Below are 69,553 nucleotides of genomic sequence, written 5' to 3' on the forward strand. Positions count from 1 at the left end.
GGTGATCTGAGGTTTCTCTCTCTCTCTCTCTCTCTCTCTCTCTCTCTCTGGTTTCTTCATCTTCTTCGGCGAAAGCGGCGATTACAGATCCTGATTTAAGGTTTCGATCGATCGATCGATCGACTCTCATCCTTGCCTGAAGTCTACAGCTTGCAATCGGGTTCCAAAGATCTGGGAGTTCAATGTTGGTGTGTCAAACCTCATCAAGTTTTGATTTTGAAGAAAACCTAGCTTTTGTTTTCCTTGATTTCTATGTTTTCTTGGAAAAAAGATTAAGCCTTGATACATCTTCATCTATTTATTAGTCAAAAAGATTAGGGTTTGGTAGTTCACCCACACACACCCCCCTAGATTTGCTCTATTGTGGTGCCAATTTGTGATGCAGGTGCTATTATTAGTTCTGTGATGCAGATTTGCGGTTGATTTGTGTTTGATTCATGTAGCCGGCCCCAAGTAATTGGGACGTAAAGCTCGGTTTGGTTTAATTTGGTTTTGCCCTGTTCGGGTATCGGGGTGGATATGGATAGCATTTCGGTTTCGGGGATCGGGTACGGAAATCTCCATATCCGTCCCGAACACCCCAAATGCCATCCCTAGGCCAGATTAGGAGGTGTACCCCTAAATAAACCCGGGTTCACTGAAATGGTAATACTCCATAAACTAAGCAAGAAGCTTTAGCTAGAATCTTTATCATTTAACCGGTCTTCAATACTTCAAAACTAGCTGACTTACAATCTAAGTCACTTTCCCTCTTCCATCAATTTAGCAGTAACCAAAAAACAAAGGAGGAACTTTCCCCACAAGATCTGGAAAAAAATAATCTTTGTCAAATAGGTCTCAGAATAAGCAAGCACAACATCTCAAACACAGAAATGCTGTATTAAATACGTGCCTTTTTTTAAGAATAAAACAAAGTAAAACCCACAAGTTGTCCATTTCTAATTTTGCTGAAAACTGCAAAAAGACTGATTTTTAGCCCCGAGATTGCGAAAATCCAGACAACTAAAACACAGCCCAAGAATCCACCTGCAATCGGAGGACGTTGGAGTGAGAGGATTAGGCTGGGAATCATCGGACTCCGCATTAGACCTCTCCTTGCGCTTTCCTGTTTCAGTAATTTATTCGCAGCAAAAAAAAATCAAACGAATGCATTGAAGCTACTATAAAAACACATACAAAGTTCATAAACAAAGGAATTTACTCACCCAATACGCTTTGATGGGTTTCTGCGTTTGATTTTGGTTTAGAGCTGTGACAGTTCAGTTTCTGTAGAGCAAGCAATTGAATGATTAGAGAAAGTCGGAGAGAGAGAGTGGAGGTTTGTAGAGTGAAAAGCAATTGGAGGGAAGAAAGTGTACTTGGCGAAGCTGGGACCAGTTGGGGTTTAGCTGCGGCTTGTTTTTAGGGTTCTTCACCTCACTTCCCATCTTCTTCTGCCTCTCGTCGGCTGTTTTTTGTGAATCTTTTTTTCGTAAGTTCGTTTCTCTGGTTTTATTGACAAAGATACGACGTGGTTTAAGTATAACACTTTTGTATAACCGAGTCGAGCCAAGCTTTGTCAAATACTCAAACTTTCCACGTTCGTAAATAAGACAAGCCAGATGAATTTATTTAACGAGCCTTTTGAAACGAGATGATCTTTTACGATCCGAACTGAGTTTTTGAATGTTGAGTTCAGCTCGTTCACTAAACGAACTCAAAATTCAAATTCGAGCTCGACTCATTTGCTAAACGAGCCTTAACGAGCTAAGCCACAAGCCGCTCGGTGTAAACAGTTCTAAACGAAATCAAGGAGTATTATTTGGAACTTGGGGAAAGAAGGATAAAAGAAGGGCAAGTTTAAAATTTTTCCTTTCCGTTGCTTGGTTTGGGATAGAAAAGAAGAAAAAGAGTTGTGCTACCTCCACACCCACGTGCACATCCATATACATATCCACACACACAAGTGTGTGGGCCCCACACACACTGCACACTGGCAATGCCTCGAGACCATCAAATTATTTTTCCTGTCTTCCTTTTTATTTTATTTTACTTTTGGTTAAATTCCTTTTTCTTTTACACACCAGAAGTTCCAAAAACACACTTTGTTTTTCTTTACGTTTTTTATTTAACTGGTACATAGTATATAGAAACAAAAACTAATACACAGTCCTGGGAATTTAACCTCCATAATATCGCCAAAAACGCACCTTATCGAAAATTTATTAGGTGGTCTTGGACACCGTCACATAGTGCCCCAACAATCCACACAGTGTATAGATCCCATAAAATTTGTGTGAAGAAGGGTGTTGGGATACCATGTGACGGTACCTCAAGACCACTCAGTCAGTACTCGAAAGACGGAGAAACTATAATTTTTGTTATTTTCCTTTGCTTGATAGTAATAAAGAATATGATTATTGGTAAGTAGCATCACGCTTTGTTAAATTTAAAACCCGGCAAAAGTTCTTGAAATTTCATTGTGTTTTTGTTGCTAAAATCATGACCCAAAAACTGAGAAAGAAAAAATGTCAATCACCAAAAAGTGGCTGGATGAAAAATATGAGAAGGTTGAATTATTATCCTAAAAAAATAATAATACTCAAAAGAATATTAACTAGTAAAAAAAAAAAAAGAGAACTACGATTAATAATTTTTTATTTAATCATATCGACTATGTCAATCTCGCATGTATACTCTTAAATGTAAGGTGAGATATTTCATTAATTGATGATGCCGTTACTTGATATCATTGTTACACTTACATGATATTTACTCCATATGTAACTCCAATTTCCTATCCATTTTCTTCTCAAATAAATTTTTCTTACTATAAGGCCTAGAGATAAGATGAAAATGGAATTCTTTTCGTGCAAAATTGCATCTCTTGGCCCTTGCTAAAAAGATGTGGATAATAGGCTTCACCCAGCATATATATCGATTGAATCAACAAAAACACTACTCCATTTTTCTGTCTAGTCATAAAAGAAGTCCACAAAACTTATCGTATCCATACAATAGATGCATTGAACACCACAGCTAGAGTGTGGTTGGTTCGTTACTCTCCATTTTTTAAGCAAAAAGTCTTGAGTTCGAGTTTGAATGGGAAAGTGTTCGGCTCTTTTTGTAACCACTAACCGTTAACCCCCTGATATTCTATCGTCTGCCAAAAAAATACTATAGATGCATATACGTAGATAAAAAAAAAATTAAAAAAAAAGAAGAAGAAGAGGGGACCTAGGAGAATTTGGGAATCGTGGTGTAACGGGTGTGGGAATAACCTTCAAATTTGACAAAAACAGCTCATAATTCCTTTATTGAGGGAGAGGAAGAATATGGACCAAAACTATTCATGTAAGGCAAATCATAACAAAGTTGGACAAAAGGTGGATAACTTGATTATTAGGCTTTGCCCTTTGCAAGAAAGGAGGCTAATGCATAAAAAGCCCTTTACCAATGCCTTTCGCGTGCTCCAATTGTGGGCTCTTTTACTTCTTTGGTTGGTTAATTTTATGGAGGTTATGCTAGCTTACAAGTAACCCCACAAAGAGAGAGAGGGGGAAATGAAAAATAGTTTAGGTGTCATGTTCATCTATTTTAAGTGTGAAGTGGGTCTTTCCTATATGTAATAAATATTAATCCACATATTCGAAATTTGAATAATTTATGAAATCATCTTTTTTAAGTGTTGTAACCTACGCATATACAAGATCGGTCGGTGCTGACGGGAGACCCGACGCCCTCCTAAAAAATTGATCCTTAGAATGACACGAACAGCTAACTTTCATATTCAGTTCAAATAATAAGGAGCTTTTTCCTTAATCCTTCAAAGTATCTCTTAATTTTCAAATAAAATACCTTCAAATTAAGTATGTGGGTATGCTACTTAACAAAAAAAAGCAAATTTTTTTTTTTTGAAAAATTATCTCCATCAGTTTAATACCTCCTGAACAAAAATCCCTGACTTTATCACTGCCTACAATTAAAACCTGGATGCTTACCCTGAATATTTATTCTCTATGCCAATTACTCTTTGCTGATTTGTCTTCAATATTACGTCCAGTATCCATTATCGAGTACCGGAGTACATAACCAAAATACATCTCTCTCTCTCTCTCTCTCTCTCTCTCTCTCATCGGGATTTGTCATCATCCACTTGTACGTGGGGTGTGTCCATGATCACTTTGGAGTCTTGGACCCATGTGTTGTCAAGCCAACAATGGCGTGGTTTATGTTGTGTTTAGATGAATTTTTTAGAAATTTTTTAAATTTTTTATAGGGTCATGAATGGAGAGAGAAATGAGAGTAATGATTGAAAGTAGGGGTAATGATTGAAGAAAAATAAATAGCGAAATGAAAATAACGATTAAAGATAAAAATAATTTGTATTTTTTGAGTTGAGAAATTTTTTTCAAATCACTATCAAACAAGTGATAATATTCCCATGTGGGCATGCATTGAATCGGGAACCTCTTTTTGTGGTCTTTGAAAATGAGATCATTTGGAAGGGAATGAGGAATATACTACTATATACCTATTTGAAAATTCCTTTTAATTAAAGTTCCTTTTTCCCATTATTTTATTGAGAATTTGCGAGGCTAATAATTACATAAACAATTCATAACGATATGATTAAATCCCTGTCTGTCTCTTCTGTAGTAGTATTTTGCATGAGAAATGTCGCACCATTTTTTGATAATGTCACATTCTGCAAGTGTATTTTTGCACCAAAAAATACACTTGCAGGGTGTGGCATTATCAAAAAATGGTGTGGCAAAATCACTACCCTTTTGCATATATTAACATTAGAAGTCTGCCAAATAGTACTAACTTTCTTTCACTATATGTTTTCTTTCTCTTTGTTGTTTATAAGTTTATACGGTCTTGCTAACCTCTATCCACTAGGCGGATGATAATAAGTCTAGTATATAATGATAAACAAGTTTGGAAATCAAAACATATTTCCGAACTAATCATTCACTGAGAAGAGGTGGGTTTTGAGCAACCCCGAAGGAAAAGCAAGTTTTAGTAATTTGAACTTTGAAGCAAAAGCAATGTAACAGTAGTTGCTCGCAATCGTTTATATACCACATCAATTTGTATTTATTAGCCGATGTGGGATTGCCTAGTCTTGGGGTCTCACAATCTCCTCACCTTATCTGCAACAGTCTTGTTGCACCACACGGTCCATCACTTTCACTCACCAAGCGATGCAGGACAAGTCCCCGCTTAAGCACGACAAACACCTCAAGCTTGTGTAATGTGGGACCCGCCCCAAGCACGACAAGCTCATCGCTTGTCGGGCCCACCCAAGCACGTCTTCTCGCGGGACCCGCCTTACACTTCTGGTTTGTGCAAGCTCTGATACCAACTGTAACAACCCACCTCAACTAATCTGTTGACCATTCGCCTAACCACGTGACTTAAAAAATTAATCTCAAGTTATACAGTAGTTGCTCGCAATCATTTATATACCACATCAACTTCTACATTTATTGGCTAATGTCGGATTGCCTAGTCTTGGGGTCTCACAAGCAATACTTATAAATAGTTGAAGGAAAATTCTGAAATTAGTCAAATAAGTTGACAATAACAAGTGTGTGAATGTGTATTAAAATTTATAAAAAATATACATAAATACGTATTTTTCTTATCTTATTCCGTGTTATTGTCAACCCAGAAAGACTGTTGTTAATTTTTGAAATATAATATTTTGATTCGTTGTCTTTTACTGGTAATTAAGGTACACCACTAGTTCAGAAACACTAAACATCCATACTCCATATTTTGGGAGGTTAGCACAGTAATTCTGTTTTTAGGGTATTGATTTTACACTCTCTTTTTTTATGTCTATGCTATTTTTTTTGGTCTGTATGCATGTAAATTTATGATATTATTCTATCATCATTTGCTTAGTTTCATATACAAATAATGATTATGTCACAAATCCGTAAGAATAAATTCTACGCAGGGAGGGCAATTGCAAGTTATAAAATAGGAAGTAATTTTCAAGAAAAAGAATGGAAATTACAAAAATTAGTTTCTTGGTTTATTTCAAAGACTTAGGCAAAGCCACATAATCTTTCATTGTGGTCACGAGCGAAAGCGTGAACGTCATTTGAAAACATTCCATGCTACTAATGATCTCTATAACGGGGATTGAAATAAAAGTGTAGGGGCAAAAAAGTAAAGCGAGAGCAAAGAATCTTACCAGAAAATACATGACCTAGGTTTTGGCTTTTCGAGTAAGGCGGTAAATGAATCGAACCGTTTGTGAACTATTTAAGACTCGATTCGATGACGGCTTGTTTGAGTTCGGTTCTTTCAATAAACAAACCAAACTTGAGGCTCAATTTTAGACTCGTTTAATAAATAAATTGAAACTGAACATTACAGTATTCAGCTTTATTAGACTAGCGATCCTGGAGTATTTATATACATCTCAAAGGAATAGCATAATATAACCTTGAATATTGGCTTATTAACCTTTCTGGTCCCCAAAGTATTGACTTCGTCTCGTTTTCATCCATAATATTTTAATTTTGTACCAACCAAATCCCCAAGTTTAATGCTGTCAGCCCCATCCGCCAAAGTGAGAGGCATTCTCGTCATTTCGCCCATCCCAAGTTCATGTTAGAGCCAAACCTAAGCTAGCTCAGCTCATGCTTGCTAAATTTTCACTGTGTTCGACTTTGAATTTGCTAGAAGTTTAATAAATGAACTTGAAAATTTAAAGTTCGGCTTGATTCATCTCGTTTGTAGCTCTACTTTTGAGGTTGGAAACATTGGATGTAAAATTAAAAAGTGGGAAGGCCAAAAAAGGTAATGATTTTCACATCCCTATTTGATAATTGCACACCTTTTTTTTGCAATTTAGTGGAAAATGCACTAAAAAATTCACAGATAGACAAAAAATAGAATGCCATTGAAAATCAATTTCACAAATAAAATAGGATTTTAATTTTGACACTCAAAAATTTACTGCCAGCACTCCAAAGTTTCAAAATCAATCCATGGCACTCCACTTGCTGGAGCGCAGTGGTCAGACCGCATGCATGGTAGATGTCGGGCGGCCTTACCGAAAGCATTTTCTAAATGCACAGACAGTAACTTTTAGAGCGCGAAAATTAATATATACACAAAAATAATATAGGAATAAAAAGTTACACACGTTTCGGACCACGCAGTACTATCGAAGGGTATATCCGTTTATCTCCCCACCAAGAAATAGGCCCAGAAGCGTAGTCCGTAGTAGCCCATCTAAGCAAGGGTACATCCGAAATTTAACCACAAAACCAGGGTCATTACTTTACAGCTATGTATTAACGGTTGAAATATAGAACAAAGAAATTCGTACAGGAATACCACATGATTTCCCATTGAAACTCTCTCCCCCTTTCTCTCTCTACAATCCCCATAGATTTTCCCCTCTCTCTTTCTGTTCTCTCTCTCATCCTCATCTCTCGATCTTCTCGCTCTGATCAAGACCCATATCGTAAGTTTTCCGTTCCAAATTTCGTGTACGCATAATTGATTTGACCACTTTCTTTTTTATTTTCTTTTTCCATATTCTTTGATTCTGCTATGTACATCTATGTGTTGATCGTGTACCCGCATGCTTAGTTACGCATTAGCGTCTAGAAGAAACGTAAAGTTGGATTCTTTAAATGGATTACGATTTTTCTGCGATCGCAAATCGCTTCAGATTAAAAAAAAGTTAGGGTTTTTCTTTGTGGCTTTTGATTGTTGCAGGGTGCGCTGGATACGTTTATATTCGTTGGCAGTAAAGGGAAAGCTCGCGATTTCAGCCTCTGGGTTTTTATGGTAAAAAGGTACTTCTTTTGTTTTCTTTTTTGTTTTTCTTGTGCAGCACTTTTTTTTTTGTCTTGCTGGCCAGAAATTCATCCGATCACTTTGGACCCACCTGGTAATTTTAACCTTAGTCACATAATCCTTACCCTCTCAATCTCGCTCTGCGGCTCTCAATCCTTGCTCTTGCGTACTTTAGTAGTCTACTATGTTTTCGATTGACGGTTTTACGCTCCCACTCGTGATCGCACCCGTGCCTGTGCATTATGCGACTTAGATTTTGCCCGAATTACATTGAAATATAATAGGATTGAAATTTTATTGTTCTTGCCGTGCCGTGCGCTGTTTAAGGGGCGATGATCAATTTTTTGTAGTGCCTCTTTCTAGATGTTCTTAGGGGTTAGGACATATTATGTGGAATCTGGTTTCTGCTTTAGGTTCAGCACTAATTGGATTTTGTTTGAGTTACTGGCTTACTGCAATGATAGCTTTTTTCCATGATATGTTTTTTTGGTATAGGCTATTAGGCTCTCTTGTGTTTTTTCGGTCTTAATTTCAATGCAGACATAAGTATCTCGAAGGGGTTTGTATCATATTGGTTCTGTTGTTGAAGTTAAGTTTTATGCTTATTTGGCTGGAACCAAGCGTTTGATTTTAATCAGCTTTTGTTTCTGTTGATTTGCAAGCTGTTAGTCACGTTATTTTGTATAAACTGGAAAAAAAAATATAGAAAGAGAACATCCATACTCTCTTGTCCGTAAAGGATGAGCCCAAGGGTCCCTAGCTAAAGGACTGGAGCAGACCCTGCATCCAGGGACAGGTGCCAAGGACTCCACCCGCAGACAACTCCTGAAAGGCTTTGACTTACATTCCGAGGCCCAGCAACAGTAGAAAAGATTGCGAGGTACTTCGATAGCATCAAAAAACTTCCAGCTCTGCTTTGTCATCTAGCTCGGGCAGTTCCAAGATAAAAAGAGGGTCCAACAACGAAAAGACTCCCTGAGAGATCCCAACTGGGATCAACTAAAACTTGGCCAGATTCAGCCCAGATGCCTCCTCAAATGCAGGCAGATTCTAAGTTCCTACCGCTAAGTTTGCATATGTTTTTGCACGTCGTGTGGGTTTCCTGTTAGTGGAATCACATTATGGTGGATGGCGTGTAGTAAAAATATTGTGCGAGATGAGATATCTGCCACTTCAATGTGAAAATCTTAGAGGCTGGTTCATATCTCAAGGCTGGTTCATATCTCAAAATCTCTCTCTAATCCAACTGACCTAATACTCGTGCTCATGCTCTCCCTGAAATTTCGATGTTCTTTTTTCTTTTCCTGTACCTTATGTTTCCCCATCAGTTTCTATGGATATCAGTCCAGTGATAAATGGACAACACACATACAATATTGTGTTTCTTGTATAGTGGTCCAGCCATTCATAAATTTGTAATGAAGCATATGATGATAATATGACTGTGTCAGTAGACCTTGCAATTAGCAATATCATGCACCATGCAGTAGAATTCACTGGGAGTATATAAGACACTATAGTTTTTCATTTGCCACTGATAAATCTGACTTCTTTTTTACACTATATTTCCACTTGAAGCAGTAACATTTTGAAGTTATTTGATTCGCCAAAATGGGACAAAGGAATATGATGTGCCCTAATCAGATGATCGATATGGAGCTGGATCAACAAGCGCAGTCCAATGTCCATCCCGAGCCTTGTGTTCTGTTTGGAACTAGCATTCCGAATTTTCCACAGCCTAATGTTCACACAATGTTACCTGCTGCTGGGAATGCTGCTAACTTTGATATCCATCATTTACCCGACAACCATGAAAATGCTGTGTTTTATGGAATGTCTCAGTACAATGGTTTTCAGCATCATCCTTCCAGAAATCTTGACTTGGGTGTCGCCACTGCATCTCATTACTTTAACCCATACATGACTCCACCTGGAACTAGAGTATTCCCTCTCTCAATAAATCAGGGGTCCCACATTCAATTGCCATCTTCCAGCAGCGGAATCGGAGTTCCTACAGACGACTATAGAAGGAATGATCACTTCATTGATGGTGGCTTTCCATTTAAGAGAAAAAATGACGAAGGGGTCCCACCAAGTTTCCAGTATTGTAACGCTTCAGCGGGCTCTAGTTCAGCAGTTGCACCTCTAAATCCAAGGCCTTTTGAAACTGGGGTTACACTGATGGATGTTGCTCCTTTTCCACTCCCTGAATATAGAGGGAATGACGTACCTTCAGTTATGGAAGTCAGATCTCAAAGAAATGCGAGGAACATATCAGGTGCTAGTGGACCAGACTCTGTGTTGGCAAATAACCCTAACCATTTGATTCAAGCAAACTATCCGACTCAGGCATTTCCGACTGCCAGTTCTCCATGGTTGGACCAACACTTCAACAGTAATGGTTGTGATGGAGGGACTTTTACCTGGAATCAGGCACCTGCTTTCACATATTTGCATGGTAACTTGTTTTGGGGTTTTATATAATTATGTTGTTGGTTTTGCTAACCCCTGCCAGACAGCAGCAGATAATAGACACGTAGTGCCAAAATTTTGGAATTTCGTTACTCGTTTAAAGGTGTTAATAAACATTCATGGATTGCTATACATTTCTTGTAGATAACGATGCACTTATTGCTCATTAACCACTTGCCTAAGGGCGGTGGTTAGAATTTTCCTTATGCTATTTAGTGGCTTAGCCCTTGTTTGTTTTCTTCATCCTTGGTGTGTTTTCCAAGAAGCTTTTTTTCTAAATGGTTATGGCAGCATCTTCCAGTATGTAAAAATTGAGGGAACTTGTTCCACCATCTCATCCTGTTAGTAGCATATGACTACTTTCCTTTCCTATAGCTGTTATTTTACTGTTTTCAATTCTTTTGAATGGTATAATATCAAATGCACTCGGTTATTAATTCTTGTTGTTTGCCATACAAAAAGAAGGTTAAACGTATATTTTGATCCTGGGAACTCGTAAGGTTTGGAACTAATTACGACTCTCTCTCTCTCTCTCTCTCTCTCTCTCTCTCTCTCTCTCTCTCTCTCAGAACCAGGTAACATGGGTGCGCAGGGATATCAAGAAACAAATAGCGGTGGAAGTTCCACAAATTTCCTGCATCCTCCCATGCACCAAGGTCATCCCAGTCTTTATCAACCATCACAACCTATGCAAGGACTGAGAGGCCAGAGTGTCAATTTCCATTCCCAATTAGCAACACCTTCTCATAGACCTTCGACAAATACTACTTCACATGCCAGTATGAATCCTTTCCAGGATTGCGTAGAGTTGGGGCCTAGATATGTGGCACCTGCTCCACCAACTGGGCTTAGGATACACCGGCCTCATCGTAGGGCATTGATGCCTGATGCAACCACGAGGCATCGTGACCTTCCTCACTTGAGGGTTCTGCATACAGATGTAATATTTTTTCTCTACGTTTCTGTGATGCCCCTTTGTTTTGGAGTTTAGTACTTGCCTTCTATCACAATTAAAACATTGCGTTAGTGAGTTCCAGGACTGTTTGTTATTTACTATTTCTGTTTATAGTGGCTAACTGCTTTGGTTTATGTAAGTAGGAAGTTGCCATGCTAGAGATTCCAGGATATCATGAAGTGGGGCACCCGACTGATCATCACAGAGATATGCGCTTGGATATAGATCATATGTCATATGAGGTAACTTACATTTTGCTTACCTTGTCATGAAAGCTTAATGTATAGATACTTGTATTGTTACAATGATAGGAAAAAAATAGTGGGGAGCATCTAATAGAGAATTATCAATCTACGTATTGGTGCAGCTTATCAATGTTGTTCTAAACTTACGTATGGCAATTAATTTGATGGTGATATTTTAAATTGTGTTCCAGGAGCTTCTTGCCTTGGGAGAACAAATTGGCCATGTAACCACTGGCTTGTCGGAAGAGACCATCTTGAGTCATCTGAAGACCAGGACGTATATGAATTTGGAAGAAGCAACTTGTACAGATGAGGAAACTGATTTCTGCGTTGTATGTCAGGTATTGATGTTACCCTGGCTTTATATTGTAGGAAGGGGATTTCTGCCTTGTATGTCAGGTATTGACATTACTCTGGCTTTATATTTTCATGAAGGATCCAAATATTAGAATATCCAATCCTCCCCTGCCCATACCCCCAATGATTGGGGACTACATGGATTCTGTTGTTGGTGGTGGTGGTGGTGGTGTTGTGATGAATATAGGAGTGGTGAATGGGTATAATGTCCATTTCTCACTCCATGTAATTGGTTAATACATTCCTTCTTGGGACAAATTTACCTCACTTCATACTGAAATTGGGAGCAACAGGCATCACCTGTCTTAGTTTCTTGTCTGGCTTTTGCATTTCTTGTTCCAAAATGAAGTTTGTGCTTGACATTCTGAGTTACCCGCATAAAATTTCTTGCTGCATGCTGTCAACGTTGTTGTCACTACTGGTTTTCTGACCCTTAATTTGAAGTAGTTTTTGTTTTTGAGGGAATATTTGATGAACAAGAATGAAGCAAGCATCTATCCTTCCCCTCTTGTATTTGAGCATCTCCAACCCAACTTCCATACCCAACTTCCAAAATGGAGATCAAATCTCGTCCAGTCATACTCCATCTGGGTTCTCCAGTAAGGAAATCCAAATTTGATTCCTCTTGGAGACTTCCCTGAGGAGTGGAGAACAATCTCTTTTATGGGCAATACCCTCAAAACAGACCAATGCATTAAGTAGTTAGAGAAGTAACAAATATTTTGGAGGAAAAGTTTGAGTTTTGGAGAGAGACGTGAAATAGTTTTTGAATAGTTGATAGAAAAGAGAATTGTAGTTGGAATATTTGTGAACACTTCTTAAATAAAAAATTTATTTGGTTAAAGTTTTTTCCTGTCATGCGTAAATACCCTCTTTAGTGTGGATTTTTTTATGCTAGTGCAAAGGATGACAGTGGGGAGAGGAGAGATATCTAGAGTCTATAGACCTCTTGCCCCAAAGTCCCTTACTTATAGGCCTCATGGAGGCTTCTAGGACACCCTAGAATAATTACTAGTTCACATGACTCATCATGATCTTCTATTTCAGAGAGTTGAGAGATGTCCATTGGCTATTTACCCAAACTTGGGATGAATTTGATTTACTCTTATGACGACTGATGGAATCACATAAATGTTTTGGATTTCTCAGACTGATTATAAGAACCAAGAGAAGGTTGGAACTCTGGATTGTGGACACGAGTATCACGTAGACTGCGTAAAAAGATGGCTGCTCATCAAGAACACCTGCCCCATCTGCAAAGCCGCAGCATTGGCCACGGAGAGAAAGGATTTACGCAGAGAGGGTCGATGAGGATCAATTCGAAATATTCTCCCTCTTGTTCTGTTCCTAATCTATTTGAACAAGTCGTATTCTGCTATATATTTTATCTGAACATATGGGGAATTGACAGAACAGTCAAAACCTGTCCATAACATTATTCGTTGGCTCCATGTCTGTTTATGAAACTTGTACAGACTTTTGCATTCGTCTCATCCCATGTGTCGCTGTGAATATATCGTTATGTATTCATTATGTACATTTTTGGATTGTTGAACATAAAGCTGTTCAATTGGAAAACTGATTAGTTTGTTTACGACGTATTCTGGTGTTGGTGGATGTTGATTTATTTGTTCCTGAAAAATCCATTGTTTTGTTCTTTCATTTCTACAAATACATTGGCACCAGGTGGTTAGTGAAGGTTAATGTATGTTACCTTTATTCTGTCTAGGTTCATGTATGTTTACTTTATTTGTGACCAGAAATTCTATAATTATGCTCTGTTTGGTTGCCTAGATGGCATAAGTGCACACATGGACCAAGTTAAAGGTATCTATTATGTCAACAATTCTTTTACCACTTCTTGCCCCCTTCTTTCGTAAAGGGTTTTCAAGTCAACATGAGCAAAATTTGCTTTGTTCACTTTGAGTTTCCAGAACCCCTCTTTTAGCACAATTTTTAATAAAAATTCTCCACCTATTATTAGTCCTCTCCCCTATCTATCTCTTCATTTATTACCCCAAAAATCTTGCTCAAAATCTTTACCAAACAACCTCTTTGCATCTACTGTCAATCACATAAAGTAATAAGAAGCGCTATCTGTATTTTTTTATTTATTACACAGTGGAGCCATTTGACTGCATGATTGAGCATTTTGTATCATTTCCTCTGTTTTTTTAAGTCAAAGGGATAATCCTATCAGGTTATTTTTACTGGCCCTCACAGCTTGCTGTAAGGTTGGTTGGAAAGAACTCATGTAAACCAGTTGCATTTGAAGTTAAACCAATGAAGGCTAGGCTTTTCACAATCATATTGCACATTGGCTTTGCAAGGAGAATGTTCGAACTTCGCTGTTTGTACCTTCTTAGAAAATCTCCAAAGAAATGTAAACAATTTACGCGCCCACTTTCATAATTCATAGTCTTTCTCAACTTTCATTGTGGTTATGTATCATAGATTCAGAATAGTACTTTCTAAGAGACATAATTTGAGAAACAATTAAGTTATATTACACCTGATCAATCATCAAAGATCCAAAAACTTGTCCTCTAGACACTGAAAAGAAGGCACAACCAGATACCATACTAACTACAGGAATAACAATGAAAAGATACAGATGGAAAACAGCACAAGTAACATAAAACGGAGAATCTGCATGCTGCTTCTCTTTGTAGACACGAACTAATCACCAACAAAGCTCCACAATCACACACTCTGAAGCTGTGCAAAGAACGCATCATCCGAGAAAGAGAGAAATGAAGAACCTGATAGCTGTTCTTTACTCTAAGGAACAAAGTTTTTCTACCACCCTGTAAATTCTTTAGGATGTGTTTGTATCATATATTTGAGGACGGACTTATCACAAAATGAAAGAACTAAATAATCTAGCTTCTTCACTATACTCATATTTTTTCAATTCCCACCACAAGTCCCTGATCCAAACACAACCCTACTCCCTCGACTAGGCAGAGCAGCAACCAACGCTTTTCACAGCTGAGACATCATCCTTGTTTCCCACGTTAATGGTTTGCCCTTTAGGCAAGGCTGCAGGGTCATTCCCGATATCAAGTGCTTTCCTGCTGACAACGTGATGTATTTGCGCAAGCGCTTCAGTGAAGGCATTCTCAACATTCAGCGACTCAAGGGCGGACGTCTCCATAAAAAAAGTGTTCTCTCTCTCCGCGAAGGCCTTTGCATCTTCAGTTGACACAGCACGCAAATGACGCAAGTCTGCCTTGTTCCCTACGAGCATTATCACAATGTTGGAGTCCGTGTGATTGCGGAGCTCTTTTAACCATCTCTCAACATTCTCAAACGTAACATGGCGGGTGACGTCGTAGACAAGCAATGCGCCAACAGCTCCACGATAGTATGCACTAGTGATTGCACGATACCTAAGACCACAAAATAAAAACAATGTTTATATTTAAGCACCAGATTAAGATATACTCCTATACACAGCAAAGAGTGCATAAGATTTGGAGAGCAACTACTCATTTTCTTGAGTACCTAATCATAACACCTGAGAGTAAAATTCATGTTGCAGAAGGAAGCTGCAAGATATTTAAATAGAAATCTACACAGATAACCTCAAGTTCAGATCACATATTACGCCCATATTTAAACACATATACAAGATAACTAATGCGTCCCTTGGAGACCTAGGGCAAAGGATGTACCGTGTACGTCAAACATATTACTCGATCACAGAGAGACAAAGTACTTTTGCAGCAACCAAAAGGAACTAGGAAAAGGTAAAGAAAATTGAAGGTTAGGGACTCAGGAAGACCTAGAATTTCTTGCTTAGCACAAAAAAAAAAGACCTAGAATTTCAAAAAAGAAAAAAGAGAGACTCTGAACTAAGGAGTCAGAACTACTTGTACCAAACAGATAAAGCAATCGCAGTTACTATACCCTACATAGTTTATTCCTCATTTAGCCCTGAATATTATAATTTACCATGAGTCCATGACCGCACTACCACCTTCATGCTTTCGTGATCATCATGTACTCAACTGCTTTGACAGTCAAATAAGCCGTCCCCCCAAAACCTTTTTGACAAAATCTAAAGATCTTGGTTGTCTAGTACATGACAAAAAAAATAAATTTGAACACTCAACTTAAAATTAAAAAACACGAGAACCAAACAGGTCATTTAGCTGGAAAGATCCACCTGGATATGATTTGAGAGGTTTCTTCTCTCCCTTGCTGACCCAATTTCTTGGGGTTTCATGACGACAATGATATAATCTCATGCAGAGGTACCTTCAAAATGTTTTGCAACATACCTCACAAAATCCTAATCCACTTAACCAAAACAAAACCCCAACTTTTGCCACTCCCTAAAGACATAACAAAAAGAAAAGCAGAACAAATAAAAGCCACCAAAATCACACCTTTCTTATTACCAACTATAGACAAACTAATCAATCTATTATACTCAAAAATCAACAAATAGGGAAAAATACCTCCCTTGGCCAATCCAATTTTATAACTCAAACCGTGAAAAAAGCGCACATTTACAATTTTTCTGAGCACTAACACCATCAATAAACTCTAACTCTCACCACTCCCAATCCACAAGACCCAAACATTTACACACACACACAAAAAAACAGCAGAAACAAACAAAAGTCATCTAAAATCGCACATTTCCTATTAGGAAATTGATATTTGCGCTCCCTTTTTTGATGCAAGCACTCCACTTCGTTCATGAAGTTACTAGTAACTTCACGTTGAAAGTAGAGCGCCTACATCAAAAAAGGGAGCGAGAATATCAATTCCCTTCCTATTATTCAAAGCAATTAAACAGAAACTCATCAATTTAAGCTAATAAAAATGAAGAAATAGGGCAAAGTACCTCTCTTGACAAATCCAATCTTATAACTCAACCCGTGGAAAACTGCACATTTCAAATTTTTACGAGCAATAATTAAACCAATCAATAAACCCTAACTTTCGCCACACCCAACCTGACAACCCTAACAGTTACAAAACAAAGCAGCAGAAACAAAACAAGAGCCTCTAAAACCGTACATTTTCTATTTCAAAAGCAAATAACCAGAAACTCGTCAATTTTTAGCAAATAAAAGACTTCGAATTAGAGAAACTAATGAATCTATGACAAAAAAACAATGAAGAACTAGGGCGAAATGCCTCTCTTCGGGGGTCCTAGCAAGTGTGTAATGAGTCTTCTATCTCATCAATCAATGGTCCGGATTATAAAAAGACTCTTCGCGGGAAGAATCATTTCTTCATGCGAAGAGTCATTTTTAATTTAGACCATTGAAAACACTTTTGGACTGCTGAGATGACTCGCTACAAGACCCCTGATTCCGCCTCTTGGCCAACTCAAACCGTTAAAAACCGCACATTTCCAAGTTCTCTAAACATAATCCCCTCAATAAACCCTGAAACTTTCGCCACTCCCAATCCAAAAACCCTAACATCACAAAAGGGGCAGCAGAAACAAACAAAAGCCTCTAAAATCGCACAGTTCCTATTATCCGAAGCAATTAAACAGAAACCCATCAATTTAAGCTAATAAAAAACGAAGAATAAATCCTCACTTTCGCCACTTCCAATCCGAATTAACAAAAAGAGCAGCTGAAACAAACAAAAGCCAATAAAAATCGCACCTTTCCTATTTTCCAGACCAATTAAACAGAAACCCATCATTTGTAAGCTAATGGAAACCTAAGAATTAGAGGGAAAATACCTCTCTTGGCCAGCGGTGTCCCAAATCTGGGCCTTGACGACCTTGTCATGGACGCGGATACTCCGAGTAGCGAATTCAACGCCGATTGTGGACTTCGACTCGAGGCTGAACTCGTTCCTCGTAAACCTAGACAGCAGATTCGATTTTCCCACGCCCGAGTCACCGATCAGAACCACCTTGAATAAGTAATCGTAGTCGTCGTCTGCTCTGTACGACGCCATCTATCTAATCCAATCTCTCTCTCTCTCTCTCTCTCTCTCTCTCTCTCTCTCTCTCTCTCTCTCTCTCTCTCTCTCTCTGTTGATATTGAAGTTTATATGTGTTCTTATGTATTATTATTGGAAGAAGAAATCATACGAATGGTCCTGATATGGAAGGAATTATAGAGAGAGAAAGGAGGGTGGAGGAAGGGAAGGGAAGGGAAGGGCGGGGTTGCGAGATTTGGGGTTGAGAGATTTTAAGAGAGAGAGAGAGAGAGAGAGAGACCAGAGTTGTCAAAAACGACAGTTTTGATTGGGTTGGCAATCAAACAGTCTCCTTTTTACCAATTTTAAACGGTACTTATCAGGTTGAAACTTGGAAGCGATCTTGGGTTAGATTTGGTGTAAAAGGCCGTGTTTGGTTGGGTGGCATAATAGAGTTCAAATTCTATCCACCTTGGGTAGAAACCCCAAGCTTTCCACCACCTTGGAAGCGATCTTGGGTTTGATATATGGTGTAAAGGCCGTATTTGGTTGGGTGGCACAATAGAGTTCAAATTCTATCCACCTTGGGCGGAAACCCCAAGCTTTTCACCACCGTCATTTGTGACTTCCTTTGTGCGTTTATTGACATGAACTCTTCATCTTGTAATATAGCTCCGCAGATTAGTGTATATCCAAAAAAAAAAATTTCAGTTTGATTGTATGAAAATTTGAATTTTTGTTTATAAAATAGATAGTAAATAAGCTAAGAGTTAAAATGTCTATGACCATATATTTTATAAATCAAAATCCAACAATTTTTGATATAACCATTAATATCCGATCAACTTGATTTTTTGAGTGGATATATACTGCCATACAAGTCTTTACAAAATGAACAAATTTAAGGCCTACAGGCTACAAGGGGTGGTGGAAAGAAAGAATTTAAACTTATATGGAGTATGATGTTGAAACATGAGTCAACTAATGACATTGGCATATAGTGATATTTTAGATACATACCTAGGGTTGGCAATGGGGCGGGTAGGGGGTGAATACCACTATCTCCGTTCCCGATTCCCGAATCCAAATCCATCCCCATCCCCTCCCCGATCCCCACCGGGGAATTATTTTTACCCTCCATCCCCTCCCCAAATGGGGAACGGGGATCCTCGTGGGGAATCGGGGATCCAACTAAAACCACAGGCAAAACCGGTATTCTTAATCCGGTATCCCTTCTACAGCAAGACGCCAATAACAAACAACACACTCAAAGCTCTTTAAAGCTTTGTTTCTTAGTCTCTCAATACGACGCTATTTCATGAGTTTCCGACGTGAACAATATTTATCAGACGTGAACAATATTTATCTAACTAGAACTATCGATTTGAGCTCTTTTTTCTACTAATCTTCTATCCGTGGTAAGTGAATTCAATTACTTTTATGTTAATTGACAGTGAGATTTAGTTTCTTTCTTTCTTTCTTCCTCACTTATATATATATATATATAGTACTCCTATATAATTTTCATTTATGTATATAACTTATATATATATATATATATATACACACACACACACACATACATACAAACGGGACGTGACAGGGCGGGGATGGGGCGGGGACAGCCTCATACCCATCCCCTACCCGTTCCCCATTTTTTAAAAAAATTTATCTCCATCCCCTACCCGATCCCCGAAAAATTCCTGCTCCAATCCATTTGGGACGGGACAGGGTGGGGCGGCCAGGATTGCCATCCCTATACATGCCGCCCAAAAAACGCGTTCGTTTGAGATATGCCAGCTCGAGACACGTTCGTTTCTGGCTTTCTGGTGTCGTATCCGATTGGCCGATAACGATGAAAGAGGAGGGAAATCCCATGGTTCATTTTCATTAACAGAGTCATCTGTCAACTTAAAACACCTTAACAAACGTTTCACACACGTAATCAAATCTAGTTTTGTCAAAATTTCTGGATTATTCAGTTTATTTGGGCCGACGCTGAATATTGGACTTTATAGATGTACTAGGTCATGCCTCGTGCGAGGCACGAGAATCATGCCCATTGAAGAGGTTTTTTGCCCATTGCGAAGGATGTTTTTTTGTGTTTTGGGGCTGAAATGGATTGTTTTTTGTTGGTGGTCATCTGAAAAAGCTTTTGTTGGTGGTCATCTGTAAAACTTCGATACCAATGGGCTGAAGATGCCCATTTTGCCGGGGAACTTTCCACTCGAAATTATTCATGCGGAAAATAATTTCAGCAATGATCTGGTCATGGAAGAAACTTTGGAAACGATGCGCGAAAACCTGCAATATAGATCTTATCAAGTAATGCAGCAAATTAACAAACGAATAAGAGTGCAACTAACCCAAACCAACTACCCAAGTTGCTGCCAGGAAACAATGAGCAGGCTCAACCAACAGTCTCATTTGTTTTTGACCCAAAAAGTAATTCTTTACTTTAAAGTGTCCTCATTTTTCATAATGACCAGATAACTCTCATTATTATGAAATTTCTGGCTCGTGCAGTTTCCTCCAAGTAAAAAACTTTTGAGTTCTAGATATTAGAGTAGGGAGGAATTTTCAAATGAGGGATCCCTCATTTTACAAAATGAGGGACTTTCATTTCCCGATCAAATTTTGAAAATCCGAACCGTTCAATGTGTGCAGAACGTAATTTTAAGGGTCCCCGCGAGAAATCAGCAAAAAAAATGACCGGAAAGGGCGTCATCCGAGCAGTTTTTTTTGAACCGTTCAATGAAAACTGCTCGGATGAAGCATTTCCCGGTCATTTTTTTTGCTGATTTCTCATGGGAACTTTAAAATCACGTTCTGATCACTTTGAGCGGCTCGGATCATCGAAATTCAATCGAGAAGGGGAGTCCTGCATTTTAATAAAATGAGGAATCCCTCACCGGAACCTAACTCTTAGAGTAGGTATGCATATATTATACACTGATTAGGTAAAGTGGCATAGAGTTTAGCTGATTACATGCAGATTTTATACTACATATGGTATTTACAGATGGCAAGGTAGTGTCATTTTAGGAAGCACTCAAAAACAAACCTTGTGCACCAAAAGATACATGTTTTTAAAGTATTTAGGAAGCAAATTATCCACACCAAAAGATTTGCTATGAAAGTTTCGCTGATCTGAGCTAAGAAGGTTATGCCTTTTTTTTGGATTAGAGATATTTTAATTTCTAGACTCCTCATAGGGCAATCATTCATACATTTCTCATACTTCTCTGACCCAGTGGAGTTGCCTATGTACCAATATGTTCTATGGCTTTCAGCCAAATATTTTCTATGTCATGATACAAAATGCGACAATAACTGAATCAATAAACTTAGAGATCAAATGAGTACAAATCTAAAAGAATTAAAGAACAATCTTTGCAAAGAGATTTAGCTAGAAATGTATTGCATACTACCCGGTACCCCAAATCATAATCATGTCCATTGAATACACAAATCAAATTTTGGCACCGTGAACTATATACTGAAATTCCATTGTCATCAAACTCCATTGCACCATCAGATCCTTATGGAACCCAAATGATCAGTTTTTTTTTGTTTTTTTTAGAACTCCAAGAGTCCACTGGTTTTTTTCCACCTCTCACACCAATTAGATGAATATATATTTGCTAATATCGCTCTCTCAGTACAACACAGGAAAATAGAACAAGAAGACTCTTGCCTCTCGGGTTATATTGGCTTCCTAAAGCATGACGTGTCGATAGTGGACATTAGGTGTCCCGTGAAGCTAAAACCAAATTACCTAGTCATCAACTTCTCTTTGCCACATCGAACTTATTAATACATACGGTCCAATAGTAGCTCATTCAATCCTAGTAAATTACACCTAATCTTATCTTTTTTTGTTCTCCATAATTCATACATAACTACAATGCCCCATGCAAGATTTACCGACACATCTACTATCTCTTTTTCTTTTCTTTTTTTCGAAACGGTAGAAGCACAATTAATCACTATTTAGAAAAATATGGGTTTGGCAAGATTTCAAACGTATAGTTGAAGACACCCACAAACCATACAGGTAGTACATGGTACAGTTCAAATAGCTGCAGAAAAACAGATGAAAACAGATTACAAAGAATTTTCCTCTGTTTGGACTTCAATCAGTGACCTCAGAGCTCTTCTATTATGGCTAATCCTTAAGAACCTAAACCTAGACCAGCAACAAGGAAGCAATTCTATACAACGCTCAAAACTTCGAATGACACTCACACTCCTACCAAAGAACCAATGTGGTAAGAAATATGCTGTATTCAAATTAGAACTACCTCAAACTTTTTCATGTACTCTTGATCACTTTTAACAGTTTGGCCACAGCAATCCCTTGACCAATTCCATGTTGAATAGAAAGCAAGTCCTATACCAAAGCAACAATCAGTAAATTCAGAATAAGTTCCTAAGACCAAAGGAAGAAAGAAATGGTCAACCACGCAATAGTAGAAGTACTCAAAGATGGTTTGTTCATTTGCGATTATAGGTTTCAAACATTTTAGACGGGATGTACAAAAATGGTTTCTCTTCATATGCGATTGGAATTTTTCCTTTTGTCCAGTTGGTCTCTTGCTGAACGTGCAAAAATAAAGAAGAGAGAACTTCAAAGTTACTGGATTTGAAGGCAAATCTTTTCATTGGAAGCCATCTGAAAGAAGTTTGCTTCTTTCAACTCCAACAGACATTAAATTTTTTTAAAAATCCAACCGAAATGAGTTCTTTTGAAAGTTAAAGGCGTCTATTTTCATTCCAGTAGATAGCCCTAAAAATCAGGAACCACGGATCCAAAGGTCAACAAACCCTTGTGCTTAGCTCATTCTTCAAGGTTGCATCAAAATGATCATTAGAAGCAGTGATCTGTCAAGTATGAGTTTGAGTTATCATATGAATAAAGAACCGTAACAAAAATAACAAGGAAAAGTACAAGAGCATACATCAAGGGTAAATGCAGAAGCATTTGATTTACAAGTTGCACCGGCACCACAGAAAAAGGTTTCCACAGATTGCAACACATGTATTGCACTGTATTGGCTATGAAGACCCTAACAAATCATAGAAATTGAAATATGAAATTACATATTGACAGAAGAAAGGGGGGAAAATGATATAAGTAACCAAGAAAACATCAGAGGAAAGAGTGCCTAGGAAAGAGAGACCAAAAAACAATTTAAACTTTGAAATAAATAGTAAACAACCAGCACAGGAGCAAAATTGCAAAAGTAGTGGTGTATATTGAACTTTTCGATCATTAATATCTCATTTCATCATATACAGCCTTGTGGTCGATCATTACAGGACGCACCAATCTGACTCTATGATTGAGAACTTTCAAATCTCTTCATACAAGATATCAAGTTTTCACCCAAAATACCCATCCAAGAATAAAGCTCTATTCCTGCTAATATAACTTCAGAAAATCTAATTACATCACTACATATTGGAGTTTAATATTCATACATTGGAGGAGTTAGGGTTTTCAAAAACACACAAGAACAAACGTAAATAAAGCTTGTTCATTGACCCCAAATATTTTTATTTTTATTATTTTTACCTCCAGATCAAGAGAACAAACAAAGAAATCGAGATGGAATCACAATGCATGGAAGATTGAGAAAAAACAGCAGGCGAAGCCGCGAAAAGAAGCCCAAAGTAATTTTCCAAACAACGCTTAAAAGAAGCGTTCAAATTCTGTACTTCTTCTATCCGGAAACATGAATGCTCTATCCAACACAACGACCAACCTAATACGGGTCCTACTAAACACAATGGAGAAACGATTAGCCGGCGCGGAGCAAGACGACAAGGACCTAAACCAGATCCGAAAGTACTTACCCCCGACGACGACAAAACATACAAAAATTGACAACGACGAAAGGTGCAGAAGAATACACCAGAAGCACTCCAGCAAAAACCACCTTCAGCCCACAGTACCCGGAGATCCAGTACCCGCTAGCAGCGTAATAAAGAAGTCAGCAGAAATCGACGGACAAAAATCATCACGAATCCCGCGGGAACACCGGATAATGAGAGGTCTAGGGTTTCTCCGAGGAGGGAGAGAGATATAGAGATAGAGAGCAGAGGAGAGACGCGATCTAGTCTCGGATGGCCGTTCGTGCGGAAGGCGGAGAACACATCAAGGAACTGTAGGGCGGCGGATTAAACGATGGAGAGGAGCTGGTCGTGGGTGACGGAGGAGAGGAGGGAGCGGGTGTCGTCGGGGGTGAGTTGTGGGGGGCGACGGTGAGGAGGTCGGGTTGTTGGCCGTTGTCGTCGTCGTCCATGGCTGGGGGTTTGTGGAAGGAATTAGGGCTTTGGAGTGAAGCGGTAGGAGAGAGTATTTGTGGAGCATTAAAACCATGGCAAACTGTAAATTGTCCGAAATCGAGGGGCAAAATTGTAAGGAGAATTTGGCCTGCCCTGGGCAATTGGTAAAATGGGCGAAATTAAAGGGTAAATTGGTCCCAAATTGAAAGTTGGCACACCAAAACTCTTCTTTTTATTTAAGGCTCTTGGATATAGTACAGACTGTATAGTCACACATAACACAAAATAAAATGCTCGTGATTGTAAAATGGTAAATGCACATTTGAATTGAAATACAAAAAATATATATAAAATGTACTGGCAAAATATCAATTCAAGATTTAAAAGATTCGAAAGGGAAGCCAACGACCATACCTAATGCCAGAACACTTCCATGTCCATTAAAATCCCTTCGCATGCACTTCTTTTGCTATCGCTATTACGTGTCAGCCATGAAACAAAGGAACTGATAAAGGTTACTCTGAAAACAACTTGGGCATTATTAGCTAACAACAATAGAAGAAACTCCGACACTACTTAAGAGAGGAGAAGACTACTTAAAGAAGGGGAAAGTTCATGAGAAGTCAAGGAGTAGTGATTCAAATAGAACAACCTTATATGAATAGATCTTAGGAAAAAATTGCATACCTGACTCAAAAATTCCCACCAGTGTGACACATGATTCAATCACAAGTACACAACACATAAATAGATAACATACATAATTATAGCATAAGAAGCCAGCAGCAAAATCATACATAATTAGATAACATAGAACACATAAATAGATAAAATACATAATTATGCAACAACATGAAAACATAGCAAAATAGAAGAATTATGATCAGCATTTTGATTGTATCTTACCAGTAGCAGCAGATTAGTAAATGAATTCTGAATTAGAAAGCCTCGAAACAATGTTGCAGCATATAGTGACAGCTGATGGAATGGCTGGAATCTTTGCCATGCCATCCGTTCCCTCCCCACAGGTTTAGTCAATCCCGAATCGAAAGCTGCGAACTCGATGGCTCCAGCTGCAACATCAAAATATTTTCAGCAGCAACTTTGTGTTGCAAAAACTGGTTGCAATAAGATCCCTCATATGCAGTAGCGAGCAATAAAGTGCACAAGTAACAGTAGAGAAACAGATGTACCTTACAGGCACGAAGACTGTCTAATGGCTGAAGACACCACCCCAAAGAACACGAGACACAACAGCAAGACAAATGAACAAACAGGAAAATCCTCCAACACAACAGCCAAAACAAACAGAAAAAAAGATACCCAAAAAGAACAGGAAAACCCTAGACATAAAAGCCAAAACAGGACTAATAGCCAGTGTTAAATGGCCTATACTTTAAAAATGTAAAAGCTAGAATAAAGAGCACTTCTATGTTTGGAAAAGGGTTAAGAATGACCATGCAGGACCCATAGGCGGTTCTCTTTATAAACTTCAGCACACATAATTGGACCAAAATAGGCAAATACTTGCATAAGCTGCTGGAGACAAAATAGATCAGAACAAACCACGCTACCAGGAGAAGGAAGAGGACAACAGAACCCGTAAATTCGAGGAAAAGCTAATGCAAAAGAAACGATACACAAACTCTCGAGTCTCGACTATAAACCTAATAAAGAACAAAACACATAAACCTAAAGAAGCAACAGAAAATTAATCAAGTCCCCAACCCAAACACGGAGAAAGAAAAACACATTACATGCACTAAAGGGAAACAGGGAATCCATAGCAAAAAACCAGCAAAGTGGTCAGAATAGTTACAACAAACCCACCGCACTACATCGCCGCTACCCGTCAATGACAGATGCCGCACAATACATCGGGCCAGCCCAGACCCAAATCCGTCAGTGGCCACCTCAGTTCCTCCCGTCGCTTCACGATCTTAACGCCGAACCGAAAACCCACGACCCAAAACCACAAACCACAAACAACTAAAAACAAGACAAATGCACCCACCACACACACAACCACCAACACACCGACACTCCTGGGAAAAACAACCACATCGAGAAATCAAGGAAAGCTGGAAACAAAGCGCCTCCAAAAAAAAAAGGGAAATTTATAAAAATGGTCCCTCTAGTTTGCATGAGTTCTCATTTTCGTCCCTCTACTATTAATTGTATCAATTTTAACCCTATAGTTTTCATTCCATCTCAATTTCGTCCTTCTCCCTAACGCCATCCATGAAACAAACGGAATTGAAGGGCAAAATTGTCATTTTCTCTCACAGAGGGACCAAATTGAAATTTTATGCAAACCGGAGGGATTATTTTTAAAATTTTACATTTTACTTTCGTTTTTTGCAAATAAAATAAAAAAGACCATAAGTAATGTATTTGACAACTGAATTATTTTTTATTGGGTAATCAAACTATATTGGAAAATTTATATTTCATTACACATTACAAAAATATTAGAAAATGTACAAATCAATCCCTTAGCTAATGTCTTTGTATCATGTTCTTATAATCTTCTTATTTTTTCACCCAATAAAAAAAATGTTTAAAATCCGTGTTTATTTGTTATATGAGTGATCTTACGAGTAAGTCCCAAAATAAATACACTTATACCCATATTTTAATGTATTTGATCTCTTAATATTTAATAGTGTTTCATTGCTTAATTAAACACAATTACAAGATTTTTAAATACTATTGAACAACTTTTTCTTTTTAATCATGTGACAAAAAAAATAACGATAGTGAAAATTCAATTGAAAAAAAAAATACAAGACCAAGACAATTAACATAAGGGTCGTTTTTCGAATTTTCTCATATTTTTTGTGATGTATATAATAAAAACTTTACAAAATTTCAACGTATATTTTATTATTCAATATAAAGTGAGATGAGAAATATATTATATATGATGTATTTTAAATTTATTTACAAAAACAAAAGTAAAAAACAAAATTATAGAAATAGTCCCTCTAGTTTGCATAAAATCTCAATTTAGTCCCTCTGTGAGGAGAAATGACAATTTTGTCCTCCAATTCCGTTTGTTTCATTAACGCCGTAAGCGAGAGGGACGAAATTGAGACAGAATGCAAATTATAGGACTAAAAGTAACACAATTGATACTAGAGGGACGAAAATGAAAATTCATGCAAACTAGAGGGACCATTTATAAAAATTTCCCAAAAAAAAAAAAAACCAAAGGAGAAAAATCCCTAAACCAAAGATCCAAGAGCACTCACCTCCCACCGGACGAGACGACAACGACAGACGTGGAAGCAGCAGCAGAATCACGAATCCCGCAGAATACCACTCGACGGCAAGCGGCAGAGCAGAGGAACGGAAGGAACCCCCCAAACTCATCCTCTCTCTCTCTCTCTCGCTGTTTTCTCTGAACCAGAAAAGAAAGAAAAAGAAAACGAAGCGAAGCGAAGGACGGGGGGAGACGTGGCGTAATCACGTTCACGTTTTTTGCCTAGGCTGAAAAATGACGAAACCACCCCTAGAAAACCACGCGGCCAGGAACTCGCGGGGGACATAATTGGAAAAATCGAGCCAAATTGGAACACCAAAGCCTCCCCTTATTAGAGCATCTCCAATCCATCTCTATTTCCTCCAAAATAGAGGATGGATGTAACACATTGAGGGGAGATTTTGTAATTTATTTCATTTTTTCTTCACTTTTTGTACTTTTTTGGAGAATCTTTGAGGGACCCATTGTCCTTTTTAGAGTTTGGAGGAATTTTGTACTCCAAATTTACTTTTGGTCCTCAATTTTTAGAGGGCCAAATTTACTTTTGGAGGACCAAACTCTAAAAAGGACGGTGGGTCCCTCAAAAATTCTCCCAAAAATTACAAAAAGTGAAGAAAAAAGAGAATAAATTATAAAATCTCCCCTCAATGTGTCACATCCATCCTCTATTTTGGAGAAATAGAGGTGGATTGGAGATGCTCTTATTAACGATAGTATAGAAAGAGAGATTATTCAGTGCTTTTGTGGCACTGCCACGTGGTACCCTCCTTGTTAATCGAAATGATGTAAATTTTATTCGTGCAATATATTTTTTGATAAACATGACATCACTTTATGATAGAATTCATACACTTTTAACTAATAGAAAGGAAAATAGTGTTCACCCTCTACTTAAGAGGCTGAACAAAACTCAACTCCACATTAAATGTGCGACGGAAAAGGAGACTAGGTGTCCCGGGGTGTTTGAAATTTTGAACTTTTCTTGTACTATACTATCTATATAGCAGTATATAGCAGACCCAGCATCTTCGGAAAGAGAATAAATTATCTCCACCTGAGGAGAAGTACCCTTTTCCTCCAAACCAATCCCCAGGCGACACGTCATCTACAGTGCCAAACCAAATGAAAATCACGTGTGGTGTCTACATGGGTTAACTTTTCTACTCATCTGGTAAATATTTAACCCTTGAAGGTCTCAAAAATTACCCATATGCCACAAGGCCCACAACACCCCATTATCTGTTTATTTTACAGTGGGATGGAAAGTGGAAAATTGGTTCTCGCACGCAAAATTGTACACTTTTTGTTTTGTATGGGAGAGGAACCATGTTTAGTTAGTACTCTCTTCCTTTTGGTATTTTGCTTACGGTGCTTACGGTTAAGGTTGTAAATTTTTGTTATTATGTATGGAAGAGGATACCCGAATCCGTAAATTTTTGCATACAATTTAAGTTTTAAATTAACTTTATTTGTTGCCTATCTCGTATTGCTGATTAGCTGGCAGTGAAATTTTGTCTAATGGCCTTAACCATTTCATTTCAATTTTTGGAGTTTTGGGTTGGTCTAAGAGTGAAACATGTTAATCTAAAGTTATTGAATCAACTCTAATACCAAAAAAAAAAAATCATTAGTTTTACGAGCTACTTGCATACTACTTAAAAACAGTGGAGCTCACTTCGGGGGTTCTACACAAATGATTTGAGTTGAAGACCAAAAAAAAAAGTATGAATTGTAAAAAAGAGAGTGTGAAAATCAATTCCCAATCTCTTAATAGTTATCCAATCAAAAAGTTATCTTAACATTAATAAACAGAATACTCAATTTTTAAAGATAACACTGGCAAATTTGTGTAGTATTAAAATTAAAACATTTATATGGGATTCAAAAGTGGGCCCTACAAAAATCTGTGCACAAATATGTGCGGTATTGTACTTCCTTCGCTCCCAAATAAATGTCCTTACCGCAAACCTAGGCATTTAAAAAGATGCATTTGTTTCTCTAAATAATTCAATTTTTTTCACAAATCAATAGATATTAATGAATTCTTTCAAATTGTCAAAAAAAAAATTAATTTTAAAAAAATCGCATGTTTTTAAAGGTTTAATTTTGTGGGCCGGACATTTATTTATAAACGGAGGAAGTATTTGTTTAGTCGCACGTTCCACTTTTTAATTAGTGAGATATAATGGGGTGTTGTGGCATGTGGGTAATTTTTGAAACCTTCAAGGGTTAAATTTTTTCCGGAGGAGTTGAAGAGTTAACCCATGTTTGGACAGCACACCTGATTTTCATTTGGTCTGGCACTGTTGATGACGTGGCGCCCGAGGATTGGTTTGGAGGAAAATGGCACTTCTCCTCCTCAGGAGGAGATAATTTATTCTCCTTTGGGAATATTTGAAGCACCAAATTTTACCAGAACCTTGGTTCACATGGTTGGGCGGTGTATTTTACTGTACTTGACAACAACAGTAATTATTCAAATGACAGAAAAACTCAAAACTTGCCTCACATTCCCAAAACACCGGATTCATCGTTGATTCGTTTTGTTAGAATCTGGATAGAATCCAACAGAATTCTGCATGTGCATTTGCAGGTACAAGAACATGTCATTATCCCTGTCCTCCAAACATTTGTAAGCTTTTACAACATATTCAAATTCTGGTCCATACATATGAGAAGCTGAGGCTGCTTTGTAAGTTAAGAGTTCCAAATCACCTGTCATCATGAAGAGCAAAAGATAACATCAATCTGTTACAATTACGTATGAATATGTTGAATTAGTCCTCATCAAAGCAAAAGACCTAAGGCTATGTTACGGTCAATATCAAAATGGGAAGCAAAAAAAAAGGGGAAGTTTAACTAAAAGGTGGCTTTGAAAAACACTCCAATTAAAGAGTCATTTCAAATTCACCGTTATAAGCTCCCAAACTCAAAGTCGAAATCCGTATGTAAACTAACGAATCTAAACTGTCCGTTCCTATTTACTCACAATGTTTCATGACTTCATTTGAAATCCACCTTTTATCAAAAGGGAGCATCGAAAAGTGCATTAATCTCGTGATAAGGAATACCTGCTTCAATTTCTGAACTAAGAATGGTCTCACTGAAGTGACGTGTTAACCACCATCGGCAACGAAACCTCCAAGTCTTTCCAGATGTTCCGTCTGTGAATGTTTTGGACATCCTGTGGAAGCGACGAGAATGTGATTGCTTGTTTACACCTTCATTTCCATTCAAACACGTCGACATTTGATCTTCTTCACAACTATGAAGTTTCAGAAAGCAAGAGGCAAACTCTTTCCAAGTGTTGCATTCTGCATAGGTAGCATCCAAATGCAACGCTGTCATCTCTACCAGTTGTTGAGGGCTATAATCCCCTGCGAATATGGAAAAGGTAAGGCATGAATCTTGTAGACAACGTACATCCCGTATACGGAAATCATGTAGATGAACAGCTTCAAGGAATAGGAAAGAAATCAGTCCAAGCTCCTAGCCTCCTATTTCTAAGCTATTTTAATTTCTAACTCATGCAACACAATGTCTTAGATAGCTACATAATTGATTGGATTTTGGAAACACACTTGAAAGGTGAAAAGTTTGTTTCGTCTGGGTAACCTTTAAAAGGGTTGCTTGTTTTGGGGGATAGACAGCCCCTCCTATCGGTTCATACAGTGAAAGGACAGCGTTGAGCGGTTGCTCCTACTATCGAAGGATTAATATGGCAAAATGCGTGGTGAAATGCTGGAAATGGAACAACCTTGAAATGCTCTCTGACCGCAGAATGGAAGAATCAAACTTGAAGAGCTCCAGAAGGGTTACTAGAGCATTGGCTGGTTCTTATCAAACTTCTTCCATTGTTAGCCATGATTAATAACCTATTGTGGAAAATCAGAGGCTTAGGCAACATCAAATCAAGCAGCACGTTCCATCACTTCTCCATTCATTTTCCAATACTGATCGTGAAACACCATGATTCTCTTGTACTAGTGCAATAATGGCCAAATAAATAAGAAGGGATCACCAAAAAACGTAACATTTTAAAAAGGTGAAACCTACTGCCTCATAGTCAAATTCCTTGAACAATCACTTATAAACACCAGTCAGCATCTTTCAAGAGAGGGTTCAGAACACTTGTCATAGATGGTTTCTAGTCAATGCGCAGTTCAGTGTGTAATTTGTATTGAAGATGAAAAATCCTTCATTTGACGGAATTTATCAGCTGACAACACGTTGAAACTTAATGGCCGCAGTTGGAAAACAGAAAAGCATAGACTAAACAAGTACCAACATTGAGAGATATCAACAGTTGCTAGCAGGAACAGCATAATAATAACTAGACATAATACCTTGCACAGATTAGAACACATAAAATTCCAGAAAGTTATTTGTACCATTTTGATGCATGCTGATGAGCTTTGCCAATGAATGGCTACATGTGGGATCCTTCTTCAATATACCCTCAAAGCTGGTTGAAAGCTTGGCATTGTTGGCACCATCAAAATGCTCCACTAGGCTAGTTTTTGTTCTACACCAATGAGAAGAAAGAAGAAAGATAATAAGATATGGGTCCTTTACAGTCACAACCCCAAAAGAACGGGTGGCCAAGCATATAATGGCTCCAATAAAAATGACTAGTATTCCACACCCTTAATACATCTACTATAGTCTTTTGGTATCAATAATACACACTGAATAAATAAGAACCTTGAAGTATAGTTATCTGGTCTCACAGTTCTTCCATAACAGTCTATTGTGCTGACAATGATTACATATCTAAGTCTATTTCTGTGGTTGATTGGAATAAGAAGATACAATCCCTACTCTATACCCCATTGTCACAGAATCCAACAAGATATTGCTGCCAGGTTTAAGTGATTAGGTGAAAAGGTCATCGTTGAAGAAAGAACATGGACCGAAGCAGTTGAAAAACTAAATGGAAGAACCAAACAAATACAAAGGTTTCAGTTCATTGGAAAAGGCAATATATTCAATAGTTCATTCGAAAGAAGTTTGAACAGGACTACACTCGCTTAGTTATTTTCAAGAATGATCAGCAAAAACCACTAAACCAGTACACAATTGTGAAAGCAGGAACAATTAATTGATCTCCCAGAACATACAAGTCATGTCAATATCATTTATAACCCAATTCCCAAAGTTTTGGAATACCACCAAAAGCACGTGGATCTCCAACAGCCTAATGGTTTCCCACACACCTGCCTAGAATTCCACCAGTGCGCGCGCGCGCGCACACACAAAACCCATGAACCACTCAATGCTGGAGTCTCCAGTCTCTGATGCGTTTTGCCACCTATTTGTCAGTTACATCACATCAACAGCTACAATAATCTTTGGCTACAACAAATCGGGAAGAAAATAGAACCTAGAGTATCTTTCAAGAGCAAGACGATATGATAACAAAAGAAGAGCATCAGTTTGATTTCCCAACTGTGCCAGGAAGAACAAATTTGATTCCCTGCCGCACCATCATAACTACTACATCCTGCGCCGCAGCCACCCAGTCACAGCTGTCATCTTGGGCATCAACACCACAATTGGAAAAACCCAACTCCAAGTCTCCAACATAGTGAGCACTAATATTATTCTCACAACTGCTGCAACCCCACTGGTAATTTGAGCTCCTCAAGCAGGGCATTATTTCCTCTATGCTTTCTTACATCTTCAAATAACTAATGTTATCTATCTCCTCTCGACATGTTTTCTATTTTATAGTTTCTGACCCAAATAGAAAAGGAGCCATTACCTTAGAGGGATTGCTGCCTGTGAACTATGACCAAACTTCTCGAGCTCATTGACAGCCTCGTCAATGTGACCCGCAAACAGCAGCATCTAGTCAGGCAACAAACTTGAGTTAAAAGTATTAAAACTCCAATGACAAGTCACGCTTGTCCCATATCGAAGTTCAAAATCAACAACAACGATGGAGAAGTATGATCAAGTGACATGAAATAAAACCATCTTTTGTTACTCAGAATAACAATGGAAGAAGGATAGACGAGAATATAGTATTATGTATCAAACAAGACAGGGGAAAGTGGTATTGCAAGAACTTAGCATTATGCAAACACCAGTCTCCAATCTATGACTGAATGAAGGGTCCCAGAGGCTCAAAAATGACCACAAAACCTCTTTTACGGGTACCAATGCAACACAACAGAAGTGATTTTCTAAGGTTTTTGAACTTGCAGAGTCTTGATGGCAAGATATGTATATTTTTCTTGTCAACAATCCTTCTAAGGAACTTGCGACACAAACTACTAATTGTCACGTTTGACTGGACAAATGATTACGTGCACCACCTGTGCCGAGCTGAAGGATTAGAAAGGCAAAAAATGGTGACAGCATAGCAAGGCTGTTTTAGTGATTAGCAAAGCTTACAACATGAGTTACCCAAAAAATAGTACCAAGCTCAGTGAATCTCATCCAAGGAATGCATATTCAAAAAAAAAAATCCAAGGAATGCAAAAACACCCAGGTTCACACCATCGCCCTTTTTACTTTGTACTCAATATAAATTGTGCAAAAATTCTGTTTAACAGTTCAGATAAATGAATGAATGAAAATTCCTTACTTGTACTAAAGGAAGCAGGGCCTCATAAACTGGAGGTGTTGAACAGAGAGCAAGTCGTAAATGCTTTACTGCACCCTTATAGTGGTCATTTAGTGTGTCCCTCTGCGAACATGTTACATCCTCAAAGTTTTTGTTTGGATGCGACAATTGAAATGGCAACAACCATGAATCCAAGCCTTCTCAAGCAAGAAAGAATAGAAGTTCAGCAGTCATTACAAATGCACCAGCACCAAATTACATAGAATATAACAAGGAATATCAAGAGCCTAAAAATGCCTCACAAAGTTTGGCAGAAAGGACTGTGTAATTAGTTGTTGTGAGGAAAATTTGTTCTTACCCCCATCGTTTTTGTATATGTTGGCATCTCATTTAAAGGAGGTCGTATGTTTTTTAGTCTAGCTGTTCGACTCTCTTGAGCAAAGTTTCACAGTGAAAGGTTAAGATTCAAGAAGCAAGATCATTGCTGACTTTAAGCAGACAAACTGCGTCAAAAGGTAAACTCATACATTGCATTCGGCTAGGTCTGTGTTTGTTAGTCTTGGCTCGGTTGGATCTTCATTGGCTTCATGACCTTAGATAATTTAGCTTTAGACTACAAAAGGAATGTTAAGTAGGGGCAATGGGCTTGACTATCGATGGACTCTTTTTTTGTCTTCAGAATAACAGCACTGATCCGATTCTAAATATAATTATGGATCAATGAAAAGCTAAATTAAATGGAAATTAAACAACTAATCAAGAGACAGTATAAACTTCATGGGTATCAGACAAACTACAACTGGAATGCTAGAGACAAATCAGAAAGCCCCCTAAGCCTAGACATCAGAACCAAGACCAACTGGAAAAATATGGAAATGAAACAACTAATGTAACTGCATTATCAGAGATTGTCAGCTCACTTTACAGCTAGAGTTCCATTATCTTTTCTTATAGTTACCATCAACACAAGAGCTGCTCATCTAAAACAAAGATAATACCAATAAACAAACAAACTTTCAAACTCACCATGGGCATTGAAAGTAGATGCATACTGCATATTGCCACCAAAATTAGATAAAGGAGACTTTTCATGTCCACTGTCCTCAGCAGCATCCATATAGAAGCCCAGTGACTGGTTATTTTTGTAGGTAGTTTCTTTCTGTAGATTATCATCCACCTCCATGGAAACTTCTCTATGTTGGTCCAGATCAACATCTCGAGCAACCACTTTGTCATTCCTAACAGAGGTGTCTGAATCGGCTTGAAAGGAGGAACCAACTTGATGGGTATCAACTGTAGCATGTCCCTCAGAATTCACAATGGGGGCTTCGTCTCTCGTTTCCATATCTGATGGTATAGGGGTGTAAGACTTGTCTGAATTTCTGAACTGCAACTCTTTTGAAATAGTAGAATACCACAGCTGGCAAAAAGTCAAGCCCACAACCATATTTGAAATTGGGTCGCTTCCAAATTCGCGTTCTTGCATGAGGCTGAGAGAAACACCCCCAGTGTTAATCAATACAAAGCCCATCATAGATTGGCTTCTCAAGCACACCAGGAAATATACTATGACAACCAATTCACAGGCTTCCAACCAAAAAAAAAAGAGAAAAAACTTACAAGTGCAACTATCAGTTATTCAGAAAACCAAGTTATTCACTCAAGATTGGTACCCCTTAGATCAGACAAGATATGGGAGAAACTGAGCCAACAACCTACGAGATTCCCTCGCATCTGGCAAGTTCTGATTGGCAAGACTACTAATTTTTTGTAAATCAACAAACTCAATTTCCTTCTCGTATTTTTTGGTTAACAGGGTATCAAAAGCTGCACCCCACATGCAGTCCCCCTATCCTGCACGTGCCATAGGCCCTGGGGTAGGCCCCAATGGCTTGAGCGCTTCACGGGATTTGCAAACGAGACCTATGCTTCCTGAAGAGCTCATCGCAGCTCAAGTTGGCACTAGGTTAACCGCTTGGGATTGGCAAATTCATTGATTGACTGATCACTAAATCTTCTTTCCCACTCAGCCGAACTTCGAGTTCTTACTAAAGGTAACAGCTTGAATTTAGGCTAAAATTACGGGATAAAGAAATTCTCGATAAGACTTTGATTTCAACTTTGAACTCTGAAGGCTATTTATCCCAGGATCTCCGCAAGGGGATATTATATGTTAGAGAAATAGTTTTGCCTCGTCTTATATACTTTTGCAAGAGTTTCAAAACAACTCCGCATGGATTCACGTTCAACGTCATATTTCCCAAAACTTCTCAATACGTAATAACAAGTTTGTCGGCAGCAGATCTCCCCACTACATCATGAGCAACCGCTTCTAGTAGCTTTAAGCTTTTTATAGTCATTTCACTAATACGTAAAGAGATTTCTATAAGCCAGATAACACATGGAAAAGAAAAAACAGTGGTTTCTTCATTCAAGAAAATTGAAACACATAACAAAAACAATGTACCTTAAAGCAGCCTGATGAGCTTCACCTACATTCCCCTGTCTAAGAAAAAAAAGGATGGACTCCAATTGAACCATAAATCTATCCTGCCAACAGAGAAAGGTCAAAGAACACGCTAAATGTCACCAAAATGCACATAAAAATGTCTAGGAGAGACAAGGTATGAAACCATGAAAAGTGCTTAGACAATGTCTCATTTACAGAACAAGAACAATATCACCTCACAATTCCAGCCAAAAATATAGGCACGTAAACAGTAAACTTCCATAATATAAAGCAATAGAAAAAAGAAAGAAACAAGCCGCACAGTGGCAATGGAGAGAAAATGTAATTGCGCGCCATATAGGAAGGATGTTTTCGAGACTACACCTTTATTGGCCAATCTTTCATAGCTCCGATCCTTTTCATCCAAATTTCATAAACATTCTGGATCTTGGTTGAATTGACAGACCCACTATTTATATGCTTGAGAAGCTCCATAGCAACCTGAAAATTTCATGCACAGACAGTCCGCAAAATGTTCATGCCATCTTTTAAGTTCTTACCACCAAAACTTTCCAATCTTTGCTAATATAATTGAACACACGTGACACGAAATTAAGATGCAAATAACCAACACGAATCGTGCTGCACAATACTGGCAGAAGGTTACAACAAATGTCACGGTTCATAAACAATCAACAACTAGCACCACTGCAGCAACAAACCAAAGGCAAGCCAGCAATTAAATCTTCGGTTTTGCTTCACATTTCAAATGCAATTGAGCATCATTGCATGGTTTAGCGTATTATATGATTGAAACTTTCTAAATGAACTGCATAATGGTATTTCGACCAACATTTCTCTTCATCTACATTTTTGACAAGTCGTCTTCTGTATTCCCGCTCCTGGATTTTGTTTACTTCACATCTACTCATAACCACCAACCACTCCCAGCAATAGGGATACAATCCATATAAAACACTATGTAGAAAGATATGGATTTCAAATGAAGGGATTTGGTCTCTAATTTCCTTGACAATATAATTGGTTTAGCTATAGGTGACTTGTAATGCAAGAGTGAAAAATAGATCAAAGGAACCCTCGTACAACTGAAATCCTTAGTATAAACAATTTCAAATTCCTTGGTCAGAGACTTCAAACCCATCATAGATACATAATAAATCCCCTAAACTCAATGTCGAATTCCATATGTAAACTGGCTAGCCTAATGTTCGAGCACCGAATAATTAAAGTCAAATTTCTCCATTCGAAATCCATATCTACCCAAATGGAGCCTCTGTGTGTGTGTGTGTGTGTGTGTGTGTGTGTGTGTGTGTGTGAGAGAGAGAGAGAGAGAGAGAGAGAGAGAGAGAGAGATGGCTGATATCTAACGAATAGGTACGTAGTATTACAGTAACCTTTCGAGTATTCTCTGTCAAATTACAAGTCCTATTTTAGTAGAAAAAAAAGCTTATTTGGACCTAAAACAAGCACATTTACAACAAGTCTCGATTCACACTCTGAGAGGTTATATTGGTTAATATGGTAAACAATGAAAGATGAGGGTCACGAGGGTTATATGCTTGGCGATTTTTTAGGGGCTCTCACCATATGGTGAGGATCAGACTCAGTAGCCCTTGTCAGTTAGTTAAGAAGCTGTTATAATTTGTTACATAGGCATATCAGTAGGTTAGTTTTGGAGGGAAAGTATAGCTTATAAGAAGAGAGTAGCTTATTGAGAAAGGTGTTGATAATTATTGTTGTCTTTCTTTGTATTTTGTTTCTCTTCTACCTTCCATCTAGGTGCCATTAGAGCAGAGTTGAAGCTCTGGTTTAATAAAGTTATGTGTTTTTCTTCCAAAACAGTATCATCCTGACACATAAACAAGATAAAGGAACCGAACAAGCGGAACAGTAGATGTTCAAGTTTGGTTTGATTTGTTTGAAAACTTGACGAGTTTTAAAAATATGTTCAAGCACTTAAAGAGCTTTAAAAAAATGTACAAGCTTGTCTTATTTACGAGACTAATCAAACTCAAACTAGCTTTAATCCGATCTCAAGTAGCTTGAATTCTATGTTCGCGCTTGGTTCAAAAGCTTAACGAGCTCCAAAATGATGTTCAAGCATGATTCCCTTATATAAGAGCATCTCCAACCCTTACTCAAATTTGGGTAAAAAATTGATTAAAAGCTTTCGATGGAGAAACCCAAATCTAAGCACAAGTATGAGAGGAAGCTTCATTAATAGCATTGTTGTAAATTTGAGAGGGGAGAAATAGCCTTGTGAGTAAAAAATTGAGTCACTAGAGCAGTTTGGTTCGTTTATCAACGCTAGTCATACGAGTAGAACCCAAAAAACATCAAACAAGCCCTAAACAAAAAGAAACGCTCATAAAAAAATCATAGTATCATACCCAATACTTGGTGCGATTCCTCGAAGGAGACCTCTCATTGCCGGTCCCTCGCAACAGCACGCTCAGCACACCACTTGCTTCGTCCCAATTGTGCCGCCGCACGAGCCTGCTCAGGAGGCGGCGCAGCCTAGCTCGATTCTTCGTCCGAACGTTCTCGGAGCCTGTCTTCAGCGTGTGCGACGGCTTCCTCAGAGACACCAGTATTCCCTTAACGAGTCTCGACTGTTGGCGACCACTGTCCTGTGAATCCCTGGCCTTCTTCCTGCTCTTCTTTTCGTTTTTCTCGACTCCTTGAACGGCCTCTTCTTCTTGAACGGCCTCTTCCACTTCCATTAAACAATATTCAGACATCTGAGATACTGCTTCCCAATACACGATTCGTTAATGTTCGTTTAGAGTGTACGCGAAAGATGCGATTTCGTATATGTATTGGCGTACGTACATGAAGTTTACCAGTTAGGAGAAGGAATTTCGGTGGAGAGAGAATGAGAACGGTGGCGGACATGGGGGTGTACTGTGGTTGTAGACGACGGGGGGAAAGGGCTTTTCTTTATCCGATTTTCTGGAAGGGGGTTTTTGTGGTTGGGCCGGAGGATGGCCCAATAGTTACTATTTGAGGGATTCGAGATGGGTTTTCGGTCCGGGTCGGACATCTACATTGGATTTGGATTTTGGACAGTTATGCTTAGCGGCCGACTGGATGCGGGATAAGTTTTTGACGAATTAAATACGGATGGTGCATTTAAAAAAAAGGATGTTGAATAAGATATTGTATTATTTATGGAGAATGGACCTACATTGATGTGATTTTTATAGAAGGGTAAAAAAGTTATTGGTTAAGATGAGATATTAAAAAGAATGGGATAAAATATGACTTGGTTTTGGATACGCGATAACATGGGGATAAGGTTGTTTGAAATAGAGGGATAAGGTTGGAAGAGGGGGATGAAGAGAGCCTCATCCGCCTCGATTTTTTTATAGACGGCCCATGAGCTAGGCATAAATTGTTAGGGTCAATTATTCTACAATTACAAATATTCACACAAATCTACTCATATTCATATTGGGGTCCATACACATTACATCTTCAGTGTGTGTCCTACCAAAAAATGCAAGTATATATATATAAAATGTGTGTGTTAGTGCTTGTAGATGAATAATAATTGTACTCATGGGCTAGGCCGTATTAATTTTGGTAGGGCATAAATACTCCACCCTCCTCACTTGCTCCCAAATCGTGGATTAAGTTGTGGGACCCGGATAAGGGTGAGGGTATGAGTCATCCGTCCTTTTCATCCTCCATCCAATCAGGGGTTTAGGGTGGAGCCGAGCTTTTTAATATTTGAGGCTTTGAGCTAGACTCGTTTATTAAATGAGTTACAAATTCAAGCACGAGCTTGACTTACTTTAAACAAATCGAGCTTTTAAGAGTATTGAATTCCGCTCATTTAATATACGAACTTAAAACTCAAGTTTGAGTTCGGAGTGGATGACGAACTCAAAATGATGCACAACACGCGTGACATGCTATGATATAATTTATTCTTAAGTGAATACCCATACCACTACAAACACAACATAATGCACAAAGTTACGCACAACACCTGCAACATTTGTTTCTCTGAGTGCTAAAGAATACAAAAAAACCAAGATAATCGGTCTTCTAACCTCTGCTTAATAAGCGGAGTATAATATGTCAATAATTTCAAACAAGTTCAGATATCAATTCATATCTCATCTATATTAATACAATTTAACACAATTTTTTTCAACCTTATTTTTAGCATTTTTACGAGAGATAAAAAATAGGTACGAAAACCATTTATTCGTCCAAAATGTAATCCCATACAGAACTCTTGGTACGTGAAAATATTCATGAAAGAAAACGAACCGTCCAGATTATTTCATGAGCATTTTCTTGAACCGAGAGTCAATGCACTGTACCGCCCCTTTTTATCCGTTATGAAAATCCATTTCCCAAGGCCCCCCCAGGGAGTACTGAAAACGAACTTCTGCGCCTGCGCACGTCTCCTCAAACACAATCCAAATTGGATTACTGTATGACTATTCTTGCCAGAGTACTGCTATTGGTACCGATGGTACCGTAGAAAAAATGTACCGACAGCTACTAAATGACCATCTCCGGCTACCGGACAGCCGATTTGAGCCGTTCAAAAATTTTAAAAAGCAAAACTGAGTGGGCCTAAGCAAGAATCAATGGCATCCGAGGTGTGTAGAGTACTTGATCCGAGCATCCTGTTTTCGTCTATATATGTATATACACGTGTATATAAACGAAAAAGGGGTGCTTGGATCAAGTACTCTACACACCTCGGATGCCATTGATTCTTACATAGGCCTACTCGGTTTTATTTTTTAAAATTTTTGGACGGCTCGGATCAGCCTTCCGGTGGCCGTCGGTCCATTTTCCCTATGGTACCATCGGTACCAATAGGATTTTCGATTCTTGCCAGGTGGGATGCACCACCCAACCTCATCGCCATCGCCATCGCCACCATCACCATCACCATCACCATCCTTCTATTTAACCACCCTCTCTCTCTACCCTTTTCTGGAAATCTCTGAACCCGTTCAAGTCGACCCATGGAGCCCAACAAGTGTCCCCAATTTCCGGCGGATTTGGAGTACCATTCCGGCTTCGGCAACCACTTCTCGTCCGAGGCGATCGCCGGAGCCCTACCTCCGGGCCAGAACAGCCCTCTCCTCTGCCCTTACGGCCTTTACGCTGAGCAGATCTCCGGCACCGCCTTCACCGCCCCTCGCAAACTTAACCTACGAAGGTACCTTCTCTCTCTCTCTCTCTGGGTTCATAGAGTCATGCATATATCGGATTGAGAACCATTATTTGTTCTATCACTGGCGGTAAGTCCATGAAAATTACATGAATCTGAATATCTCAAGAATGAGAAAATCTCTCATACGCACTATAATAAATCCAACTCTAAGTGAAGTGACAGAGCCTTCACGCAGCACGAAAGAATCGGACCCTTGATCTCCTACTGAGCTGCAACGACTCTGGTCAACTGAGCTAGTTTTTGGTTTTTTTTCCCCTGCACCTCGACTGATCCTTGGGACAGATCCCACCGTAATTAAAGTCAGAGCAGCTCTTTATATGGACTGGCCCCAAATAGTTGATAACCTAAGAGGTTTCGAACCTGAAACCTTAGAAGGGAGCAAATCCTAAGTTCCAGCCTTGACCACTTAGCAAACCCCTTGGGTTTAACTGAGGCTACTGAGCTAGTTTGTTGGTTGATTGAGAATCATTCTAATACGATAAATGGGAGATATTAAGCACAATAATATACAATATCATGTGCTTATCAGCAACTGTGTCTGAAGTCGCTTACATAATTAAGGACAGATATTTGTTTTCTAGTGGTATCTTTATGCTCCGAAAGTTATCCATTTCCTGAATTCTGAGCATTTAGGAGTTCGACTAATATTTGTGTCGTAGACTCGTAGTGATTAAAGTTGTTCTCTTAGGCCAATCTTAGATTTGCACGTTGAAGCTGAGATTATTGGAGAATTTAAACTTCCAGATCTATTCATGTTTTGTCTCTTGGGAAATATGAACGAAGGGCCACTTGAGTTATATATCATTGCCTCCAAAGGTTATCTATTTCAGTCTGTGGATAATATGCGAACCAGTTGCCAGGATTCAAAAGAATGCCGCAATGAGCTTCATGGTTGCATTGTGGGTTTACCATCTGTATTCCCGTTCAGTTATTTTTCTTCTTCTTTAAAACGGTTTTAGTTTCTGGCCAATCGGGCCTTGTTTACTTTTCGATTCATGTTAATTGCTCTGCTGCTCTAGTTTTTAAGTTTCCTGATGTTGGTTCTTTAGTGATGTATTTATGTTACCGGCTTCTTTTGCAGTTGGCTGTATCGTATCAAACCATCAGTCACACATGAACCATTTAAGCCTCGAGTGCCAAGTCATGAGAAGCTTGTGAGCGAATTCAACCAGTCCAACAGTTCTGCTAATCCTACTCAACTACGTTGGAAGCCTGTAGAAATTCCCGAATTACCAACTGATTTTATCGATGGTTTACAAACAGTATGTGGGGCTGGCAGCTCTTACCTTCGGCATGGTTACGCAATTCACATGTAATTGGCATTCCATACCTCGTTTACCAATATCATCTGGTTATATCTGGCATAATGATATCTTCCATTTATTTTTCAGACGACACTATTATTTTGAGACTCGGCCTTGACGCCCATGTCCTCCCCCCAGTGTGTGATTGTGGGTTGTTGGGGAAGCCAAAAGCCAAATTTTGTTCTGTGTAATTGTTTCATGATATCATATCTATTTCTCAATTTTTTTCTGACCATTATTGGTTATAGTTGAATTAGAACAGATGACCGTGATCTCGTATGAACTTCATTTTGTTCAACCGACATAAATATATGTACATGTGCAAATGATGCCAGTTATATGCTGATATATTCTATTTTTTAACACTGGGGGCATACTTTTTACTCTTTCAAGGAATCGAGGGTATAAAAACCTTGTAAGGGTTTGTTTTCAACCGTGCAAACCTCGGTGGATTTCACAGACTAGGACATCCATATTCAGAGGCAAATACTTATAAGCTAGTTTGAGTATGTAGTTTTGTAAAGTTCTTCAACCTATATTCGGGTCATTGGTAGTTTGAATTGTGGATATATCTGCTTCCTAATAGGCAGCAAATGTAGGTACACTGCCAACAAGTCAATGGACAACTGTGCCTTCTGCAATGCTGATGGTGACTTTTTGATTGTTCCTCAGAAAGGAAGTAAGTGATAGCCATCAATAATTTTAAAGAAGATACAGTTGCCATCTTTCAGTTTCACACCAATGTGTTATTTTATAGCAAATTAGTTTTTTTAAGATACAAAATTCAGATGTGTAATCACTTACAGACTGTTATGGAGTAACGGACTAGGGAGTCGTCTTTAATGAATAGGATACTGTGAATTGTAAAAGTCTTTTGGTCTTTATCATTTTCAAAGGGATGCATTTCCCCTTTATTGAAAGTGTTTTAAGAAGCATGGTCTTTAGCAGGTATGAACTACGAAGGGAATAACACATTTCTTATTGGAGTTTTTCCAAGAAGGGACCCATGCTAAAAAATCCTGTAATTGAATGTTTGCACAAAGTCTTCAGCATTGAAAGCGTTTCTCTAATTGATCATATTACTGTTCGACTAGGATTGTGGATCACAACTGAATGTGGAAGATTGCAAGTGTCTCCCGGTGAAATTGTTGTTTTGCCACAAGGATTCCGCTTCGCGGTTAACCTGCCGGATGGCCCATCACGTGGTTATGTTGCAGAGATTTTTGGCACCCATTTTCAACTTCCTGATCTCGGGCCAATAGGTACATAATGTAATTGCAATTGATGATAGTAAGTTTCTACATAATATAATGCTCAAAGCATGTACCAGAGTAACTAAAGTGTTTGTTTCTCATTCAGAGTTTTACTTGTTTCTATATCTCTATAATATGTAGGGGCTAATGGTCTTGCTGCTCCACGAGATTTCCTTGTTCCCACTGCCTGGTTTGAAGAGAGCTCCTGTCCAGGATATACTATTGTACAAAAGTTTGGTGGCGAACTTTTTACTGCAAAACAGGATTTCTCCCCCTTCAACGTGGTTGCCTGGCATGGTAATTATGCCCCATTCAAGGTGGGTATATTTTTGGATATAAGATCCTCAATTCTGCGTTTAGAATGTCTCGAGAAAAAAGGTTTCTTTTTTCTGAACATGTTTTCATTTTGTTAAAAAAAGTTTGTTCTAATGATGGAAATAAGACAAAAAAACCAGCTCTTTTGTCAGTTTTCTATTTTTTTTGGTGTGCGCGCACGCAACTTTTTTGAACTTTTTTCAAAATTGGTTTTTTATTTTTTAATTGTATGGTTCGTACTCTATGTGTGTAGGAAAAGTTTTTGTTTTTTTTTTTTGTGGGGGGCCAAAACCTAAAATAGATTCGCCAAGGCTCATAACAGGGAATTTTAGATTGTTGTTGTCCATGCACCGTTTTTCCTAACTGTGTTGGTAACTTAATAATTCTTGTGAAATCATTGTTTGCAGTATGATCTAAGCAAGTTCTGCCCGTATAATACTGTTCTGGTTGATCATAGTGATCCGTCAATTAATACAGGTGAGGAGGAATCTATTTGGCTGTGGTTTCTTGACCCTTTTACCTTGTTATATTGTTGTTTGTTTAAACCAGTTTGTGTAATGGAATGCAGTTCTGACCGCACCGACAGATAAACCTGGCGTGGCATTGCTTGATTTCGTCATCTTCCCTCCAAGGTGGTTGGTTGCTGAACATACTTTCCGACCTCCATATTACCATCGGAATTGCATGAGTGAATTCATGGGTCTGATTTATGGAGGATATGAGGTAAACCTTTTCGACCAATGAACTTTTTATCCTTTGGTTTATATTGATGATTTTCACTACTCCTATCGCTGTTTTCCTCCCAAACTGACGAAGTAGTTACTGTGTGTGTTATATGTGAAGTTGGTTGGTGCATTTGGGTAGGGGGAGTAATAAAAAGTAAACCCTTATGCTGGCAGTAGCTAGAGTGGTATCTCCTGCCACCGACAAATGGAGTGGTGCGAGGTTCGAATTGTGGTTAATACACACCTGGAGTAGCGATGGTTATGTAATAGAACCGGCATACTTATTTTCTCCATTCTACTGATTATGAAATTGATGGAATGCATGTTTAGATATATCTTAAAGTTCCCGTATATCGCTAGAAGGAAATAATGGATTTGGAACGATACATGTTACTCTCATCTCATGTGTCGGTGAGAAGAGAGAGAGGGCAAACAGAGATTTTCCCATTCTGTGACCCAACATGAGCTTCCTCATTTTAAAGTGAATAACCTAATCTATTAGCCTGTTCTTCCAATGTTAGGCATTAGTTTTGCAATTGGCCCAACTCTAAACGTTAAATTGAGAGTAGGTACTCAATATTCTTATTTTCAGGCAAAAGCCGATGGGTTTCTCCCAGGTGGTGCAAGCCTTCATAACTGCATGACTCCCCACGGTCCTGATACGAAGACTTATGAGGTAGGCCTTTTCTTCGTATTATGTTCATATTTTTCTGGAATACATGAAATCCTAATCTCATTTATCCCATTAGTCATTGCTTTTCAGTCTCACCACTACTTGACAGCATAGGATCTAACGCGTTGTTCCTTTTCGATCGCAGGCAACAATTGCTCGTGGAAATGAAGCAGGACCACAGAGAATAGCCGATACCATGGCTTTCATGTTTGAATCGTGTCTCATACCGCGAGTCTGCCCATGGGCTCTCGAGTCTCCCTTAAAGGATGATGATTATTACCAGTGCTGGATTGGACTGAAGTCCCATTTCACTTGCGAAGCAACAAACGCTCAACTAAGTGACATACGGAATGGTCACGATGAAAGTGGAACCGGAGGGCATTGTGGATGATTTTGGCTTCCAATGTTAAACCCAGGCACATAATTGCTTCTCTAATAAAATGGCCAGCATCCGATTAAAGAATGAATGCATATATGTAGGAACACGAATTGAACCTTAGACGGGAAATATGTAAGAATGTGGTGTTGCTTTCCCTACTTCATCTGTTTTCTGTGGTGTATCACTGATTGGAGAAGACATAGTTGCTATGTTGGGATCTTGGATTTATTAAGTTAGCGATAATGAAATCTATGGAATAAAAGAGAGCAGTGTTCTTTTAAAAATGTCTAAGCATACAAATAAGAACCATCTCGTCGGTCACCTATTTCTATTAAAGTTATAGATGCCAACAAAATAAAAATTTTAGGAAAAGAAAACTTAGGCACCATTTCTCTACCAAATTCTTCACTCTATGGGGCCAATATTCCTAATTGGCATTGTCTACACGTTTTTGGATTAAGAAAGAGAAAATTATACACGATTTAATGCTACTAAAGTTTATTTATTTATTTATTTATTTTTGAACAGTAAAAAAATTCTTTAAAAAGATACAAAGACATATTTAAAGTTTATAGTGCTTTCCTTCTCTCATTTTCGCTATATTTACCAACACAGATAACACTTCCACACTTATTTTGAAGGAGTATCGATTTTTATTTGTTCAATTTTTATTGACATGGGAATTTTATGTAAATTAACATTGGAGGCCGGGGAAAGTAGGAGTACATGACAACCAGCCACGAAGTAGAGAACAAATAAAATAAGGACACAAAAATGTACGTGGTTCCGCTCAAGCATAAAGTAAGAACGTACTCCATGGGCGAAGAGCGGAAGAGGATTTACTATAAATCAGAAGATAATAAAGAGCCGGCTATACCCGTAACCCTCAACGAAACACCAAACGATATTCAGGAATAAATTCTGGCAGAGCTCGAAAGGAAAACACAAACCCGTAGTGAAATTCAAAGTAACAACACAAAAATCCTAATATCAAACCCCAATAATAACAAAAGGAACACAGAACTCTACGACACTTCTCTAAAGAGTCTCTCCTTAATTGGACCAAAATAAAAAAACAATAAACCCCCAATGTCCCAATTTATAGGAAAACATTAAATAAATCTAAACCGGCTGCCACTTTGTTCATTCTTATTTTTGAGAAACATATTTTTCTCTCTGCACGTTTCTCAATAACTTTCTCTGTCTATCTATCTACATTTAGGGGTGAGCAAAAAATTCGTCAAACCGTGAATCCAGTCCAAACCAATCTAAACCGGAAGATTTGGTTCGGTTTTATAATATTATGGTTTGGTCATAGTTTAAAAAAATTAGAAACCGCGTTATATGATTTGGTTTGTGGATTCACATTTACGGTTATGGTTGTAAACCGATTCGAACCGTATAATACATACATATATATTTATAGTCAGATTAATTTAATTATGATTCACCCAATAAATATGAGAGCTTTAGTCAAATATTTTCTTAATTTACTGATCCTATTAAATCCACCGCAATATTTAATTTTCCTTCCCCGCGAAGATAATGATATGAATCTTGCTGTGGAGTGATCGTCACAAGTTGGTTTCTACCATGCTGCTACTACTGCCTTTTGCTGCCTCGTTTCAATTCAATAGTTTGAGGAGTTATCTTTGGCATTTTATTTGGTTAAACTATCTTACGATATTTAGTAGTTAGCATTCTTAGTTGGTTCATTTTAATGACTTGCCAGTATTTTATTTTCTTAGTTTAAGACTTGAGGCAATTGTTGGTATTCTACTTTTAATTGGTTGGTTGTATGTTTTAATAATTTGAATGGAATTGGTTTTAATTTAGTTTTTTTTTTAATTTATCTTCGTAATTTTAAGTACTTTAAATATTTTTGAAGACAATAGTTTAGTTCAAAGCAAACCGTAGTTTAAAATCAAAACCGAACTGTATTTTAATGGTTTGGTTTTATGTCTTTTGTGGGCTAATTTAGTTTTCTAAATTCATAATCCATAAGTATTGATTTGGTTATTGGTTTACTATTAAACCGAACAAATCTGGACCGTGACTACACTCATTGTCACTCATTACATAAAAAAAAGAAAAAATTCAAAGATGGAAACCGAACAAAAGGCGGCAGTGCTGAGAAAAATGTTACTCCACTGTTTTTTATTTCCTTATTTTCAGGCTCTGTTTGGAATCTATGGAAATGAAGGAAAAGAAAAGAAAAAGAAATTTTTTTCATTTCTATTGTTTGGTTTGAAAAGAAAGAGTGAAGAAAATAAGAATTTTATGGGCAGTGAATACTTTTCCTCCTTTTCTCTCAAACCAAACAAGTGAAAATTAAGGGCACAAGCCACAAACCCTTGCGCTAACAAAACCCGCCGAGAGGAACAGTCCCGCCTTCAAAACGCTCCCTCCACATCCCCTTCTCTCTCTCTCTCTCTCTCTCTCTCTCTCTCTCTCTCCAAAACCTCCACCACACACAGAGAGTGCTTTTAATTCCTTCTCTTTTCAAGTTCGATGGCCGAAGCTTACGACGATTCCTCGGTCGTCGAGAAGCTCTACGAGTACGGCGAACGCCTCAGCGAGGCCAAAGACAAGTCCCTAGTTAGCTCCTTTCTTCTTCCTCTTCAATTTATGTATATTATTCGCTTCTTTTGTTTTCCTAGGGTTTCATAATGCTTCGAGTTACTCTTTACGTACTACTTTGTTTTCGGTGTGGCGAAAACCACAGCTGGCACTCAAAAATATCTGACATACTTAATACGAGAAAAAAATACTCCGATAGTGTGTGTGCTGAAGTTAACCATTCATAATACCAAAAAATCACACACTTTTATAGTTTAATAATCCGTCGGCATAGTGTGCTCGGTTTGAAGATGGCTATGGAAAAAACATAGTGTCCTCGGTTTGGTATCTATAGGAACGGAACTCGATGTCCTGTCAAATTCGAACATTGACCAATGTTGATTCTATAATCAAATTTTCATAGAAGTTTCTTGAAAGAATGATTTTTTCTGTGGAATTTGTCTGAGAGGGGGACGATTTTTCTCTTCGTGGAATGATAGTGTTTCTTCGCAGAACTATTTGTGTTTGGACCTGGGTGTGGCATGTGCCACTCCCCCCGCTAATTGCCTCTGGCCCTTTTTGTTTTGTATTTTGGTTGTGTTTAGCATGTTGGTGACTACGCGGCCATAATCAAAGCTGCTAGTGAAGGTACTGTTAAGGTCAAGCAATTGGCTGCACAGCTTATTCCCAAGTTTTTCAAGTACTTTCCGACTCTTTCGGAGGATGCTTTCGGGCAGCAGATGTTTCTTTGCGAGGACGAGGAGCTTGGGGTTAGTTTCTTACTCCCGTTCAAATATGACGAAGTTATTTTTCTTCACAATCAATAGTTTGTCCTCATTATTTTAGGGCTCGTTCGATTGTAGGGAAATGAACGTACGAGAATGTTTAACTTTTCTGCATTTCTCAAAGTGAATAATTAGTAGGAACGTTGTGGGACCCACGTCTCTAACTTTTTCCTCTAGGATTAGCTTTCCCTCAAAACTTGTCTTGCAAAAAACACAAGAATTTGCAAGAATATTGTTTCTGTTACTTCACTTTCGCTAGAATCTTCTTGGGAATAATTTTACTTCTTTAATTTATTGACAAGTGAACGAAGCGTTAACATATACATGGATAAGTTAAAAGTTGTAAATTGTATAAAGTTCCTAACTAAATTCATTTGATCTCTTTCTGTCTGTTGATTTCCGAAGGTGCGAGTACAAGCAATTCGTGGACTTCTTCTTTTTTGCAAGGATACCCCAGAAAATCTGTCCAAAATTGTTGATATTTTGGGGCAGCTCCTCCACCAAGCAGGTATTATTCTCTTCGAGGTTCATATTGTCCCCTTTTAAAACTGATTTAATTGCTTATTATGTCATGCTAAATGTCCTTGACTGTTCTAGGAGAAAATGTGGAGCGCGATGCTGTGCATAAAGCCTTAATGTCTTTGTTGCGGCAGGACATAAAAAGTGAGTTTTTTTCTGTGGTCGAAAGTTGGAATCTTTATGCAGATGTTAGTTATATATTTTGATCCTGCTGATGTCTTTTTCCCTTCACAATTTTTTTGTATAGTGACATAACACTCATTATGTTTGCTCCCTGTGCCAGTCGTTATTGCAAAATAGTTAGTACCAATAATCTATCTTAAGTGAAATGGATTAGGCTTCTTGGAAAACAATAACAAGAATAACTCACGGCATGACAGATGTCTAACAGGGTTGAGTATGCCACTAGGTTAGACTTCTGCTGGCCTAAGTTTTGTGGCCAGGACAGAATTTGTTTTGGGTTTTGTGGTGTTGGCTCTCGTACAAGTTATTGTTAGCAGGGCAAGTGATTAACAATTAGCCGTGGCAAAGCAGCATACACTGGACTGGAATATATCACAAGGAGAAAATGGAATAATAAAGAATAAAGGCCACATTTGAGGTAAAGTGGATATTTAAAGGGTGATAGGTCAGATTATTTAATGTATGTGTTAGAAAGGGATGGATTTTAGGAGACGGTGGAGAAAATGGATTATGTTGGCGCCTTGGTGGTGGTTTTAGGATGCAAGTCTTTCTATATTGATGAACATGATGCTGGTCGGTTTATTTCAGACATGTAGCCATGTATGGGATAGAGGAACGGCGATCCTTGTCACCATTGCCTGTCATCTTGGTTATTGAAACTTCGGGTAAGATGTTGGGCAGCACAGTGGATGGTGAATAGGGCTGCAGGATATGTTATTTACTTTTTCTTGATGATTCAAGTGTTTTTTTTTTTTGTTGCGTGTTATTGAGTAACCTCCGATGTGTTGGATTTTGTTTCAAGGCTGTTTTGGGTTTGAAGGTTAATGTGGGAAATGGTTAGTTAATTCCTATTGGCAAAGTGTTTATTTGATATTCTTGCATCCATCCTTGGTGATTGGAGAGGAGTGGTTACCTCTACTTGAGCATGGGCATTCTGTCCCTTATACGCCTCAAAGGTGTCTGTCTGGCTGCACGTTCTTCAGGCTTTATGTTCTACATAGTTGGGAGACTAACATGCAGTTTTGGCTTCCAGGAGAGGGAGCTTTGGTTTCCTTGTTATCTTAGCATCTCTTGTCTTGTCCCTGGGGGAAAAACGGTTCTCTTTCCATTTGCAGATTTATCCTATTTGTCAACATATCAGAGATATTGACAAGTATGGGAGATTGAAATGTTACATTTATAGATTGTAAAAGCCAAAGGAAAAAAAATATCATTTCTTGGTGATAAGAGGTGCATGAGATTATGATGTATGGCATTGTGATTTGTGACTAGTGACTACCTTTTATATAGAGGCTTCAATCTATCTTACGTACTGCATATTAATGTTTCTCATCATTTGTTTAACACATTTAATACATTTGTGACCTGCTTTTTTGCAAACAGTACCCCTAATCCATGCTTGGTTTTTGTATTTTGGTGCTGTACTTTGTAACTTATCTGTTGTGCTATTTATGGAATCATTTTCTTTCTCTTTTTTTTTTTTACAATTAAGCTCTTGTTTTTCCATTTGGTAGATCTAATGCTATTTGCTTGCTGCAGCCTCCTTAACAGTTTTGTTTAAGTACGTCATTGGGAACCCCGATGAACCTAGTGCTGAGGAAGGCATCCGTGAAAAGGTTTTATTCTTTATCAGGGATAAGGTGCGACATTTCCCAATGCTGTCATTGATAAGTTCCTTTTTTCCCGACATAGCTGAATATTAAATGCTGTAAATTTTCAGGTATTCCCACTTAAAGCAGAACTATTGAAGCCACAGGAGCAGATGGAGAGGCATATAACTGATTTGATAAAACAGGTATGGTCCTGTTCACAACTATTTATTCTCTGTTTTGTTTAAACAATATTTCCTCATTGTATGCCCTGCATCTTTTGTGAATACGGGTGACTTCGTTCCATTTTCCCATCAATAATCGGATGACGTGTTTTGGGTCCTTATTTTGTCAGCCCTTTTTTTTTTTTTGCTCAGTGATTTCGTTAGGCCTTTGGGTTCTTCATATTTTTGAGTAGTTGATTGAATATTGTCCCAGAGTTTGCAAGACGTGACGGGAGAAGAATTTAAAATGTTCATGGACTTCTTGAGAAGCTTGAGTTTATTCGGGCGGAATGCTCCTGTTGAGCGTGTTCAGGAGCTTGTTGAAATTATTGAAGGGCAGGCAGATCTAGATACGCAGTTCAATGTGAGTACTCACCCCCACCAAAAAAAAAGTGAAGAGAGAAAAGGGAGAAAATTGGGAAACTGTTATGGTAAACGTATTATATGCGTTTTCTCATTTATGATAAGCTATTGCGAGAGTTCATTTTGTGGTAAGTTTTCAAATTATTAATGTCATTGCTGAAAACTGAGACTTGCTGCTTGTCTCTGGTGCGCGCTGGCCCTCTTGTTATTGTTTGAGTTGCTTCTGTATCTTGGTTGTCTGCAATTAATTTGTTGTCAATTAAACTAGTTAAATTTTGGAGGGAGTATGTTTTGTGGAATGAGAAATCTTAACCCTTTTCTACAAGCAAGTACTGAACTTTCTCCACTTGGAAGTAGACGAGAGCATGAAGCAATGCTTGAATAGAATTTGGATTATGTCCTTTTGACATGACTATGTGTCCTTATGTACATTTATATGTCTTTTGAATTTGAAAAAGTTGAAAGTAAGTAGATAATGCTTGCCTGCTAATAGTATGGGTGGGAATATCTTGCCACTTCAAAAGGGGATGGTGCAGGGTGTAAATCTTTATTGTGGTTATTACGTTTTGTACGATACAATAGTAGCAAGAGTTGTCTACCTTTATTATTTTTAACTCATTATGGAAACACATATGATAGACAGTTTCTTTGACAGACTTCGAAGATGTAGAAGGTTTCTTGGTTATTTGTTATTTATTTGGTGCATTGAGACTACTATGCATGCCAAATACTGAAGCAAGAAAACAGGTTTCAGAGGGTAAAAAGCAACTTTTTATCAGATCCATCTTAAGGAGGGTCACTTTTTTCCGCGTATTTTACAGTTCTTTTTATTCTAAATTGTTATTTAGAGATAGTTCTTGCTCTAAACCATTTGGGTAGTGGGCTAGTGGCCTTTTTGTTCTCTAGATGTTTCCCTTTGTATGTATCCTGTATACAATTTTTTGACATCACCCTGTGTTTTTAGTGGTTAACATAGAAGCATTATCATTGTAAACTGAAATTAGACACTATAGTTTGCAAGGGTGATGTATTTTTAAGGAAGACGAGATTTTTCTGATGAGGAATCATATTTTAGTAACATTGCATGTTTTCTATTTCCTGCGGATTTTTAGTTTATATGTTTGACTCGTTCCTATCTTGCTTATGAAACCCTTGCTGCTGCAGGTGTCTGATGGTGATCACATTGATAGATTAATATCTTGCCTGCATATGGCTCTTCCATTTTTTGTGGTACAAGCTGTATTCGCAATTGTGTTGCTCAATCTGACGGATTATATGATTGTCTGATGCCTTATCTTTTAATATATATATTTTTCAATTTTCAGATGGGTGCATCAAGCAGCAGGTTTGTCAACTATTTGAACAAGCATATCTTACCAGTTTTTGACAAGGTATTTTGTACTGTCTGCGAAGTGCTAACTATTTGTTTGGAGATTTAAGATAGGAGTACAGGTTGTAGGTGCCCTTGAATCAGGCGAGCATCAGTTAGCCTATCATTCCTGAACTTTGTTTTAGCCAAGTTTTGCAAGTTTAAGCTGCATACTTCTTCTTCTTGTTATCAGTTCACCAAATAGAAATATTTCTGCTTGACTATTTGTTGATTGCCTTAACTTCTCTGTGTTGCACGTGTACTCTCTGCTGATTTTTTCATTTTGTGGCACTTAATATATTCTAATGATGATTTATCCTGTCAGCTTCCTGAAGAACGAAAAGTGGACTTGCTCAAGAACCTTGCGGAATGTTCATCTTATGTTCCACCACAGGATTCCCGCCAGCTTCTGCCTTCTATTGTTCAACTTTTAAAGGTAGACTTGCGTATATGATGTGACATGAGACATGTAGTATTGTGTATAGAAGTTAATAGGAGAGTATGTGGTGATAACGTCTTGTCTTGCCTTACCCTGTTCACCCTGAAGTGATTGATTTATGGTTTTATCGCTGTTGGTAATCTAGCAGTTGTGTTGCATTTTTGAATTTCTCTATAGGATAGTTATGGCTTAGAAGCTGTTGGTTCTTGGGCACCAATTTCTCTTCAGAAATCTGTCTCATGCTACTATTTGTTTTTTGTTTTGACACTTTACATGGACTCTTTCTTTACATTCTTTGTGGTTTTCCTGTCAGAAACACATGGTTCGGAGAAAGCTTGAGGAGATGAACTTTACTTTCATTGAGTGTTTATTGTACATATTTCACCATTTAGCACATAAAGTAAGTAGCTTATTACTTTCCGGTTCTGTTTTTTTCTCTTCTCCTTTTCATGCAGTTTATGTTTGACCTATATTTTTCTATTGGTTATTGTAGACTCCTAATGCCACAAATAGTCTATGTGGCTACAAGATTGTCACTGGCCAACCTTCTGATAGGCTTGGGGAAGATTTCTCAGAGAACCATAAAGACTTCACTGAGAGGTGCTTCACACCATCTAGTTTTCATTCCTATTTCCTTGCATTGATTGTCAAATGTGCATACCTTGGAAGCAAATGAATTACAGAGCAAGGCAACGTAGAATATAGCATGCAATAGAAAATTATCAATGGTTTGAATGTGGCCTGGACCCTGGTTGGTTTTGTTTTGATCTCAGACATTGTGTTTTATTTAGTTTGGAAGAAAAGCATTATGCTTTTCTTGTTTACTGCAATACTTTAGATGTCGTTACGTCCAAGACACGTTTTCATGTAGGGTGTTGTGATCCATGTAGTATCCTAGTGGCGGATTTATGGACAGTAAGTAATAATTCCGACAAAACCAACATCTCCGACTTTAGGTGATGGGTATTGGTTACCAAGATTTTATGTTTCTGCTACATAATTTCCCTGTCCAATAGCAAGGTGGTTCCTAATACCTACTCTTCCCCTATTTCTCTATTTTTGCGTTAATAGGTAGGAGAATATTTACAAACATTAGGAGAAGTACATCTAAGCAGACAATCTATTACATGGGAAACTCCAACAGCACGATTAAGCATGTATATAACTAGCAAGCGGAGTGGTAGCCCAGGGGTAGGCACCATGTACTCCTATGCATTTGCCTGGTGTTCAAACCTCACTAACTACAATTAACACTACTCACTTACGCCGAGCAAAAAATTTTTTTTTTGAAGAAAGAAAGCCCATAACAGGGAATTACAACCAACTAAATGAGGAACTCCATACTGGGGGAGAATTTTTATATTTGTTGCTCTACCAACTGGAAACATATGGGTGGGGCCGACCTAACTTACTCAGTTCTCAAGCCGGTCTTTCGCATCAAGAGTCATGAATGTACTGAGATTCTGTCTATTTTCCAACATAGTGGATTACAGGTTTTCTTTTTTTCATTTTTAGTTTTGTTTGAGACAAATACAGAGTTTGACACCTTTGCGGTTTTTGGTTGATGATATGCAGGTTGAGAACCATTGATGATTTAGCTAAGGCAATGGTGAAGAAACTAACCCAAGGAATGACAGAGCAGAACAAAGCGATGTCAGCTGCTAAAACTGATGAAGAAAAGAATATCATAGTGGGTTTTCCACATCCTTTTATTTTCTTACCTGACCTGAAATGGACTCTAGTTTTAGCTATTTTCTCTCTGTATATATGCTTTATCTATTTCTCCGTTGTTCATATGCAGAAGAAACAGAAGCTGAATTCCACCATAGGGCTCCGAACCTGCAACAACATACTGGCCATGATCCAGGTGAATGTTTTTCCATATGCCTTTCTAGTGAGTTATTCTAAGAATGCTTGAGCAGTTGTTTGACTGTTTTTCTAACGTTCAAAATGCCAGCCATTACATTCAAAATCACCCTCATTCATTGGGGATCAGAAAATTAACTTGTCATGGAAAGAAGCAGTGAAACCCTCAGTGCCATCAACTGCTCCTGTTGCTGGGTATGAGATAAAACCACCCATCATCTATTTTATCTTGTTGTCGTCATCATATTTTCTAGGGAAAATTCTTTTCTTTCAAAATCAGTACTCCTAGTATATATGTGGTATGTATGTCTCTTCTATTTTTGTAATATTATTCTTTCTTCTTCGATACTGTTTGGTTCACCGGAATGATTTTGGAAAAGAATGGAATGGTCATTCCTTGGCCTGCCATAGAATGACCATTAATCTAAGTTGGTGAATGATGATTCCATTGGAAATGTACATAATGGATTTTTTTGGTACCAAATATCAGTTGAGCATTTGAATGCCATGATAATCCCATTCCAACTTCATTCTAGTAAACCAAACACAGCCTTCTTCTTCTTGTTAATAATGGCAATATAATTGAACGACTACAGCAATAAACGTGCGGCTGCTGGTGCAAATGGGTCTGGCAATTATGCAGTCAAAAAGGGCAGAGGAGCGGGTGGTGTGCAAAACCAACTGGTGAATCGGGCATTGGAGGGTTTATATCATGGCGGCAGAACCAGCAGCAGAGGTAGGGGTCGTGGTGGTGGACGTGGGAGAGGAAGTGGTTTCCGTTAGCGCTGTCCACTTCCAGGCTTAGGTGTACTGTCATGAAACAGCTACTGACCATTTTCTGCTTGTGTATTGAGCTTTCTTGTAGGCATTTACAGTTTCACCTTGTTCTTAGAAAAGGAAAAACAAATCCTATGGCATTATGGGCTAACAATTCTTGTTTAGGTGTTTTAGAAAGGAAAAGAGAAACAGTTAGCTGAATATTTTTCTTCTCATTGTTATTGAGCTCTTTTAAGCATTTACTGTCCATTATTCTTGGAAAAGAAGCAATAGTAGAGGTATGGTTTAAGTAGTCAAGTTCCAGGCTAAACTTTCATATTGATTGAATTCTATCCCCTCAGTTGTGTTTTCTCTCTAACTTACATCCTCCAATTTTTCCATTTTCGTTTCTCTAATGAGAATTTCGCAACGATAATAAATTTTTTTTCCTGGGCTTTTTGACGAGCAAACGGTAAAAAGTCCTTTTCAAAACCAGAAAGTTTGCCCAAGGCTAAAGCTTTAAGGGGGAAGGAAAAAACTGGTTTTGTAGGCATTTCAAACACGGAGAGAACTAGGGGTTTTTCTTTTGCTTCTGTAGGTTTTTGTATTTTGGTTTATAAAAGCAAATGAATTGAGAAAAGAAAAGAAAAGAAAAAGATATGGCTTGTCTCCGGACTCTTCGATATAGAACACCCCTCCTAGATATAGAACAGCGCCTCTCAGCCTCCAGTCTCTCTTTTTGACCATTAGCTCCCTTTTTCCCCCACTAAAATTTGTGTGGCCAATGTATTTGATGGAGATGTAGTAATAGTTTCAAGAAAATCAATACTCCTAGACAGAGAGACCCACTTATTGTTTGCTAGCATCTTTGTTAAATTTGGCACATCTGTTAGCATTCTACACGATTTATCACACTCTAGCACACATATTAATACAAACATTGTGGCACAAAAAATACATTTTTATTTGCTTGTCCTTAATACACACAATTAAAACACTAAATATCAAACTTATTGCGATGCTCTAACAAGGGAAGGGTTTCCCTAACACTCTAAGAAGATCCTTGCCTTGGATGCTGTAATATTTTCTATGACAAGAAAGGAATATGTTCCATGACAAAGAAAGGAAAATGTTCCATGTTTAGAGGCAGGCATGAGGCATCCAAAAGCTCCCATCAGCTGTCGTTGATCAGGCCAAGGCTTCTTCACCTTTGCTTTGGCAAAATATGAGAAATAAACTACTCCTATAAGGCTACTCCTTTTCCTTTTTGCCAAACTTGGCATATTTCTCCTTGTGTATTCTAAACTGTTTTGGTTTTCTTCTTTTATGGGCTTATGCTTGTATGAGGATTTCCTCTTGTTTGAGATTTCTTATAAATGGTTTATCTGTTTGGATGAATCCTTCGAAGGGGAAGTTTTTGGGCGCCGATAGGGTACCACACACGTGGTATCCCGTCGGCGATCCGGACCGTCCAAACGTGACATTCCCGATTTCATTGCGCTATTTTACTTGGGCTTGCAGTTTTTATGTTTGGTTACTGACCATTGCAGACTTCCAGTTCCAATAGTATATTAATATATTCTGATAAACCACCCACATCGGGAAATTTTTTTTTTAACAAAAAAATCAAAATTTCTCCCTAAATTCTGTGAAAACTTTATATCCATCTCAAAACCAATTGGTAATGAGTGAAGAGGTCCCAGATGTTATTAAGTGATCACCCATTCCACTCCCAAGCAATGTGGGATTCTATTTCCTTAACATCCCCCTCACGTGCAGCCGCATTTGAGGTCTGTCACGTGTGGCCACTTTTGGGTCCCTATCATCGTGAATTGTTAATTTTTAAAATGTGGGGTGGAACGGGCTCCGCTCTGATACCATGTGGAAACTTTATATCCATCTCAAAACCAATTGGCAATGAGTGGAGAGGTCCCAGATGTTATTAAGTGATCACCCATTCCACTCCCAAGCAATGTGGGATTCTATTTCCTTAACAAATTCCTGATCAAACTTGGGCTTTGTTTGGATCTACGGTCTGACATGGGAAATTAAAAAAGAGAAACAACCCCCACCCATGTTCCCAAACGAGTAACTGAATAAACAACTGAGTTTTCTTTTTTATCTTCTTCCTAATCAAGCAAAGAGTAGGAACTGAGTTTTTCTCATATTCTTTTCTGCTCAATAACCAATGCACTCACATGCACAGACTATTTAACCAATTAAATCCAAGTGATACTTCCAAATTTTTAATCACAACTCGATCCCTTGATCAAGGCTATATTAGTTTTAGAAAAGGGAATTGTTTTTGTCGCTCCCCTTTTTGTTAATGTCACTCTTATTCTCTCACAAAACAAATCATCTAATAAGACACAAAAGGGAGTGACATTAACAAAAAGGAAAGTGACAAAATCACTCCCCTTAGAAAAATGTTTCGTACACAGATGTTCAAACACCAATTCTAACACATATGATGTGTTCTGTATCCTCCGATGTGTGTGGATCTGACGTGCATCGTACTACTAAGCCTACATGGATCTGAGTTCGAAGACATATGTTTATAATACCGTTCTTAATATTATAGGTGATATAAATAGCAATTGAAGTTTATTTACTGCAAGACTATTCTCACCGCTCAATATTTCACCGTTCATCTCGGCAATTAGGGAAGATTTTTTAAAATTCAGACCGTCCAAATTTGGACGATGAAATTGAGAGCAATGGAAGGAGCGAGAGCAGTGAAAGGAGCGGTGAATGTTAAGCGATGGGGTAGACTTGTTGGTTCATTTATCCGTGCCAATCGTATCTTCTACCGACCACGGTCCACCGCCCCAACAGCTCATACCCCTACCAATTCCAATTCTTCCCTTATGCACCTTTCAATCCCTGCCACCTATCAATGCTTACTTATCCGAACACTCTTATAAGTCTTACAGTATCTGTTATGATGATTATGAAGTTTGCAAATTAATAGACATGATAATGATTTGTGGCATAACCAAATATATATAGTTGGGCGATACATGTGGCAAGTTGAAGAACCACTTGCAATTACCATTCTAAGGGGCTCTTCGAACTTTATACTGTATTTTTTATCATGTTTTCTTCGAACTTGAAGAGAGAGAGAGAGAGAGAGCGCTGTAACAAAATAGTATAACAAGTTTGCTACTTCTCTTGCGATGCATTTTGTTGATAGAGACCTTCGAATATAATTTACTTTTAATTTTTCTACCTTCCTTAAAGACACTCTATCTGTGTTGATGATTCAGGCCCTTATATTTAAAGAAAAATAATAAATAAAATAAGTTTTGAAGAATGGGTTCCCGTTCGGCTAAATAAGCCACTTGGCTTATTTTTTTTGTCCTTATTCAATTTTTTTCGCATTTGTTAGTTTTTTGTCAATTTTTTTGGGGATTATTGCTTCTTCATGACGAGAGGAATCTAAAAAGTAAAAAATTACGATCGAAATCCAATTTTTTTTAATAAAGACGAAAAAATTGGCTTATTGGCTTATTTTTGTTTTTATTCAAAAAAATTAGATTTTGATCGTAATTTTTTACTTTTTAAATTCCTTTCGTCATGACGAAGCAATAATTCGAAAAAAATTGATGAAAAGCTAACAAATGCGAAAAAAATTAAATAAAGATAAAAAAAATAAGCCACTTGGCTTATTTAGCCAAACGGGGCAAAGGACTGCTAGATATCTAAACGACGAAAATGAATCATCAAAATGTTACATGATAAAAAAAACACTTATTTGACGTAAAATTTGAAATAGTGGATTGAAAATACTCTTGAAAGCTTTGACATTTTTGATCTAAAAAGATTATATCTACTTTAATCTCCCTTGGGTGCAACCATAGCGGTGTAGTTAATCCCTTTGCGCTTCCTGTATCAGCCTCAATTTCATAATTTAAATCGTTCATATTTTAGACCTCGTTCAAAAGATTGTTCTCACTAAAAATCGCTGAAATCAGAAATCTATAAAAACATAATCGAAACAACTTTTGGTGTGTAAACTGGGCTCCCTGCATAACGAATCGCAACCCAACAAAACCCAATTTTCGCATCTAATTTTGTTCGAATCATGTACTTATTGGTGTCTAAATTAAACTAATTTTTAGTGCCTACGAAGTACACATGATCTGAAACACTTCCTCCGTTCTCATCTTTTGTTTCTTTTGGAGATTTCAACTGTATAAGGGAACATAATCATTACACTTTTAAAAACTTAGTTTTGTTTCTCATTTTACCCTTGAATCAATACATTTTCTTACTTTTTTGTGCTACAAATTTAAAAGATGGAAAGGTAAAGGAGGAAATCCGTTGTATATTACCGATTTAGTTTTGAAGTGGAACAATCTTTTTGAAACGGAAAAAATGTGCTAATTGGGACCAAAGAAAAGGAACGGAAGGAGTATGAAGGAGAATTATGAAATTCATAGGTCCCGTTCTTTCTAAACCTTTTTTTAAAAAAAAAGGTAATTTCAAACTCAAATATAACGAAAATGAAAAATAATATTTTAATTTTTTTACACTGTTTAAAATATTTCAATGAGATCTATCAAACTTTTTTTCATATTGATAGAAAAATTATTTGTGTAAATATATAATTTTTAAACTTAAAATAATAATTATTATTTTTAAGTTCATTCCCGGACACGCGGCCTATACGCGGCTTTCACTCCGCAAAAACACGATACGGACACGTACCTTTTTGAATTTCCGGACACGAAACTTTAGTGAGGAGTGCAGATTTGTCTTTTCTTATCCACTACTGCAGTACTTTATATTGTGTGCAGATTTGGATATACTAAAATTTTACAGTCGTTGGATCTGTATTCTCAGATGATGATGATATCAACGAGTTCCCAGTTGTTAATTGACTTGTCATGACGGGGCTTACTTCCTCAAAGTCGCGGGATCGATCCCATTAGCAACGGTTTGTCATTGTCATTGGGGTCATTCTTGCCTCACAAAACCGCGTAAAAAAGACTGTAGGAGGCTAAAAAGAATAGTCCGATTCATCAAGATATTTTTCATTATCAAAAGTAATACGTAATCAACGATTCAATTTGTATTCAGATCTGAAATATCTGTTCGTAGCATTTTTTATGAACACACAAACAAACACTCATCAGCCATCATCTCTATCTATTGTACTACCCTAGTAGGAGTATTTTTTCTGCCGTGACGATTGGGCGGGGGACTGATTTACGTACATTTCGATTAATCCCTTTTACGGTTTGGTCAAAAGACAGACATCACGTCAGGATGGGAAGCGGGGGACTGCTGTGCCCGATTTCTGGGCCTATTCCGGTCTCGCTCCGATAATTGAAATCGTTCACTTTGTAAAGCTCGTCGAGTAGAACAAATATGTAAAAAATCAGCTTAATTGGATATCATTAAATGCCTGATCAGAATCTTTTTATCTTAAAAAGAATGAATCCGAAACACTGGATCAAATCCACTGTAACCCATGGACCGAAAGTTATATGGGTTCCGATCAAGCACTTAATGATATCCAATTAAGTTGATTATTTGCATAGTTGTTCTACTCGACGAGCTCTACAAAATGAACAATTTCGATTATCGGATCGAGACCGGAGTGATCCTATATCTCGGGCCCCCCCCACTTCCGTCAGGATGAGAGGATTTACGAGATTTTTTTTTCAGACCTCGAGAATCGAACTCTACTCTGTAGGGAGCAAACCCACACGTCAACAAACGGGATTGGGGGGGCCACCGTCTGTATATATTCACCACGCAGACACCCGTGCAAACAACAGCGGACGGCAACGAACTTTCAAAATGCATAATAACAGACCATGCCTCCTCTCTCTCCTCCTCCTCCTCCTCTGCGCCGTCGTCGCCCACGGCCGTCTCATCTCCGACGGGGGCCTCCACCAGCCGCCCGAACTCCTCCGCCTCAAACCCTCCGCCGCTGCCTCCTCCTGCGACCAGACGTACGGGTTCATGCCCTGCACCACCACTGTACTGGGAAACCTCTTCCTAATCCTCGCCTACGGCTACCTAATGTACCTCGGCGCCACCTACTTGTCTAGCGGGAGTGAGATGTTGCTCGAGATTCTAGGGCCCGGTATCATCGGCGGCCTCTTCCTTCCCATTCTCGGCGCTCTTCCCGATGCCATGCTCATTCTCGGTACAAATCTCTTACTAGTACTAATTTCAATCCATCTCCCAATTTCAGTCTGACCGGATTTTACTACGGTTTTTAGTATTAAAGTTGCGTTTGGCCTAAATTATTTTGTCTCGAAGACCGTCGGTTCTCCAATCATGACCCTTTTTTCAACCCAAATTTGAGTGAAAATTCTGGTGAAAAACTCTATTCGGGTATGTCTCCAATGCTAAACCCAGTTATTTTACCCAAATCTAATTTTTTTTAGGCTTTCCTCCAAAATTCGAGTCAAAATGACACATTTGTAAATATTAAGGAACGTAAAGGTGTTGAGAAAAATGGGTATGGATTTGGGTTTCCCAAATTTGAGCAAGGAAAAATGTAAAACTCAAAATTGGCCGGGAAAAGGGTTAACATCCATTTCCTTATTTGTCTTTTTTTTGGTATAAGGCAAGAACTTCACATATTTACCGCCAAAACAACAGTGTACTTCTTACCTTGATTTACTCAACCATAAACATATGAAGGTCTCATGGGATGGCAATTAGAGCTTTTCTTTTCGGAGTTCTGGCTGCAGAAGAAACTGGTCAAGTGCTGACTTTTAGGATGGTGAAATTAGAAGAGGACAATTTATCTTAAGAGTTTTCTTTTCTTCTTTACATTTGCAACCTGATTTTGGCAAGTTTTCGAGTCCGTGGGTACAAATTTGAGTCCTTCAAGTCATATCGTTTTGTCTGTGGTACTGATTAGTCTACAGTAAAGTTGCAAAGGATTGCCTCAGTTTTCCTGTTAACAATACTTCAAGCAATGTGAGGATTTAGAAATGGCAAAGGGTAGTAGTGCATCTCCTCTTCATTGTATGCATAGGTAATTTTCACTACGGTTTCAACTTATTAAACTTTGTTACATAACTATGTTACGTTGACTTGGGTAGGTGTGTCGGGGCGGGCATTCGTCTAAGCTTCGGATTCATCTCAGTTCTATCACAAAAGACAAGGGGACACGCCAAAATGTTCACATTCATTAGTATATTTCCTTTTATTGGGTAAATACTGTCTGAAAGTTTCTTTAGATCATTTCATGCATATTGTAAGAGTTCTATGTCTAGTTCATGGTGAACTCAAATTGCAGCAGAATATGTTTACTAGCTGAATGTCTAACTAAAGGTATCGGACACGGATCCCATACCCTTGTACTAGTGTCGAGTGTCCGACATAGATACCTTGCCCATTTACAAGGATCCATGTATGACAGCATAAGCTAAAGTAATCTTGATTAGGTGCTCATTGTTTTGAACTTCATTTGTTTAATCATTCTATTACACCTTGTCGTGCATATATAGCGTGGTGCATATACAAAGACGATTCACGAAAATTAGAGTTTTCCTTGGTTCAGGGGATGAATTGAGTACTAGGAATCGAATAACATCTTGTCTGAGCCGTGCACTCTTGCCCAAAATTTGTTCCTAATTTTTGCTTCATATACATCTATTTTACTTTACTCGTGCAATAGACAGAGTTCCAGTTGAGCAAATTATATGCCTCTCTACCCTATGGCATGTTTCTGGCATCCAGTAAAATTTTAGCTTATTTCATTCTGATGATTGAGGTAAAGCTGAGCATTAGGATGCAAGAGATGGTCCTGAAAGCTGGTATGAGAACTTTATATTATTTACCTGGCTGCAGAAAACCATGTCAGGGAAAATGCAAGTGGATGATGCAGGAAGTTTGTTTTCGTTCAGGGTGGAAGAGAGTAGATGTGTATTCATATATAATTAGATATGCAACTGGTGCAGCTTTTCCAAAATTTTTTGATGTCACCCCCTCTTCCACCTTTTTACCGAGCCAACAAAAAATACCAAATAATCGCACTGTCTAGCATGTCCTGCTTTTAAGGAAAGCAATGAAGAAAGAAACATCATGACTGCAAATGTTCGTTATGCCTGGTCTTTCCTCTGGCTGATTGTGGTCTGGAGCATCCGTTGATTATGCTTTTGTGGAGGGTAATTAGCTGATTAAGCTATAGATCTTCTTCTATCCACGATCCATATTTAACTTTCTGACCTGAAACTTGTCTTTCTCAGTTTATGCACATCCGCATAATTTCATGTTTCCAAGAAGGCTTGTTTTGTAGTGCAACTTTTGGTCTTCAAAGTTTGTTTGTACTTAATCTTGCAGATCCAATTGGATCATATTTGTATGGTAGATCTCTGTAATTCTTCTTTTCTTATCTATTGTCTCTGTGCAGTATCTGGACTCTCTGGAAGTACAGTAACTGCTCAAAGTCAGGTCTCTGTGGGAATGGGCTTGCTAGCTGGGTCCACAGTCATGCTCCTAACAGTAATTTGGGGAACTTGTGTTGTCGTTGGGAAGTGTGACCTCCAGGATTCACTTGCAATAGATGGAAAAGATACAGTGGGATTTAGCTTAACTGGTATGTCCCTGGACGGACTTTGTTTTCCTTTCTTTTGAATGCATGAAAACCATGTATTAATTGAGGCAAAACTACTACCAACTTGATACTTCTTACTTACTTACTGGCTAACGAATAACTACTCCCTCATAGTATTGGCATAAACATGTGGGTGATGTTGGCATGCCTAAGTGTTAAGTTATGGCATAGCATTATGCAAGTAGATGTTAAAAGGGCAACAATTGGATGCCATAGTAATAGTATGGAGATGGTTGTCGTAAACATGTTTAGGCCTTCTTCCATATATTGACTTGTTTATTTTCTTGGGCTTTTGGCATTTCAGTTAGAAAATGTTCTAGGTATAGAATATTTGTTCATTGATTGTAGATAGATTACAAAGTTGAAAAGGTGTCAATTACCTTTGCAGGCTCTGGTGTCAGTACTGACATCTGGACTAGCTATGCTGCCAGAATAATGGCTGTATCTGTAGTCCCGTTTCTCATTGTCCAATTACCACAACTCATGAGCTCAACTTCTGGAAGGCACTTGGCAGTTTTGATTGCACTCGTTGTCTCTCTCTTGCTGCTGATTGCATATTGCGTCTATCAGGTAAATGTATTTTTATGGAGTAATAATTATCAGCATGTACCATGAAGTAAACTCGTTATTTTGCTCAATTTCCTTGTTGGGTGTCATGAGTCATTGGGCGCACTACATGCATATGAAAAGTTTGATTACAGCATGTATCTGTACAATTTGTGCGGAATTGAGTTTTGAAAATTAATTTTATGATTATCTTTGCACTTCTGCATTTTGAGTTTTTGGGACGAGTAAATACGACACTACAAGAACACAAGAGAATTGGATGTTAAACATGTTATGGGCATCGCAAGCGCTAGACATGATAACATACGGACGCTTTGGGCCATGTGTAATTATTGCCGGAAAGACCTGAAGATGCGTCTAGGGTTTTGGCAAAAGTCATTTTTTCCATGTCCGTGGTTTTGGCATAAGCTAGAACAAAATTGCATGAAGCAGAGTGTACTTTTTTTTTTTTAATCATAAATATGAGCTATTCTCATTATGAAGATAATTCCACCATCCTTTATCTGTGTGTGCTGCAATATCTGTGACTTTTCTACCGTTCTGTAGCACCATTGATGCATGAGCGCACACTCCAAAGGACAAATAGTCGTTCAGACTTTCAGAAACATGAGTGGACATGCATTGTTTGTTAGGTTTAGCAGTTTCACTGTCTCTCTCAGATCAAGCTGTCCCACTACTTGGATGCCTTATCAACTGAACCAACTTGGTTTTCTCATGGTAACAAATTATTCCTCGAAAACTTCAGCATTGATAGAGTAAAAGAAAGTTCCATGAGGAAAGGAAGACACACACGCAAAAAGAGTTCAGTTCTTAAATTTATAGCGAGCGTCAGAACTGACAACGCAACTCAAGTTTCTATTATGGAAATTCCAAGTATGCAAAAGACTTTAAAACTACAATTTGCAAAGGTCTAGGATTCAACCAGAAAGCCCAAAGGAGGGATTGATAGGTTTTAATCCCTAGTCTTTTCTGTTTTAGGTTGATTAACTAACACGAAATCTTCAATAGTGAGCCCTATCACCTCCTTCGGATTGTCTCTATGAATCCTTCTGCCTTCAAAGACAGTGCAAAGGAGCAAAGAGTGATCCTCTGAACGACTCACTCAATGTTCTTTTTGCCTTTTTCTTTTCACTTTCGATGCCTTTAGCTTGGACCATTTCAGTCTTGTAATCTTTGTGATTGTTTGTCTAGTTTGATTCTCTAATTTGGTGTTGAGCTGATGGCTAATCTGACTTGCTTCTTTGTATGAAGGATTTTATTTCCAAGTATTGGTTGCCACGGTCCAATACATTACCTTTGAGCCAGTCTGACGTGCCAACATCATTAAAGTATAAACTTATTTTCCATGTTGTGTCGGTGGTAATATATTCTTTTTTTATCCACGACAAGCATGCAGTTGGGAAAACCTCAGATTTGGCTGCTCCCATGTCTTGGTTGGAAGCAAACCATTGTTAAACAAGTAACTGTCTCTTATGGTATTGTATTTGGCCTTTTATTTCAGCGATGTCCTCTTTGTTGAAGTTAAATCCAAGTATCGGATGCCCATGCTACATAACCTGAAACCGGCATACCTTCAATTATTTCTATGAGAGGAACCCTTGTTTTTCATGTTGAACTGGAATAGAGAATTCTGTTCCTGCTTGGAGTTGGCTTGAATCATCACACTGTTTCCATAGTGCTAACTTTCCTTTTCCCAAAATATAGGTTTTCCAGCCCTCGATACAAAGGAGAAAACTTGAATATGCAAAGCGTAAGCATGTGATGTCGGGAGTTCTACGGCATTTAAGGAAGCATGCGCTAGGAAGGCTTCGCAGAGACGATGGTAAACCTAATGAAGAAGTTATAAAGATGTCAGTTTTCTTTTTTACTTCCTCTGGATATATCAATAGCACGCTTTCATGTTTTCTGATTCTTGGATGGATTTTTTTCAGGCTTTTTAATTCAATTGACGGGAGTAATGATGGGTACATTTCAGCCACTGAAATGAGAGCTTTTATAGTGGGTGTACAGTTTGATGAGGTTAACTTGGATCAGGATGATGCTATTAATAAAGTGATGAGTGATTTTGACACGTCTCATGACGGGCGAATTGATTTTCTTGAGTTTGTCAATGGAATCTCAAAATGGCTTGGAGAGGCGAAGAGCTCTGGGGTTGATTCTCATGATGCTGGCCCTGACACGATTAAATATCTGGACCACTTCCATCTGGTATGTCATATCGTGTTAAATTTCTGTATCTCTTTACAAATCTTTTGTAGTACTGGCAAAAGTTGGAAAACTATGTGGGTAAGCAACAAACAATGGCTTAGTGGTGTGAAACTTAAAATTTTCATAATTTCTATGAACATGAGTTTGATTTTGGAAAACTTAGAAGGGGCAAATGATCCCTTTGGACTGTCTTTCTCTCGGTCCCTGCTTTGATGCTTGTACTTCGAGAATTATGATATCACGTTCATCTATTTACAGCAAACGAAGAGAGAGCACGATCGTTTGGGGGATCAAAGCTTGATGGATCAAAGCAATGAAATGGTCGAGGGCTTTGAAAAACCTAAGTGGACCTCTATTAAAGCAGCTTTGTTGTTGTTGCTGGGGACTCTCATTGCAGCAGCATTCGCAGATCCTTTGGTAGATGCGGTTGATAATTTCTCCGATGCCACAAGCATTCCTTCTTTCTTCATCTCATTTATTGTGCTTCCTTTGGCTACCAACTCCAGTGAGTCGGTATCAGCAATTATATTTGCTAGCCGGAAAAGGCGGAGATCTGCCTCCTTAACTTTCTCCGAGGTTTGTCTCCCCTTTCGGATTCATAATCAATTATGTATGTATTTAGGTGTTTGTTTTGGATCATGTATTTCTAGAGGGACTCTACGAGGGAAGAGCAACATCTGCAAGAAGGGGCAAGAAAGACAATGTAGTGAATGAGCTACATTTATCTCGTTAGTAACAACATTTTTATCAGTCTTGGTAAACCCCTTCACAAGAGTTGATCCTAACGGCCCCAACATATGCGGCGGGAATATTCAATTTCCGGTTACTGCTCTAGGCAGTGTTTCGATCGCGGATAGATTTAGGCAATTTTGGTTCTGGATAGTTGGGGCCTGGGGGATTGGATTGACCCTAACAAGTTCCTAACACAGCACTTAATGATTCTGTCTGACCTTTCTTTTGCAGTTATATGGGGCAGCAACAATGAACAACCTCCTTTGCTTAGCAGTCTTCTTAGCGTTGGTTTACGTCAGGGACTTGACTTGGGACTTCTCAGCAGAAGTTCTGGTCATTGTTGTTGTTTGCCTTGTGATGGGTGCATTCGCCAGCTTCCGCACCACCTTCCCTCTCTGGACATCTTTCGTGGCGTTTCTCCTGTATCCGTTTTCCCTGGCACTGGTATATGTTCTTGACTATATTGTTGGCTGGTCATAGATTCACAAGCTGAGACTTTTTTTTGGTAACGAACTAATCATCAGAACTAGATTAGTGTCTGGATTAATCCCATTGGTGACTGTGAAAAGTCTTGGACTATGAGAGTAAATTTTCTTGATACATGGTAAGGCAT

The 69,553-nt window shown here is 38.3% G+C and overlaps 7 protein-coding genes across 8 annotated transcripts in view; 4 read left to right on the top strand and 3 right to left on the bottom strand.

Moving 5' to 3' along the window:
• Positions 1–1,509, bottom strand: part of LOC131323373 (uncharacterized) — a 5,191-nt gene extending 3,682 nt beyond the window's left edge. Inside the window, exons 1-3 of the mRNA XM_058355131.1 lie at positions 1,359–1,509; positions 1,206–1,266; positions 1,027–1,105 (exon numbers count right to left, since the gene is read on the bottom strand). Of these exons, the coding sequence (XP_058211114.1) occupies positions 1,027–1,105; positions 1,206–1,266; positions 1,359–1,427 (209 nt within the window). The 5' untranslated portion in view covers positions 1,428–1,509. The remainder of the gene's footprint in view (positions 1–1,026; positions 1,106–1,205; positions 1,267–1,358) is intronic.
• Positions 1,510–7,303: 5,794 nt separating this feature from the next.
• Positions 7,304–13,438, top strand: LOC131323374 (probable E3 ubiquitin-protein ligase ZFP1). 2 transcript variants are annotated; one of them, XM_058355132.1, is made up of 7 exons: positions 7,304–7,474; positions 7,732–7,811; positions 9,394–10,270; positions 10,854–11,224; positions 11,383–11,481; positions 11,676–11,825; positions 12,991–13,438. In XM_058355132.1, the coding sequence occupies exons 3-7, from the start codon at positions 9,424–9,426 to the stop codon at positions 13,150–13,152; spliced, it is 1,629 nt and encodes a 542-aa protein (XP_058211115.1). In that variant the 5' UTR covers positions 7,304–7,474; positions 7,732–7,811; positions 9,394–9,423; the 3' UTR covers positions 13,153–13,438. The 2 variants fall into 2 exon arrangements, with proteins under 2 accessions (XP_058211115.1, XP_058211117.1); XM_058355134.1 differs by having other exon boundaries at positions 7,317–7,474; positions 9,391–10,270.
• An 887-nt stretch (positions 13,439–14,325) lies between these two features.
• LOC131323375 (ras-related protein RABA1f) lies at positions 14,326–18,219 on the bottom strand. The gene is made up of 2 exons (XM_058355135.1): positions 17,558–18,219; positions 14,326–15,233 (listed from the first exon to the last, which is right to left on the bottom strand). Exons 1-2 carry the CDS (start codon positions 17,776–17,778, stop codon positions 14,801–14,803), a joined length of 654 nt encoding a protein of 217 aa, XP_058211118.1. The 5' UTR covers positions 17,779–18,219; the 3' UTR covers positions 14,326–14,800.
• Positions 18,220–29,779: 11,560 nt separating this feature from the next.
• On the bottom strand, positions 29,780–39,308 carry LOC131323376 (uncharacterized). Its single transcript, XM_058355136.1, has 9 exons — positions 38,730–39,308; positions 36,703–36,819; positions 36,337–36,419; positions 34,896–35,359; positions 33,891–34,066; positions 33,063–33,148; positions 31,690–31,823; positions 30,370–30,675; positions 29,780–30,013 (listed from the first exon to the last, which is right to left on the bottom strand). The coding sequence occupies exons 1-9, from the start codon at positions 39,078–39,080 to the stop codon at positions 29,826–29,828; spliced, it is 1,905 nt and encodes a 634-aa protein (XP_058211119.1). The 5' UTR covers positions 39,081–39,308; the 3' UTR covers positions 29,780–29,825.
• A 1,876-nt stretch (positions 39,309–41,184) lies between these two features.
• LOC131323378 (homogentisate 1,2-dioxygenase) lies at positions 41,185–46,478 on the top strand. Its single transcript, XM_058355137.1, has 9 exons — positions 41,185–41,530; positions 42,627–42,857; positions 43,449–43,528; positions 43,944–44,111; positions 44,244–44,419; positions 44,825–44,894; positions 44,986–45,140; positions 45,735–45,818; positions 45,961–46,478. The coding sequence occupies exons 1-9, from the start codon at positions 41,334–41,336 to the stop codon at positions 46,204–46,206; spliced, it is 1,407 nt and encodes a 468-aa protein (XP_058211120.1). The 5' UTR covers positions 41,185–41,333; the 3' UTR covers positions 46,207–46,478.
• Positions 46,479–48,517: 2,039 nt separating this feature from the next.
• LOC131323379 (apoptosis inhibitor 5-like protein API5) lies at positions 48,518–57,164 on the top strand. The gene is made up of 16 exons (XM_058355138.1): positions 48,518–48,792; positions 49,359–49,523; positions 49,944–50,046; positions 50,136–50,201; positions 51,780–51,880; positions 51,961–52,035; positions 52,268–52,417; positions 53,581–53,646; positions 53,742–53,807; positions 54,111–54,221; positions 54,538–54,624; positions 54,718–54,824; positions 55,800–55,914; positions 56,026–56,091; positions 56,182–56,285; positions 56,687–57,164. Exons 1-16 carry the CDS (start codon positions 48,706–48,708, stop codon positions 56,871–56,873), a joined length of 1,656 nt encoding a protein of 551 aa, XP_058211121.1. The 5' UTR covers positions 48,518–48,705; the 3' UTR covers positions 56,874–57,164.
• A 5,426-nt stretch (positions 57,165–62,590) lies between these two features.
• Positions 62,591–69,553, top strand: part of LOC131323380 (sodium/calcium exchanger NCL-like) — a 7,064-nt gene continuing 101 nt past the window's right edge. Inside the window, exons 1-7 of the mRNA XM_058355139.1 lie at positions 62,591–63,006; positions 65,230–65,415; positions 65,822–66,003; positions 67,705–67,850; positions 67,932–68,208; positions 68,467–68,784; positions 69,172–69,553. The exon at positions 69,172–69,553 is cut by the window's right edge and continues 101 nt beyond it. Of these exons, the coding sequence (XP_058211122.1) occupies positions 62,655–63,006; positions 65,230–65,415; positions 65,822–66,003; positions 67,705–67,850; positions 67,932–68,208; positions 68,467–68,784; positions 69,172–69,420 (1,710 nt within the window). The 5' untranslated portion in view covers positions 62,591–62,654 and the 3' untranslated portion in view covers positions 69,421–69,553. The remainder of the gene's footprint in view (positions 63,007–65,229; positions 65,416–65,821; positions 66,004–67,704; positions 67,851–67,931; positions 68,209–68,466; positions 68,785–69,171) is intronic.

Source organism: Rhododendron vialii, chromosome 4a (genome assembly GCF_030253575.1).
Source record: "Rhododendron vialii isolate Sample 1 chromosome 4a, ASM3025357v1".
Taxonomy (NCBI): Eukaryota; Viridiplantae; Streptophyta; class Magnoliopsida; order Ericales; family Ericaceae; genus Rhododendron; species Rhododendron vialii.

What these genes read in the sequence shown, in the direction of transcription:
- LOC131323374 (XM_058355132.1), top strand. Translation starts at nt 9,424, where the DNA reads ATGGGACAAAGGAATATGATGTGCCCTAATCAGATGATCGATATGGAG. An exon ending in TAGATCATATGTCATATGAG is followed by an intron (nt 11,482 to 11,675) that starts GTAACTTACATT and finishes ATTGTGTTCCAG; the next exon opens with GAGCTTCTTGCCTTGGGAGA. An exon ending in ATTTCTGCGTTGTATGTCAG is followed by an intron (nt 11,826 to 12,990) that starts GTATTGATGTTA and finishes TGGATTTCTCAG; the next exon opens with ACTGATTATAAGAACCAAGA.
- LOC131323375 (XM_058355135.1), bottom strand. Translation starts at nt 17,778, where the DNA reads ATGGCGTCGTACAGAGCAGACGACGACTACGATTACTTATTCAAGGTG. An exon ending in GACACCGCTGGCCAAGAGAG is followed by an intron (nt 15,234 to 17,557) that starts GTATTTTCCCTC and finishes TTGTGGTCTTAG; the next exon opens with GTATCGTGCAATCACTAGTG.
- LOC131323376 (XM_058355136.1), bottom strand. Translation starts at nt 39,080, where the DNA reads ATGTCTGAATATTGTTTAATGGAAGTGGAAGAGGCCGTTCAAGAAGAA. An exon ending in CAGGCAGCAATCCCTCTAAG is followed by an intron (nt 31,824 to 33,062) that starts GTAATGGCTCCT and finishes TCATTGGTGTAG; the next exon opens with AACAAAAACTAGCCTAGTGG. An exon ending in TAGTTCAGAAATTGAAGCAG is followed by an intron (nt 30,014 to 30,369) that starts GTATTCCTTATC and finishes TCATGATGACAG; the next exon opens with GTGATTTGGAACTCTTAACT.
- LOC131323378 (XM_058355137.1), top strand. Translation starts at nt 41,334, where the DNA reads ATGGAGCCCAACAAGTGTCCCCAATTTCCGGCGGATTTGGAGTACCAT. An exon ending in GTAATTATGCCCCATTCAAG is followed by an intron (nt 44,420 to 44,824) that starts GTGGGTATATTT and finishes CATTGTTTGCAG; the next exon opens with TATGATCTAAGCAAGTTCTG. An exon ending in TGATCCGTCAATTAATACAG is followed by an intron (nt 44,895 to 44,985) that starts GTGAGGAGGAAT and finishes AATGGAATGCAG; the next exon opens with TTCTGACCGCACCGACAGAT.
- LOC131323379 (XM_058355138.1), top strand. Translation starts at nt 48,706, where the DNA reads ATGGCCGAAGCTTACGACGATTCCTCGGTCGTCGAGAAGCTCTACGAG. An exon ending in GCAGCTCCTCCACCAAGCAG is followed by an intron (nt 50,047 to 50,135) that starts GTATTATTCTCT and finishes TGACTGTTCTAG; the next exon opens with GAGAAAATGTGGAGCGCGAT. An exon ending in ACATACTGGCCATGATCCAG is followed by an intron (nt 56,092 to 56,181) that starts GTGAATGTTTTT and finishes TCAAAATGCCAG; the next exon opens with CCATTACATTCAAAATCACC.